Source organism: Helianthus annuus, chromosome 9 (assembly GCF_002127325.2).
Source record: "Helianthus annuus cultivar XRQ/B chromosome 9, HanXRQr2.0-SUNRISE, whole genome shotgun sequence".
NCBI lineage: Eukaryota > Viridiplantae > Streptophyta > Magnoliopsida > Asterales > Asteraceae > Helianthus > Helianthus annuus.
Window position 1 is genome coordinate 70,898,860 of NC_035441.2, and position 72,089 is coordinate 70,970,948.

The 72,089-nt window shown below is 34.5% G+C and overlaps 1 protein-coding gene and 1 long non-coding RNA gene across 18 annotated transcripts; both read left to right on the plus strand.

The window, feature by feature from the left end:
* Positions 1 to 14,270: 14,270 nt before the first annotated feature.
* On the plus strand, positions 14,271 to 17,814 carry LOC110877625. 5 transcript variants are annotated; one of them, XR_004866623.1, is made up of 9 exons: positions 14,275 to 14,819; positions 14,902 to 14,991; positions 15,071 to 15,300; positions 15,414 to 15,510; positions 15,780 to 16,022; positions 16,262 to 16,394; positions 16,490 to 16,630; positions 16,986 to 17,213; positions 17,526 to 17,814. It is a non-coding gene; the product is annotated as an uncharacterized LOC110877625 (long non-coding RNA). The 5 variants fall into 5 exon arrangements; XR_004866622.1 differs by having other exon boundaries at positions 14,271 to 14,819; positions 15,414 to 16,022; positions 16,259 to 16,394; XR_004866620.1 differs by having other exon boundaries at positions 14,272 to 14,819; positions 15,414 to 16,022.
* Positions 17,815 to 21,601: 3,787 nt separating this feature from the next.
* LOC110877626 (probable protein S-acyltransferase 22) lies at positions 21,602 to 27,332 on the plus strand. Of its 13 annotated transcripts, XR_004866629.1 has the most exons (10): positions 21,602 to 22,003; positions 22,574 to 22,677; positions 22,832 to 24,497; positions 25,181 to 25,513; positions 25,741 to 25,767; positions 25,854 to 25,939; positions 26,024 to 26,152; positions 26,244 to 26,324; positions 26,663 to 26,860; positions 26,932 to 27,332. XR_004866629.1 is itself a non-coding variant. In XM_035977378.1 (8 exons), exons 3-8 carry the CDS (start codon positions 25,391 to 25,393, stop codon positions 26,675 to 26,677), a joined length of 429 nt encoding a protein of 142 aa, XP_035833271.1. In that variant the 5' UTR covers positions 21,605 to 22,003; positions 22,574 to 22,677; positions 25,181 to 25,390; the 3' UTR covers positions 26,678 to 27,332. The 13 variants fall into 13 exon arrangements, 6 of the variants coding, with proteins under 6 accessions (XP_035833271.1, XP_021981478.1, XP_021981476.1 ...); XR_004866628.1 differs by having other exon boundaries at positions 22,574 to 24,497; XM_035977378.1 differs by lacking the exon at positions 22,832 to 24,497 and having other exon boundaries at positions 21,605 to 22,003; positions 25,854 to 25,907; positions 26,663 to 27,332.
* The last annotated feature ends 44,757 nt before the right edge of the window (positions 27,333 to 72,089 follow it).

Below are 72,089 nucleotides of genomic sequence, written 5' to 3' on the forward strand. Positions count from 1 at the left end.
CTGTATTAGCCCGAGATAGTTTACTACACTAGTAGAGAGTGTAGGGATAAGAGGGTTGTAGAACTGCGTCACTAGGTATAAGTTACAGTGACCGGATATGCCTAAAACGTACTCTAAGTACAAAATTCAGCACTTTAATTAAAAATTCAGCATCTAGCTAACTAATAAAGTGCCAAAACATGAGAAAAATATTACTAGACACTTTCCAAAGTGTCGGGAATAAGTTGTGTCACTAAAAATAGTAATAACGACACTTTAAAGCTTTGTTAAGCACTTCAACGGATCACTATCCAACCGAACAACCGGACCATACCCGGAACATAAAAATAATGCCAATAACATTGTTTTTCTTTTTCTGAGCCAATTAGTGTCCCCGAATACCCTAACACCCGCTATAATGCATAACACGCTAGTAACCGAGTTAACCTCCAACTTAACTTAACTTTACCCTAACTATTAGTTGAAATCTAACTAAGGACCCCCCCTCTAACCGAATTCGGTCCCCAAGGGACACCCTTGTCCTATTTTTGATTAAAATAATCACTCTTGTCTAATATCAATTAGACATATGATCCATTGGTTTGTAGTGAAAGAATTTGCCTATAAGTTACAACCTAAACACAACATAACCTTCACCACACAAACTCACCAATACTCTCTCCCTCTCTCTTGGAACTTTCGGCCGAGAACACCCACAAGCATCCATCCATTTTCGAGTTTTGATCTTGCATTTCCAAGCACATACAAGGGTGAAGGATCTCATACAAGGAAGCTCGGTGCGTTCGGATCGTGAAGGACCTCACCACATTGCTTTTATCCACTCATTCTTCGACTAGTTTCTTCGACTAGTTTCGTAAACACACAAGTGTGTAAACACTTGTGTAACACAAAGTTTCGACAAAAGGAACTATTTTTGTAAGTGTTGACAAGAAGTTGTAAAGACGAAGCTTCTTTAAAAACAAGATTTTCAAGAAACCGAATTGATCTATACCAAGATCCACTAAGAATAACGGAAAGTTACTACATATTTTGGATAAACCGCAAGTTCATGTATTTTTTCGATTTATATATATATTGACTAGTTTGATGGTTGGATATTGTTATTGTTGAAAGAGAAAATTGTTGATTGGGATTTTAAAAGAAAATGATACGCTTGAAAGCGTGGCCACCTCCAGTTACAGGAGAAACTCTGGTGAAATTTTTCCAAAAACCTAACACTTGGAAAATATTTTCACCACAAGTGTTATAAATACATTTTTAACTTGTTTTCAAAATATAAATTTCGCCACGATCTTTATTACAAAATTACTAAGTGTCGGAGGTGGGATTTTCACAAAATAAAACTTGCTAAAATATATGTTTAGTATATATATTTTCCGTAACATCACTCGTATAAATGTTTATGATTATTTTGTGAACTACGCAAATATTATTTTTAGGGTAAAAATAATATTACCAAATGTTAACGATTCCAAACTAATACGAACGCCTTTACGATAAATATTTAAGTTACCACGGTATAATTATTACCACCCAACCTACATCCGTAACTTACGTATTTTCAGAAAATACTCATAAATGTGTATTTTTGTCAAGATATTATTTTTGGAAAATTATATGTAGTAAAATATAATATTATTGGGAGAAATATTTATATTTTGGAGAAAGGATTAAAATATATTTTAAGTGAGACTTAATAATATATTCCGAAGATACACAAACACACATGTATTAAAACCCCCATCCTTGGGAAGGAAAATATCTACCAAATAATTGCCAAGTGTAATTACGAAATAGTTGTCTAACTATTTCCCAAAAACTTAAACCCTAAGGCACGACCGTCCGTCTAATAGATTTAGTACGTGTAGGTCGTCGCACAGCGGTTTGATCAGGAGATTTACTCGGTAGAGACGCACCACTGTGAGTTCATGTCCCCCTTTTCTCTTAACTGTTTTCAGTTTTCCAAACTGCGGGGGTGAAATACATGTTACTATGATTACGAATACTTCTTACATGGTATGGTTAGCGTAAGGAGGGTTACTACTTAGATCATGTGAGTGGGTAGGCGGAAACTTGAGGCCATTAATCCTCAGGGTAGGACCGAGGGACAGGAGCGGTAGATCTATCTGGGTGTAGCGAGCCCAGCCCCAGGCCCAGCATAACGGACCTCGGGGTTACTTTGTGCCCAACGCATAAATCCGCTAGGTTTGAGTCTTCCTACTTGCACTTCACACATATCAATGGCCTTGCAAACCATTGGTGATCTCTTTTTCCTTCTTTGCTACATACCAGGATTTTTATACATACAAAGGTTTTACTTACTCACTTACACATGAACTCGCTCAACATTATTGTTGATTTTTTTTTCCAACTTACATGTATTTCAGGAAACTAAAGATCTGGCGCGGTATGTTACGTTTTCCCGCTGCATAAGAGTTCGAGGTCATCCAAGTTTAGGGGATGTGACTTTTACCTGGACGAGTCACAGTCCTTAAACTGTGTTTGTTTCATGTCGATGTTTGTGTTTTCTGAACAATGTTTTATGTTATCTGGTTGTAGTTTCCATTGCTTGAGTCAACGTCCTAAGACAATGTTGTTGTATTTGGTTTTTAAAACTTAATTTAATGGATGATCTTGCATGGTTTTTATTTCATATAGCTTGTTATGGTTAAGCTATGGTATTAAGAAGTCACACCAAATTAACCACGCTTCCGCAAAGCCAGGGTGTGACAATTAAGCCATACCAAACATACCCTTAGTGAATTAAAATGATAATATACTCCTCGTAAGAATGCAAACTTTAACTGTGGAAGGGACGAGGAGTAGAGGCAGATCAAACTTGACTTGGAGGAGCGGATTAGGCTAGATTTACTAGAGTTACACCTCTCTAAGGACATGGTCCAGGATAGAAGTTCGTGGAGACGTAGTATTAACCTTAAGGACTTTTAGGGGAGTGTAGCTTTGTTGTTAGAGTCTTAGGTTTTTTCTAATTTCGTGGTTGCATGATACTATATTGTTTGAAAGGCTCCTCAATCTTCTACTTAATTGTAGATAATTATTATTTAATTACTGATAATTGTTATATTCACTACAAATGAATTTAATATGAATTAGTTATGAAAAAAAATATTTTTCTTACTTAAAAACTTATATTTAAGTCTTCATATATCACCAAATTCAAAATTATATTCCTTCAAATATTATAGAAAAAAGAATGATAATAATAATTATTTTTATGAGTGATTTCTAAAGATTATTTAATATTTAATGTGATGCTTTTAATGATAAAAATATTTCAAATAAAAAAATATGTGGTAGTAAAAAAATCCAAAATTTTCTCTTTTAGTTTTGCATGTATTAATATTTATATATGTATAACTGTAATTTAAATTAAGTTAAATTAACTTAACTGTGTCAAATGATATTTAAAGAAAAGATAGTTGAATTAATTACATGAAAAATACGCAATTGAAAAAAATGTTTTGAAAATGAACTTAAAATAGTTAATAAATGTCACATCAAAGTTTATTTTTTTAAAAGACATGTCTTGATAACCATATGTGTTTACAGATGATATTATATTTTATTGAATCCCTATAATACATGTTTTTATTCAACCAGTATAATAGACAAGTTTTTTAAAGTCATAATTTCTTAATAGTACTAACTATATAAAGTTACATTATACAACCCGTGTAATACACGGATTTTAACCTGTTTCTGTAAATCTATACTATATAATAAAAGAAACCACTTTAAGGACACTTGTCATTATATTAGGCCATCTCTTATAGATAATTATTATTTTAGTTTAATCTAAAATGTATTTTTGCAAATATTATATTTTAAATGTATGTTTTGTTATATCTAGGTTCGATTTTCAAAATTATATCAAATACTTTTAAAAATTGCTTGAATTGATAAATTCATGTATGTTAATGATTTTTTTTTAAATCTTCAATCTCAACAAAGCATATCACTTTAAATAATATAATATATTTCTTACAACTATATTCCTAATACTCGATTGAATTTACCTTTATTTGTTACTCCATGTTTATGTTAAACATATTACTTGTGTTTTTAGATTGATAATTTGTATTTTTTTTTTCTTACGTTAAAAGCATCACAATCGAGCAATGAATCCAAGATCAATTGGTATGGAAGGAAGTAAACTCTTCCAATATGGAGGTTATAGGTTGGAGTCAGATCTCAAAGAATACGAATATTCATATTATTTTTGTAATTGTAACCGTTTTGTTTTTTTAAAGGAGGATAAACAAAAGAATTAAAGAGATTTAGTGGCTTTTTAAAGGAGGATAAACAAAAGAATTAATGAGATTTAGTAGCTTTGATTGATACCAACCTCCTTCTAAAACCGATACAAACTCTTACGACCACCGGTATATTGCCACCTGACTATATGGTTGCGCATGCTAACGGGTTTATAACCCTTAGGACTCTGACGGGAGAATTGGATCAATTTTGCTTTGAATATAACGATTTTAGGTTCTCAGAGTAACACGCATTTTTGTGTTTTTATTTCATTCCGTTTTGACAAAAAAACACATTTTTTGTGTTTTCTTTCCATTGTATTTTAGAGCAAAGACATTTTTGAGGGTTTCATTTTTCTATTGAGTTTTGTAAAAAAAAAAAAACATTTTTTGTGTTTTTTTTCCATTGCGTTTTAGAAGAAACACACTCACGCACACACACGTTTTTTATGTTTTTTATCAATTGTGTTTAAAAAAAGTCTTTTTATGTTTTTTATGTCTATTGCGTATTATAAAAAACACATTTTTTTGTGTTTTTTTCCATTGCATTTTACGTATCTAGGTTTTCAAATTTTTTTTTATTAAAAGTATAAAAATAGTATACTCATTTTAAAGATAACATTGTTTTTTGATGCATTTTTTTATAAAAAAAAAAATTAATGCCGTGTGAAAGTGTTATTAACGTATACTCATAAATTTAAAAAAAAAAAACAAACAATGTATGAATTTTTATACATAAACTTAACCAAAAACACTTTTTTGTGTTTTTTAATCTAAATAAGAAGCATAATAAGTAATGAGTGGTTTTTAAGAAGTTTTAATATAGTTGGATCGTAAGAATCACAAAAAGACAGTATTTTAAATAAAAAATAGGTGATAAATGTTTAAAAATTAAACTTAACAAACTTTATAACTGTCATGTTAATTTTATTTTTTTAAATACATACCTTAACAATTGTATACGTTAACAACTTACATTATACTTCATTCAATTATTACTCATTCGTACATATGTTTTTTATATGACATTACTTTTTATTATTAGTTATAAGATCACATTTATCAGCCCGTGTAATACACGGGATTTTCTACTAAATATTATTTAATTTAATATCTTATATATTATAAATAACCCTCCTACTAAATATTATTAGTTTAATATCTTATGGATAATTATTATTTAGTTTAATCTCCATCTCATTTATAATATTATTTATTTGAATTATTATATTTGAACGATTTTTTAGTTTGGTATCAAATAGATTTTACGAAACTTAAAGTAAAATTAACTAATATTATTTATCATTTATACATTTACGGAATTCTAAATAAAGGGTTAAATTTATTGAGACTTTGTTAACAAATTTTGTAACAACAGAATAATCTATTTTTATCACGAAAACCAAACTTTGTATTAATATATTAAATATTTTTATTTTCACTATACAAAATTACATTTACTCGACCCATGTAACACATGAGGTTTCTTAAAATATAACTTTTTATTATTTGATATATCAAATTAGATTTATTCAATTCGTACAATACACGGAGTTTTTTAAGGATATATATTTTTTATTATTTAGTACAGAAAATTATATTTGTTCAAACCGTGTAATGCACATATTTTTAAAGATGTAATTTTTTTATTATTTGGTATAAAAAGTTACATTTATTCAACCCATGTAATAAATGAGGTTTTTTAAAAATATATTATTTTATTATTTGGTAAACAATATTACATTTATTCAACTCGTATAATATACGTGGTTTTAAAGATATAACTTTTTTATTTGGTATATAAAATTACATTTATTCAACCCGTACAATATGGTTCTTATAGATATAACTTTTTATTAGGTATATAAAATTATATTTATTCAACCCGTACAATAAATGAGGTTTTTAAAGATATACTGTTTTATTATTTAGTATATAAAATTTATTTATTCAACCCCGTGTAATACACGGGGTTATAACCTAGTATAACATAAAAGGTGAGTATCCTTTTATCATTTGATTTTGTCTATATATTACTTAATAAGAATCATAAAACCGTTATTATCATTTCAAGGGTTGGATTCGCGAATAGGCAGGGGCGGACGTAAGAGAAAGGCAAGGTGTGCGGGCGCACCCCCGGGGAAAAAAATTTTAGTGCTAAGTTCCGTCGAAAATCCCGTCCGCACCCCTTGGAATTTTTCGTCCGCACCCCTTGGAATTTTCCGTCCGCACCTCTTGCAATTTTTCGTATGCAACCCTTAGATAAAAAGTGTTATCAATTTATATTTTTAAATTTTTTTAGTAAACTCTTATTTTTTTTTAAATACTACCTAAATTATATAACTTTTAATACCTAAATAACTATACTCAAATGCTCAATACCTTTAACTAGCCCACTACTAAGTCTTAGCCCAATAAACAAACCCAACAAATCAACAATATTTCAAACCAAAATAAAATAAACAAGCCCAAAACCCTTACATATTTTCTCCCGCTCTCTTTATACCACCGTAATCAGCCACTATACCACCGCCGATCGAACACGGGTAAATTCTTTGTTATTTTTGATGAATTTTGGTTGATTTTTTGGTTGATATTAGCCGCATACTAACCATGACAGTAGACATGTGCTTCGTTTTGTTTTTCATTATGTTATATGGTGGGTTATATTTTGTTAATGATGATATTTTGCCTTTTTTTTATAGCAGCATACATCACATAGTAGAACTGGTGGGTTATATTTGTTAGTGAAGAATGTTTGGCTTTTTCTTTTTATGGTGTATATGTTGTTTAGATGATTTTTAAGGTTATTTACATTATGATTTCTAGGGCTTGAATAGTTGATATATTATGTAATATGTTATGGAGTCATGTTTTGGATAGATTTCAAAAAATGAAAACCCGTAGGGTGACGTTTTAGTTATGTTTGTAACATGGTTTGACATATTTTTGATGATTATATAAATTTAGTTCGATGTTCTTTGGTTTTACATGACCCGACCCGACCTGATACGAACCGATTTTTTACTTATATACCTTGGGGCCTAAAATTTTTAAAAATTGTCCGCACCCTCATGGAAAAATTCCTGGGTCCGCCACTGCGAATAGGATGTGGAAAAACATCAAGGAGTGGTCACTAGAAGTATAGGGTGGTGCGTCATGGTGACCGAAAGGGTAGCCTATGTAGTGAAACCCTTTTTCAGGTCATTTCTGTATGCTAACTAAACATGCTTTATCATGTAAATGTGCATTAGACTTAATTTCACTAATTAGGTTATTAGAAGTCTAGCAAAGCTCATTTACATGCATAGGTTTGCATTTGGTGATTTGTAGAAATTACCGTTACGCGTACGTTTAAACTCATCTGACATATCTTTAGATTTCTAAATATTCGTCACGTAATTTTCCGGAAAAAAAAAAAACGCTTTATGTATGTATTTTTGTATATGTTTATATATATAAGTTAGACACATACATTGATATGTTTAAAAATTATATTTTCATATTAAGAACAATTACTTAATTTAAATCTAAACTTGATTAACAGCCAAACCGAACGTCGTTATCCACCAAACGCGAGATTAGCCCCACAAGCCGCACCGCGTCGTCCATGACCACCCAAGAGGGCCTCCCCTCTTTTGTGTTTCCTTCCCCAACAAGAAACCATCATGATCTTTATTTTTATTTAACTTTGATTTAAATTAATCCAAACACCACCACCTTATCTTCATTTGTGCAAGACTCAAAAACGCACTCCTCTCTTTCTCTATAAACTTACGTCCACCACCATCACCTTAGCCTCTCCATTCTCAAGCTCTAAATCACCATTTGAAAGCTTGAATCTTCCATTCTAAGATGTTTTAAGGTGTTTACAAGCATCTTCAAGGGTTGGAAAGCAAGGACAACTCAAGAATCTCTTCTTTTTCTCCTAAATCCCTCAGCTTGCTTGCTTGTGGTATGAACACCCTTTTAACCTTTCTTTTTACACTAGATTCATGTGTAAAATGCAAGTTATTTCACCTTGTGTTGGAATGTTTTCATAAAGCTTTTAAAACAAGTAAACTAAAACTCAAAACAAACTTGTTTTAGTGATCCATGGTGTGTGTGAGCCGTATGTATGGTTTTCAAAAACTACGTATACATGATATGTGTATGTAGCAGTATGTACGAGACATGTTATATTTGTATTTTTGGTTGTGTTACACTTAAATATGCATGTATAGATGATTCTAGTCCATGAAGGTGCAAGTATGTTGTTTACATGAATTTTAAGTATAGTACTGTTGACATAAAAATGCTTGTTATGTTGTTGGAAGTTTTGATGGTGAAAAGTTGTTAACTCTAAAGGTTATTTTGGTTAGTAAAAGTTTAAGTATTGGTATTCTATATATGAATATGGTTTTTATAAAAATACAAGTTTTAAGACTTTATGTTGTTTACATGAATTTTAAGTATAGTACTGTTGACATAAAAATGCTTGTTATGTTGTTGGAAGTTTTGATGGTGAAAAGTTGTTAACTCTAAAGGTTATTTTGGTTAGTAAAAGTTTAAGTATTGGTATTCTATATATGAATATGGTTTTTATAAAAATACAAGTTTTAAGACTTTCGATATTGTTTTGGTGAAAAACTAGAGATTCTATATATAACGATGGTATTTTAAATAAAAACCAACACTAATATATATTTTAGTGGGAAGTATAGATTTTAAACCCTAAGGATATATTTTGGTAAAATATATTCTATTATTAAGGCTTTAAAATGATTATTGGGATAATTATTTGCAAGATACGAATTTCATGTGCTCTAAATATATATATATATATATATATATATAGGACAAAGATCCGTTAGGAACCACCCCTTATTGCGAGAACCGCGAGAACCAGTGTGAACACAAACAGTAATTCCTAAAAAAATCTAAAAAACACCCAAAAAATTTTTTTTTTATTTTTTTACTATTTTTTTTGAAAAAATCGCTATATTTTGTTAATAAAAAAAATAAAAAAAAAATTCAAAAAAAAAAAATTTCGAGTAACAGTTATCCATGCACATGTGCATATGTGTCGTTTCTTTGTCAAATTCCGTAATTCATTACAAATAATAGTCAATTGCACTTTCATTTACACTACTACGTGTAATACACTATCTTTTACATTACCAATGTTAGAAATGCACATGTGCATCTATATGTATCAACAGGAAATAAGGTATTTTGGTACACTATTTTCTCTTTCATCTATCATTCCATCCATAATACACAAGCATGCACATGTGCATTTCTGTCATTTCTTTGACAAATTCCGTAATTCATTACATATATTAGACAATTGCACTTTCATTTACACTACCATATGTAATACACTACTTTTTACATTACCAATATTAGAAATGCACATGTGCATTATATGTATCAACATGAAATAAGGTGTTTTGGTACACCACTTTGAATACACTTTCCCTTTCATCTATCATACCATCCATAATACACTACCATTACCTCCTACCATCCATAATACAATACCATTACCTCCTACCATCCATAATACAATACCATTAACAATATTTTCACTTTATTACATGTATGTAAACACCATTTATACCATCCAATCAACATATTACATGAAAAATTGACAACTATAACCAAACCATCAACCACTAGATATAACTAACCAAAAAACATGTATATGGGTCTACTTCTCCATTCAAAATCACAAACTTTTTGTATCAAAACACGTTATATCATGGTTATACCTAATTATGCACATGTACATTTTGAATATTGGTAATGTAAAAAGTAGTGTATTACTAATGGTATTGTAAATTAAAGTGCAATTGTCTATTCCTGATAATGTATTACCGAATTTGTTGAAGTAATGATACATATGCACATGTGCATGGATAACTGTTACTCGAAAAAAAAAAGTTTTTTTTTTTTTTTTTTTTTTTATGGAACGAAATATAGCGATTTTTTGTTAAAAAATATTAAAAAAAATAAAAAAAAATTTTTGAGTGCTTTTTTGATTTTTTTTAGATTTTATTTTGTGTTCACATTGGTTCTCGCGGTTCTCGCAATAAGGGTGGTTCTCGCATGAACCTTACCCTATATATATATATATATATATATATATAGGCTAATTATAATAAGAAAACCCACCCCAGTTAAGAAAACTAAGAAAACTCTTTATATGGACAAGGTTAAGCCACATGTCCATTGTTACATATGCACAGAAGGGTATTTTGGGAACACTTTTTTTTGTGTACAGACACTTTTTTAAATGGCTGACACTTCTTTGTTGAAGATCACTTTTGCATTAATAGGTGAACTCATCTACTCCTATCTCATCCACTCCTTTTTTCATTTGCAAGAAACGTACTCTCTTTATTCTTTTCATTTCTCTCTCTCTCTCTCTCTCTTTATCTCTCTCTCCCTCTTATTTCTAAACCAAAACCCATGCTTTTTCACCTCAATTTCTTCTTTAGATCTAATAACATTTTTTTTCAAATACCATGATTGTATCAACAAAATCTCAACAAAATGGTGTCGAGGTGGTCAGTGGTTTCGGTTCAAATGGCGGAGTTCAAGCTGGTTCGAGTGGTGGAGGTGACGGTGGTTGTGGTTGACACTTGGTTCACATGGTGGCTTGGTTCCATGGCTATATATGAACATCAAAAGATCATCATCCAGATGCTCCGAACCAAAAAGATGGTCCGAATCAAAAGATGATCCAGATCTAAAAGATGATGCTTCAGATAACGGTTGAAAATGCTCCAGATGCTCCGAAAAGATGCTACCAGATCCAAAAGATGCTCCAGGTCCGGTTGAATATGTTCAATGTTGAAGATGATGTTTCAGATGACGGTTCGATGTTGAAGATGATCTAAAAGGTGTTCGATTGTTGAACATGATGTTCCAATTCTAAAAGATCCTCCAGATCCATAAGGTACAATCCTTTTCATTTCTTGATAACTTTGGATGATTTATTTGTTGTTTTCTTGATTGTACTGTGTATGTGGTTTTGATTAATTGAATCTGGCATATGGGCATTTGTAATTTGTGTTTTGGGTTGTTTGTTTCTTGTTTTGAAATGGGTTTGGATCTTTTTCTCTCTAGATAAAAAAATTATTACTCTATTTAAAAGTGAGATTCTGGTAAAAAAAAATTATGCATCACAAATTTTTGATTGTTTGAAGTTTTAGCTTTTCTTGACTTTTAACTTTTTCGATCATGTTTGTCTTCTTTTGTATTAATAGTTTTGATTTTGATTCTTGTTAATTGATCCTTGTACCTATGTTATGTGATGTGTGTAGTGTCGATTATCTAAAGTTGAGGCATTAAAGTTAAAAGTTCATTTGGACATTTGGAGTCGTGTTTTGAAGACATTATTTTGAATTAATCTGGAAGTATTGTTCATTTTACAAGCTATCAATTATTATTTAACATGTACATTTATTATAGGCTTTTGTTATTTCTAAAAAATATAAATTTACTTCAAAGGCTAAATTTCCTTTTTTTATATATGTTTAGGTTATGCAACTGATCTGGATACATTGTGGTTCAATAATAATTGTGCGATGAAGATGTAATGGATCTAGATTTGTAGAAGTGATAGTTACAAATGGAACATTTTTTTTGGAATTACATGTATTTTTTTATCAGTAATACATTACATTTTTTTGTAGTTACATTCTTTTTTTTATTAGTAAAGTGTAACAGTTTTTATTTGTAAAAGTGTAACAATTTTTTTACAGTTACATTTAAAATTATTATCTTTGAAAAAAAAGATTAAAACGATGTAGAGAGAGAGTGTATGGGAAAATGAGTAAGAGAGAGAAATTAGGAAAAGTTGACTAGTACAGTGTACTTTTATATGTTCATATCAATCTTTATGAGTTTATATTTTTCAATCTCATTTTTAATAGAAAATGTGTATCTTTACTTTCTTGTTAAAGTATACAAAAACTTTTTAAATATCATACATCCGTTTACCCAGTATATAATAAATAAAAAGTGTTACAAAGCAAATTATACAGAAAACGCGTTACACTTTTATGTATGTAGATATCCTTTAAATGGTAAAAAAACATTTTTCTTGTTTACTGGTTGTTTACATTTTTTGAAATTATACAGAAATGTATGTTTACACGTGGTGTAACTTCATCTATATGTTGGATTATTGTTAAGGACGTTTATTTTTGATGTAACAATTCTCATAACAATTCTTTGCGTCTTAGTTAGGAACGTCCAAGATCTAGGCATTTTTTTATGTAACACTATGTAACCGGGTGTTAGAAATTTAACAATCGAAGAAAAAATGCATGTTACATTTTTTCGTGTTACATAAATTATGCATGTTACTGAAAATAAAGTGTATTGTTACACTTTTTTAGATTGTTGTAAAAATAAAGTGTGTTGTTACATTTTTTTCAGATTATTATAAAAATAAAGTGACTATGACAGAAACAAAGTGTGTTGTTACATTTTTTTTGTGTTAGAAATGTAACAATCAATCAAAGCAAAAAATGCTTGTTACATTTTTTTATGTTACAGAAATAATGCCATTTACATGTAACAAAAAAGTGTTACATATATGACGTAAAATTGATCATGTAAAAATTGTAGTGTACGTACCAACATGTAACATCTTTTAATAGGAAGACGACTTTTGTAAACATGTGATGTAATATAACACTTTGTGTCGGACAAGAAAGAAAAGAAAACGCGTTACACTTTTATGTATGTGGATATTGGCGATATCCTTTAAATGGTAACTTTATTTTTTGTATATTTTTTGAAATTATACAGAAAATGTAACGTTATTTGTAGAATGTAACCTTAATAAGATGATACATATAATGTAACCTTATTCAACGTGTATATCCAGTTTTTCACTTAATGCTTTTGCATTTATTTTGTTGTATACTACACCAGTGGCCCAAAACAACTTTATGCAGAAGTTGACACTTTTTTTCGTTAATATATATGAATTAAAAAAACCATCATTTCATGAATGGACCTTAGGGTGATAGGGTAATATACAGATTTTAGTGTCTTTTAATAAGAAAAAGATGCAAGAGAAAGAGGACACATTGGAAAAAGAATTTGTCAGAACCTTTTTCTTTTCTTTTTTTTTAATATGTATTTTTGAATTATATATTAAAAAGGATGCAGGAGAAAGGGGACACTTTGGAAAAGGGGACATGAAAAATGGTACACATCAAAGGAAGTCAGATGCACAGATGATTCTATCCCCATTTTACCCTTAGATGTACCATTTTATTGATTAATATAATAAAAAGTAGGAGAGATAATACCCAAACACATCACAACCATCCATCTCTTCTAATCAATGGTAGATGTTGAGTTTCTTGGGTTTTCTCAACTCAAGTGGGTTTTCGATTTATCCTTGCCCTATATATATATATATATATATATATATATATATATATATATATATATATATATATATATATATATATATAGTGGAGAGTTCAAATAAGAAGAATATTTTTCTAAGAAGAAAAAAGAAGAAATTTCAACCAATAAGAATGCTTTATTTTATTTCATTTAATATAAGTATTTAATGTTACTATAAGGGTACATCGGTAAATCTATATTGGTCATCAATTTGTAGTCTTCCTCTTTAATAGCTAACTACATTAAATTTTTTGTAACTTATATTTTTAAAATATATATTTTTTTTCAAAAAAAAAAAAATTTAAAGTGTAGGATAAATTACGAGTTGTGTAGGATAAGTTACGAGTTGTGTAGGATAAATTTCAACGTGTAGGATGAATTTCGAAATATGCAGGATAACTTTTGATGTGTGTAGGCAACAAAGTTAGTGTGGAGGATAATAGTCTTTATGACTAATTAATTAGTCAAAAATGATAATAAATGAGATAAGTGAAAAAACTATTTAATGTTTTACAAAATTACCCTTTGTTCTTTTTCTTCTCAATTAAAATTTCTTCTCAAATGAACCTTCCATATATATATATCTATATCTATACTATATTAATAAGCATATCCAAAGGACTTCTTAAGGTCATTGTAATTTCCTTAAAACACCCCTGAAACATGATGTACAAGTCTTTTAAGCACCAGAAAATATCACTTTCCAGTTATACCCTTCTACTAAAAAACACGGGATATATTAGGGTTTCACCATTTCAAAACATTTCAAAATCGCCCGCTTTTCCCTGCTCCTCTCTCTCTCTTGCGATTCCAGATCTGGATCTGGATCTAGGGTTTTCCTCCAAGGCGATTCAAGCTGCTATTCAAGGATCTTACATCTGGCCCATTCCCTTCCCTCTCACAAATCACACATCTCACAAAACTTCATCAACCTTCTCTCTCCCTCGGCGACTCATGAACAGATCTGTGAGGATTTCACAAGATCTAGGGTGTTACTTTCATTCGATTTCAAATCCATGACCGGTGTTACTTTCATTCGATTTCAAATCCATGACCCCTTCCTGTGACGGTGTGGTGTGCAGATGGTTGAAGATGGATTCCTAGCCGTCGCATTTGGTGAAGACGGTGGTGGTTATTTTTTTATATATTTTAAGGATTTGTTGATTTGAACAGGTTTTCACCACAGATCTTCTTTGGGTTTTTTGTACAGGTTTTTCTAAGATGGTTGAATATGGATTCCCAAGCCCTAACGATGTCACAATCAGAGCTCATTGATCATGCCGATTTGGACTTTTTATTGGTATTAATCTTTATGGGTATTCTTTAAGGTGTTTTTGTTTTGATTTATTAAGTGATTTCAACTATTTGTGATCTTAAAGGCACTTTTGGGTATCTAGATCCAGAGTACTCCATGACCGGGCACTTAACTAGGAAATCAGATGTTTAAACAGCTCCAGAAAAAAGCACCCTACAATGGCTGATTTTGTGGTTACTCTTCAGCAATCATTGGCATTGCAGGAGCAATTTGACAGTTCTGCGCATGCTGCAGGTTCAACGGGGTTCACCTTTAAAATGTAGTATCTACTTTTCGGGCCTAGACATAACTCTGGTATAGCCAAATTCCTTCATAAGTGTTGTGTGATATATTTGGTTGGGTTTAATTATTTGCATGTGCTCTTTGATAACTGGTATCTTACAAATATACTTATTTTGCATTAGTAGAATAGTGGTATATGATAGTCCATTTAAGAAGCATATGAAGTTAACGAAGATGAGCATGGAGTGCAAGACACATTTATCTTACAAAATAACCTTTTCTGTAAGTACATGGATGACAAACAATCATTTATGTGAGTGGCAGTTCAAAGATCAAAAAGATTTTTTTTTCAATTACTAAAAGAATTGCAATCATTGAGATTGAGAAGTCTCCTACTAAATGTTGCAGTTTGCACTGATTGTAACAATGATATGCATAAACATTCATCAAACATTTAAGTCAACTCAAGATTTAAGAGTACTATAGTCTCACCTTTTTTGGTTGTTACAACATGTTGAATATGATATATTTTCTTGTTTTTCCTATGGTAGGGGACCCTGACACACCCATAAAGGGCGTATCGAGCATTCTTTTAGAATGTTTTCATACAGAGATATGGAACATGCCACTAGAAATTTCAGCAGTCACATGTTGTTGGGTCGTGGACATCATGGAGAGGTATATAGAGGTTGGCTTGATAAGAAGACCTTTTCCCCTTCAATGTCTGATAATGGACTGATCATTGCTGTTAAAAGACTTGATACATACAAGTTAAACCTCATATGGTAAAGGAGGTAAATCATTACTCCTTCAAAACTGACAGATGCTTTTGTTTTTTACCTATAGAAATAGAATGCATATTTTGATTGTTTCAATTTTCTCTTCTATACAATTTACTCACTTTGAGAAAAAATATGGTACTCAACTACTTATACATTAAAAAAATGTCCGCTTTTCTTTTTTCGTTTTTTGCAAAAGTAGAACAATTCTTGATTCCATTGTCATGAGTTACTTCGTTTTGTGGATACAGCAGAAGATGAAACTTTTGGAAGAATTTAATGATCCCAACGTTGTTAAGATCTTAGGTTATTGCATGAAAGAAGATTCGATACTCATTGTATATGAGTTCATGCATCAAGGAACCCTAAATGATTATCTATTCAGTGGTAAGTACCATTTAAGTATAAACAGCAAGTAGCTGAAACGTAGTTGTACAGAGTATGTGAATAAAGCTAGAAGTGAGACGAAAGTTGTCTTGCAGTTGAAAGAAGAACAGAGCGGCACCTGTTTAATTCGAGGGTCAAAATTGCAATATGGATTGCTCGAGGTCTTGTTTTTTTTGCGCATACAGCCTCAACTTGTGGATTGCTCATTACAGATGCACAATATATTGTTGGATGAGGTATTTGTGTTTTGAAATATTAAGTCCAACGAAGTTCCTTCAACATACCCACTAACCCAACCTATTCCGGGTAGGCATGTTAAAGGAACTTCGCTAGACTAGGATTGCCTAACAATAAAACTAGAAGAAAATATAAAATGGTCAAAATCAGCAAACTATACACTTAAAATCCTTTTAAAATACCACTGAAAGCAGATCAACAACAAAATTAACTATCATGAGTGTTTTCTTCTATCGACATGCCAGTGACAATTCTTTTCTTTTATTAACCACTGGTGTATGTAATGTATAGAGCTCGTGTTTTTACGTAATTGAAAGATGTCTCATGTATTTTTTGGTCAACCTATAATTGAAGGTATAATTTACTGATCGCACACAAACAAGAGATTGGACAACTCTTAACTTTGGAGCAAGGAAAACCTCTCAGAGAAGCTATTGTGGAGGTGTGTACATCATAAAGCCCTCTGAGCTCACACCATTGACCACGTTAGCAGCAGCTGAGCTGGCCCTTCAATCTGGAATTCCGCCTATAAACCCACGTCAACCACAACTTTTTTTTTATCACCGAGTCATGTAGCTCAAAGTAAGCTCTATATTCTAAATCTGTTTTAATGTTTTCTTAATAATTTAGACCCATTTACATACAATGAGTCAAAGTAGGTTCTGCAAGGAAAACGGGTTGAAACTCTTTTAAAATCCATAAAGTCAAGTGTAACACAATAATTATTTTCAAATTTGTCTAAAGTTGAAAAAAGCCATGTGTGGGGCGGTCTGACTCGGCACAACCCTTTTAGACCAAGACTAAACATTACCAGTGTTGACCCGTTACCCAACTTGTATGAAACATCCTTTTGCATCTATTAAACAATCTTTATATTCTTTGAAATTTTTACAGTGATAGGCGACGGGACTATCCGAATGTATGCGGGCCAAAACAGAAAGCGTTATGGATAGCCCACACTACCAGCTTACAACATAGCACACATTCCGAAGGAAGTTTCATATTTCCCCAGTCATGGGGTGCATATTCCCTTTCTAATGTCAATTATGTAAATCATTTGTAAAAGACGCTTCAACATCTGTTACATGCGTTATTGTACAGAACATGCTATTGCAAAGATGTTTTAAAATGGCAAGAACATGCTTAATCTCTTCAAACTTAAGCAACCCCTGACTTATGTGCACGTGCATTCACATCAACACACACATGTATATGTAGTTGACTTAAGTCATTTATGAACATTAACGTATGCGAAAAAAATATTCTTTTAATTTAAATAAATTCTTACCGGTATATATTACCTATATATTAAAAATACAACTTAATGAATAGTAAAATCACATACGGACCGACTTTTGGCATTACCTATATATTAAAAATACAACTTAATGAATAGTAAAATCACATACGGACCGACTTTTGGCATTGTTGGTACCGCTTCGGTACCTGTATATTTACTGGTTTTTACCCTCAAATACAAGTATGGTATCGTACCGGGTATATTCAGTACCAGTACCCACTTTTAGGTATTTTCGGTACCGGTTTTTTGTAGCAGTTGATACCGGTACCCCTTTGAGCTTATGCCACGTACCAACGCATTAAAATAGAATGGCATTGTTGGTACCGCTTCGGTACCTGTATATTTACTGGTTTTTACCCTCAAATACAAGTATGGTATCGTACCGGGTATATTCAGTACCAGTACCCACTTTTAGGTATTTTCGGTACCGGTTTTTTGTAGCAGTTGATACCGGTACCCCTTTGAGCTTATGCCACGTACCAACGCATTAAAATAGAATTTAATGAATAGCAACATCACTTACGTATATATTTTAGTTAAAATTGGTCAAACCTAACTCAACCTATATATTAATAACACTATCAGTTTTGCCATAGCTTTTTTTTTTTTTTTTTTTAAACATCATCAACTATGTGTACATTTAAAAGAAAAAGGTAACTTTATATAATAGTAGTTATGTTTTCCAAAGTGTCTTATGTGTTATAAAAAATTATAATTAAATAAAGAAAATGAAATTGCCTTTGCATAATCACATAATTTACTTTTTTTAAGTAAGCACATATACACACACCATCAACATTTCTTTTTGAGTTAACAAAATACAAGGTTAAAACAAACTGTCATAACATTCACAAAGACACAAACTATAATTAGTCTGCAACCATCACAACACTTTTTTATCTACTCCACCATCAAGACTACACAACTGCAACCTCAAAAACACCGTGGCTGCTGCTGCCGCCACATAAAAAGATACAATAAGTGACTGCGTCAAAAGTATTGGGTCGTGAGAGTTTGAAACTGGGGGTGGATAAGACAGCCTCTTAGGGTGTAAGGGGCACTCCCCTAAGAGGGGAGTCCCCTCTCTTACGCATAACCAATCCTCGTGTGCCACGTCAACTCCCCTCTTAAACTCCCCTCACACCCTAAATTGATGGCGGCACTCCCCTCTTAGGTGACTTGGTTTTTTATTAAAAAAAAAAAAGTTTTCATTGGTTGATTGAATGGGGCCCACCTTCTCTCTCCTCCCCTCTCTTCGGTGCCTCCTCACCGATCATCCTCCCCGATTTTGGCTCCCCGCTGGACCGGCGGCACCTCCCCGTTCGGTGAAATTGGTCCCCGCACGGGGTCACCGAGGGTGCCCCGCTCCCCCTTAACAGATTTGGAGAAAGTTGTTGGTCGGAAACCTTACGAACACAAACACAATGATAAACTACAAACAATCGAAATACTTGTATTGAATATGAAAGTATATGTGAATCTAATGATTAAAAATGAAATAAACAAACCCTATTTATACTATACTAAACAAATAGGTGTGCCTGAACCATCGCGTCTCCTTCTTGAATCGATGTGTCTGATGAAGTCTATGATGTTTGCCGCCATTCTGAATCAATGCGTCCCTTGGGATGTGTCGATTCCCTTATGTTATAGGTTATAGTTTTTTCTGTTTGTCACTTCCGGTCGTCGTACTTGTTTACTAATTTATTTACACTATAAACTGATCTATCTACTAATAACAGAACAACTCCTATATTTATATTTTCTAACTTTGTTTCTCTTTCTAAATTGTGAGATATCCTCTCTCTCTGTGAGGCTCCACCGCCCCATCTTCGCCTCTTCGCTTATGGTTTTACAACCACATATAGTTTTCTTATTGAACGATTGTGCGTACCTCGTAGCGGGCCTTGGTCTGAGGTGGTTAACCGGTGCGGTGGAGTTTGTCGGAGCACTGGTACAATGGTTTGGGGGTCATTTAGGCTTCCATCCGATGGTGATATTGGTTGTTGGATCATTTAGTAGTATTAATGTGCAATGCCGATTGTACTCTTTGTTTTAAACATTGTACGCTAGTTTATATAATTCTTGCCATACATTTTAATATTTTTGTTTTTAAACTTTACTCATACTAGCATATTATCTACTTGACTCGACAACAAGATTATGCAAACGAACATGATAACATAAACAAGATCCATATAACTATTTACCCATGGGTAAATGACATATTACTTTCATTTTAGTGGTACTTAAGTGTGTATAGTTATTAATTGGGAGTAGTACTTGGCTATTTTTACTTGAAAAAGGTGATTATAATTCTTGTAAATGAGTATACTTTGTTAAATTATGTAAAAATCTTATAAGTATTAAACTTGTAGTGTAATCCAATTTTTTCTTTCTAAAATTAAAAGTATTAAACTTGTAATGTAATCCGATTATTTCTTCCTAAAAGCTAGAAGTTAATTACAAATATCCGGATAGAGATAAGTATATCACCTAGAGACATAAGTGAAATTTGTGGGTTTTAAACAAACCACTTCAAACAGTCTACTGTATGCATCACGTTTTGTTTTTGAAATTTCATCTAAATCTGATCCAGGCCAGGTAACAAAAGATCTAAAGGTGAAAAAATGAGAAAACCACAAGGACTATCCGGGCCGAAATTTCTACTGTATGCATAGTTAGGTCCATGTTAAATGACTATATTACCCTTAATGATATAACAAATCAAATTAAATAATCATTAAATATATATGTGTGTGTGGGGCCACTTATTAAAAAAATATAATAAACCAACCCCCCCCCCACCCAACCTTAACTATTCTTCTTTGTAACATTCAGTGCCAACATATCACGAATAAGAAAACTAACCTAAGTACTATACAATATATCACGAGACAACTGATAAACTAACGGTAAACGAGTATTCTATTGTAAATCGCCACTCCCGCTGCATTGCGCGGGTAAATGGCTAGTATATATATATATATATATATATATATATATATATATATATATATATATATATATATATATATAGTGTAGAGTTCAAATGAGAAGAAATTTTTTGTAAAGAAGAAAAAAAAACAAATTTCAACCAATAAGAATGTTTTATTTTACTTCATTTAATATATGTATTTAATGTTACTATAAGGATACATTGGTAAATCTATATATGTCATTAATTTGCAGTCTTCCTCTTTAATAGCTAATACAATAAATTTTTTGTAACTTATCTTCAAAATATATATTTTTTTAAAAAAATAAAATAATTTAAAGTGTATGATAAATTAGAAGTTGTGTAGGATAATTACGAGTTGTGTAAGATAAATTTCAACGTGTATGATGAATTTCCAAATATGTGGGACAACTTTTTGATGTGTGTAGGCAAAAAAAGTTAGTGTGGAGGATAATAGTCTTTATGACTAATTAATTAGTCAAAAATGATAATAAATGAGATAAGTGAAAAACTATTTAATGTTTTACAAAATTACACTTTGTTCTTTTTCTTCTCAATTAATTTTTCTTCTCAAATGAACCTTTTCCTATATATATATATATAAGGAGTCGCTAAAATAAAAACCATCACCAGTTCTAAGAACCGTAAAAACCACTGACAAACAATCAGAAAAAGAGATAATTTGGTTATTTCCTTCAAATGTGAAATCTATCATCTCTCCTTTGTCTTTGTTGCCATTTAAGTCTCCTGCAAGACTTCTCTCCCCTCTTTGTCTCTCTCATCAAATTAAATTCATATCCACCAAACCCATTTATCTCCATCAAAGCCATTCCTTTTCTGTTGATAGTGTTCTTTTTACTTTCTAATGATCATATGAATAACATATATTGGGTGATTCATTAGATATCATATGTACTTTTTTTAGAGACGTAGATAATTCATTTGTTTATCAAATCTACTAGTATGATTGGTGGGTTTGAACAAAGAGAGAGAGAGAGATTCGATGAGAAAGAGATCGGAGAAGGAGATCGGAGAGAGAGAGAAAGACGGCGGTAAAGGTGGGTGTACTTCGGAGCTCCGATCTGGTCAGCGACGACAATAAGTTTCAGTCCGGTAAGCACCCTCATATCCCTGGATCATATCGCCATTTGTGCGTTTTGAGCTTTTTATGATCTGGGTTTGAAAACCAGTTTGTGTTTCATATTTCTTTTTGGTGAGTTTGTAGATCCTAATCTGGGTTTCAACTTTCAGATCTGCAAATTACTGTAGTAACCTTTTCTTCTTATCTTCACTTTTTGTATGATTTTTAGTGTGTTCTAGATCTGTATATATGTTTTTATTATGTGTATGAGCAAAATGAGTGTTGATTTTTCTAGAGAAGTTTAATTTTCTCAAATAAGATGATTTTTTTTCTTAATATAAGAAGTAAGAAAGTTCTCCTATGACTGAGAGCATAAAGTAGGTATTATTGGTTTTTTTTTTCTAATTATTTGTTCTTGAAAAGCTTGAATTTTTTCTGTTAATAAGATGAGATCATAATAGGAATGGGTATTAGTTTTTCTTGAATTATTTCACTTAAAAATTCTTTTTTTTTCTTATATAAAATAAAATCATACCTCACTTAAATAATATATAATTTGTTGATTCTTTTTGCTAATCACGATTCTAATATGTGTATTCCAGGCTTATTATTGGCTGCAAATTAAACGGGCCGGTGCCGGAACCACCGGCGGCGGTGACGGTGGTTCCGACCATGGCTGTGATGGAGGTGATTAGTGTGAAATTTGGTACGGCTTGGTCTCGGTTTTGTTGGATTGATTACCTGTTATTTGCCATTTGTTCGAGTCTTTGGTTTTGCTGGATTTATTTACCTTTAGCTGTGTCTTTTACCATTGCTTGAGTCTTCTGTTTGTTGGCTTCGATGTCGACTGTTTTTTATAGGTGACCAATTTGCAAGCGTTGCCGGTGCTTTTTTGGTAGATTTCGCACAGTGAACTATGAGGGTTTTGGTCCGTTTGGATTTTTGGGCGGTGATGATGCAAAAAAAAAAAAAAAAAAAACGTATATTTTGATGACGATGGCGCGGCATGGTTGATGGATGGTAGATTTTTAAACCTGCAACCCCACTTTGCAGCCTCTGATTATCGGAAAAATCTGAGCCAAACTCCGTTTTTTTCAAGAATTCAAACATTGTTTTGATTTTTCTTGTTGATTTTTTATTTTTTTTCCCAGTCGATGATGATAACAATCTATCTGAGACACCTACCGAGTTGCGATTTCTGGGTGCGTTCGTTTTGTGTAGAAAAGTTTTTGAGAAAAAAGCTAAAACCGTAAACTTTTTAACGTAAAACGTAAATTTTTTAACGTAAAACGTAAAGTTTTTAACGTAAAACGTAAAGTTTTTAACGTAAAAGTTAAAACCGTAAATTTTTCAACGTAAAACGTAAATTTTTTAACGTAAAACGCAAAAAGTTTAACGTAAAAAGTAAAAACGTAAAACGTAAAAACTTTAACGTAAAACGTAAAAAGTTTTACGTAAAACGTAAAAAGTTTTATGTAAAACGTTAAACGTAAAAAGTTTTACGTAAAACGTAAAAATTTTAACGTAAAACGTAAAAAGTTTATCGTAAAACTTAAAATGTAAAAAGTTTAAAAAGTTTTAACGTAAAATGTAAAAAGTGTAAAAAATGACGCGTTAAAAAAACGTGAAAAAACGGCGTGTTAAAACGTCGTGTAAAAAACGACGTGTAAAAAACGTGTAAAAAAACGTGTAAAAAACGGCGCGTTTAAAAACGTGTAAAAAACGACGCTTGAAAAAATGGCGCGTAAAAAACGACGCGTTAAAAAAAACGACGCGTTAAAAAAAACGACGCGTTAAAAAAAAACGACGCTTGAAAAACCCAGCGTGCAAAAACCGGCGCTCAAAAAAATTTGTCTTGTTAAAAAAATTTTAATGTAAAAATTCTTTTAATAAAAAATTATTTTTAAAAAACAAAAAGTAATAAAATAAAACAAAAAAGTAATAAAAAATAATAAAGCCAAAATAGAGTATTTTTACTAAATTACCCTTTTGGATTAAAATATTAAAGAAATAATAAGATAAAATGTATTTAATATTCATTTTAGTTACTTTTAATCTCATCCATCCATCTTCTTGATCTAATGGTTAGGAACTGGTTCTCGCGGTTTTTACAACTGGAGGTGGTTTTCATTTTAGCGGTCCCATATATATATATATATATATATAGTGTGGGGTTCATTGGGGAACACCAAAAAAGTGGGGAACAGGGGAACACCCTTGGATTAAGTTAATCAAGGGCTGAGATTATAGATCAAATTTTTTAAGTCTAAAAAACGCGGAGGGGCATTATTGTCATTTTGAAAAGTTTCAATTAGGTCATTCACATATCCTCCATCGTCCCTTTCCCATCTGCCTTCCCCACCGCCGCCGCCACCACCTCTCGCCGTCGTCCGTCCTTCACGTTTTCTGTTCAAATACACATGCTGTATTTAAAACCTGATCTGCACCACAGAAATCGCGATCTGTATAGCCATAAAAATTACACAACGAAGGATTATGCTCTTTGTGAATGTCGCCTGTGAATCGGTGAGGTTCATTCTACAATTGATCTTGCTCGTTTTAGTTTTAATATTGATTTGAAATTACCTTATCTGGATTTTGTAGTTTATAACGAATTCATCATAATTCTGATTGAATATCCATTGAGTTTTCTAGTTAATAAGCATTCATAGTTGTTTTACGTGAATTGCCAATTTGTTTTATGTAAAAACTTTTTTTAACATGTTAAATTTTGTCAAAATGAGTTTTAGTGATGCGGATTCTATATCTTACTTTGTCTTATGTAAAAACTTTTTTTTAACATGTTAAATTTTGTCAAATGAATTTTAGGTCTTGATTTTGTGTTGTGTTTAGGTCTAATTGTTTGAGATGATTTGAGTTTGAGGTAATTTCGCATCATGTGCATACGCCTGCCAAGTGTTTGATAAATTGCCTTAATGAACAGGTTTAGCAATTAAACTTTAATTAATTGTTCTTGGCTACTTGTTGGTTAAAGTGCTTCATAATTTTGTTTATATTTACTGATTCTCACATGATCGTAATACTATATATAGACCTATAGGTATGTGATCACAGACTGCATCATGTCACATGTTTTAATGCTTGTTCTACATTTGTCATGTCACATGTTTTATACGTGTTCAATAGTTAGTGTAATAGATCGTAATACTATATATAAAACTCGAGTCACTTGTTTATCTTCTTACCAGATTACATGTGCATTTGGCTTGTATATTTGGTGTGCTGGTGCTGATCCAGCAGATGCAGGGGTTTTCAAGTCCAGAAAGTATTGTAAAACCCCCAACAGCCAAACAAATGCTAGAAAAGAAGGGTCAAACCATGGTGGAGAATCGCTAACTAAAGACGCAAATGATGAGAGGTCTAAAGCCGTAAAAGCCACGTTGTCACCGTCTTGTTTAATGGTTGTTTTGTGTCTGATTCCTCGTGCTCTCACGTATCATTGTTCGAGTTTAGAAGAGGAGTCTTCTCAACACCAAACAAGTGAAGATGGCATGTTTTACTGCAGTTTGTGCGAGGTTGAGGTGCGTTTGACTTTTGAGGTCAACTATCGTTTTCTGACTTCAAACTTGATGTGATGTCTTGGAAATTTGAAATTAATTGAATTAGTACAAATAAATTTGTTATATAATGCTTGATGTTACAAGCAGGCTAGTCCTATTTTGATATTCAGAGGTCAAAACTTTGACCTGTAAAGTCAAGTCAGAAAATAAATCATAACAATTGAACATTAGGTTTGGCTTTCTTGTAGGTTTTCAAGTACAGCAAGCACTGCAGAGTATGTGACAAATGTGTCGATCGATTTGATCATCATTGCAGGGTATATCGTTGAAATAATGTGAATACTTATTTGACTTCTTGTAGTGGCTCAATAACTGTGTTGGGAAGAAAATCTATAAGAAGTTCTTCACACTTATGGTCTCTGCTCTTCTCGTAGTATGGTCTAACCTGTAAGATATATTGTTGTACTGACATTTAGTTAAAATTTCAACATCTAACACAGGTTTTCTGATGTTTGACTTTGAGAAATGAAGCTTATACTACAATGGTCAACCGGGATTGTTGTATTGATAAGTTGCGCCATCGACCACGAGAGATACAAATCTGAAGTAGCTTCAAAGTTAGGAAGCAATTTCAAATTAGCTCCTTATGTTGCAGTTGTGGTTAGCATCTGATTTGAATTTAACGTTCGACACAACTCTTTTTGAATTCAAAATTGATAACCTTTGACTAAGACTAGTCAAAATCTGACAGGCAGTATGCACGATTTTGGCGATGATTGCAACGCTACCGCTTATCCAGCTCTTCTTCTTTCACCTTCTTCTCATAAAGAAGGTGATCTTAATTAATATATACCTTTTATGTGATCTTGTTTCTTTCTATTACACGTGTCAAGATAGGCGGGCCGAAACGGGTTCAGGTGGAAACAGGTTGGGGTTATAACAAAAACAACATTATTACAAATTTGTATGCTTTAAAAAGTAATATTTGAGCGCTATTTGACTTGTTCCCTTTTTCGTTCTCTTATTGGACCTGTTTTGAAGATTCATGATAAAACACAACCCAAATCAACCCATTTATAAGCAAATGGGTTGAAATGACACACTAATGTTGGAACCATTTGAGCGTCAAGCTTATATCTTGTTTTGTGGTTTTAACATTTATGGTAACAGGGAATTAGCACATAGATTATATCAGAGCATTAAGGGAGCAGGAGCAACAAGGATTTGGGGGCCCACAAAGTCCTCAAACGTCGCCAGCTAGCTCGCTCACGGGTTTCAGCAGTGTCAGTTCTTTCAATACTTTCCGCCAAGGCGCGTGGTGTACTCCTCCACGTCTGTTCGTTGAAGATCATGTCATTTTCAATAAGGGTCAAAGCATAAACTTCCCTTTTCACTGTATCGAGTTCTGTTTGTTAATTATGTATGTATTTTGTTTACAGTATGATGTGGTCCCACCTGAGACCAGTTCAGTTAGCTCACTAGGGAAAAAGACACTTGATGACCCCATCAAGAAAAAGAATTCCACATCCGTGAAGATCAGCCCATGGACCTTAGCCCGTTTAAACGCAGAAGACGTCTCAAGAGCCGCAGCAGAGGACAACAAAAGATTGCAAAAATGAGTAAAAACATGCTTTGAAAGAGACACAATTCAGACATGTGGATGCTTTAGTTATACATGTTGTCGATGATCTTAGTTTCTAATAGTTTTACATGTAAAATAAACCAGGAGAATCGTAAATTCATATAAGAGACATGGATTCTTAAGTAATACATGTTTTACATGCCATATATCATGTTTTTACAAGTTTTGAATATTCAAAGAAACTATATCATTTCACAATGTTTATTTTGGTGATTTGCTTTTGTCACGTTTTTGGTTATGTATATTGCATTGATCAACTATTCAACTTTAATTTGCCAAATTATATATTACATTGCGGATTAAAATTCAAAATATTTAGTTAAAGTTTTGTGTGGAGTTTATGCGGGCTTAAAATATTAAAATAAATAAATTTAACATGTTAAATGAGCGTGTACGTTGATCAACTAAACTCGATTGAAAATTATTTGACTAAACATGTTAAAATAATTTTTGTACGATAAACTTTAACATGTTAAATGAGAGTTTGCGTTGATCAACTAGGTGTGATTCAACTTTATTTAACCAAATTATATATTGAATTTCGGCCTAGAGTCCGAAATACTGAAATAAAGTTTTGTGTGTAGTCTATGCGGGCTCAAAATAATAAAATAAATTGATTTAACATGTAAAAAAACGTTTGCATTGATCAGCTAAACTTGATTTGACTTTATTTGAACAAACATATTAAAATAAGTTTTGTATAATAAACTTTAACATGATGAAAGGTTGACTTGTTCTACTAGGTTCGATTTAAATTTATATGACCAAATTATATATTAAATTTTGGATAAGAGTTTAAAATACTAAAATAAAGTTTTGTATGGAGTTTATGCGGGCACAAAATATTAAAATAATTTAATTTAACATGTTAAAGAAAAGTTTGCATTGATCAACTTAACTTGATACGACTTTATTTGACCAAACATGTTAAAATAAGTTTTGTACAATAAACTTTAACACGTTAAATGAGAGTTTGCCTTGATCTACAAGGTTCGATTTAACTTTATTTGACCAAATTATAAATTAAATTTTGGATTAAAGTTTAAAATACTAAAATAAAGTTTTGTGTAGAGTTTATGCTGGCTAAAAATATTAAAATAAATAAATCTAACATGTTAAATGAGCGTTTACATTGATCAACTAAACTCGATTCGAATTTATGTGACCAAACATTTTAAGATAAGTTTTGTACGATAAACTTTAACATGTTAAATGAGAGTTTAAATTGATCAACTAGGTGCGATTCAACTTTATTTAACCAAATTATATATTGAATTTCCGCGTAGAGTCCAAAATATTAAAGTAAAGTTTTGTGTGTACTTTATGCGAGCTCAAAATATTAAAATAAATTAATTTAACATGTTAAAAAAAAGTTTGCATTAATCAGCTAAACTTGATTCGACTTTATTTGACCAAACATGTTAAAATAAGTTTGTACAATAAACTTTATCATGTTAAATGAGAGTTTGCCTTGATCTACTCGGTTCGATTTAACTTTATTTGACCAAATATATTCAATTTTGGATTAGAGTATAAAATACTAAAATAAAGTTTTGTGTGGAGTTTATGCGGGCTGAAAATATTAAAATAAATAAATTTAACATGTTAAATGAGCGTTTACATTGATCAACTAAACTCGATTGGAATTTATTTGACCAAACATGTTAAAATAATTTTTGTACAATAAACTTTAACATGTTAAATGAGAGTTTGCGTTGAACAATTAGGTGCGATTCAACTTTATTTAACCAAATTATATATTGAATTTCGGCCTAGAGTTCAAAATACTTAAATAAAGTTTTGTGTGTAGTCTATGCGGGCTCAAAATACTAAAACAAATTAATTTAACATGTTAAAAAAATGTTTGCATTAATCAGCTAAACTTGATTTGACTTTATTTGTACAATAAACTTTAACATGATGAAAGGTTGACTTGTTCTACTAGGTTCGATTTAAATTTATTTGACCAAATTATATATTAAATTTTGGATAACAGTTTAAAATACTAAAATAAAGTTTTGTATGGAGTTTATGCGGGCTCAAAATATTAAAATAAATTAATTTAACATGTTAAAGAAAAGTTTGCATTGATTAACTAAACTTGACATGACTTTGTTTGACCAAACATGTTAAAATAAGTTTTGTACAATAAACTTTAACACGTTAAATGAGAGCTTACCTTGATCTACAAGGTTCGATATAACTTTATTTGACCTAATTATAAATTAAATTTTTTGATTAGAGTTTAAAATACTAAAAAAAAAGTTTTGTGTAGAGTTTTTGCTGGCTAAAAATATTAAAATAAATAAATTTAACATGTTAAATGAGCATTTACATTGATCAACTAAACTCGATTCGAATTTATTTGACCAAATATTTTAAGATACGTTTTGTACGATAAACTTTAACATGTGAAATGAGAGTTTAAATTGATCAACTAGGTACGATTCAACTTTTTTTAACCAAATTATATATTGAATTTCGGCGTAGAGTCCAAAATATTAAAATAAAGTTTTAAGTGTAGTTTATGCGGGCTCAAAATATTAAAATAAATTAATTTAACATGTTAAAGAAAAGTTTGCATTGATCAACTAAACTTGATTCGACTTTACTTGACTAAACATGTTAAACTAAGTTTTGTATAATAAACTTTATCATGTTAAATGAGAGTTTGCCCTTATCTACTTGGTTCGATTTAATTTTATTTGACCAAATATATTAAATTTTGGATTAGAGTATATAATACTAAAATAAAGTTTTGTGTGGAGTTTATGCGGGCTTAAAATATTAAAATAAATAAATTTAACATGTTAAATGAGCATTTACATTGATCAACTAAACTCGATTGGAATTTATTTGACCATGTTAAAATAATTTTTGTACAATAAACTTTAACATGTTAAATGAGAGTTTGCGTTGATCAATTAGGTGCGATTCAACTTTATTTAACCAAATTATATATTGAATTTCGGCCTAGAGTTCAAAATACTTAATTAAAGTTTTGTGTGTAGTCTATGCGGGCTCAAATACTAAAATAAATTAATTTAACATGTTAAAAAAATGTTTGCATTGATCAACTAAAATTGATTTGACTTTATTTGACCAAATATATTAAAATAAATTTTATACAATAAACTTTAACATGATGAAAGTTTGACTTGTTCTACTAGGTTCGATTTAAATTTATTTTATTTTATTTGATCAAATTATATATTAAATTTTGGATAAGAGTTTAAAAAACTAAAATAAAGTTATGTATGGAGTTTATGCGGGCTCAAAATATTGAAATAAATTATTTTAACATGTTAAAGAAATGTTTGCATTGATCAACTAAACTTGATACGACTTTATTTGACCAAACATGTTAAAATAAGTTTTGTACAGTAAACTTTAACACGTTAAATGAGAGTTTGCCTTGATTTACAAGGTTCGATTTAACTTTATTTGACCAAATTATAAATTAAATATTAGATTAGAGTATAAGATACTAAAATAAAGTTTTTTGTGGAGTTTATGCGGGCTTAAAATATTAAAATAAATAAATGTAACATGTTAAATGAGCGTTTACGTTGATCAACTAAACTCGATTCGAATTTATTTGATCAAACATTTTAAGATAAGTTTTGTACGATAAACTTTAACATGTTAAATGAGAGTTTAAATTGATCAACTAGGTGCGACTCAACTTTTTTTAACCAAATTATATATTGAATTTCGGCGTAGAGTACAAAATAGTAAAATAAAGTTTTGTGTGTAGTTTATGCGGGCTCAAAATATTAAAATAAATTAATTTAACATGTTAAAAAAAAGTTAGCATTGATCAACTAAACTTGATTCGACTTTATTTGACTAAACATGTTAAAATAAGTTTTGTATAATAAACTTTATCATGTTAATTGAGAGTTTGCCTTGATCTACTAGGTTCGATTTAACTTTATTTGACCAAATTAAATACTAAATTTTAGATTAGAGTATAAAATACTAAAATAAAGTTTTGTGTGGAGTTTATGCGGGCTTAAAATATTAAAATAAATAAATTTAACATGTTAAATGAGCGTTTACATTGATCAACTAAACTCGATTGGAATTTATTTGACCAAACATGTTAAAATAATTTTTGTACAATAAATTTTAACATGTTAGATGAGAGTTTGCGTTGATCAATTAGGTGCGATTCAACTTTATTTAACCAAATTATATATTGAATTTCCTCGTAGAGTCCAAAATATTAAAATAAAGTTTTATTTGTAGTTTATGCGGGCTCAAAATATTAAAATAAATTAATTTAACATGTTAAAAAAAAGTTTGCATTGATCAACTAAACTTGATTAGACTTTATTTGACTAAACATGTTAAAATAAGTTTTGTACAATAAACTTTATCATGTTAAATGAGAGTTTGCCTTGATCTAATAGGTTTGATTTAACTTTATTTGACCAAATTAAATACTAAATTTTAGATTAGAGTATAAAATACTAAAATAAAGTTTTGTGTGGAGTTTATGCGGGCTTAAAATATTAAAATAAATAAATTTAACATGTTAAATGAGCGTTTACATTGATCAATTAAACTCGATTGGAATTTATTTGACCAAACATGTTAATATAATTTTTGTACAATTAGGTGCGATTCAACTTTATTTAACCAAATTATATATTGAATTTCGGCCTAGAGTTCAAAATACTTAAATAAAGTTTTGTGTATAGTCTATGCGGGCTCAAAATACTAAAATAAATTAATTTAACATGTTAAAAAATGCTTGCATTAATCAACTAAAATTGATTTGACTTTATTTGACCAAAAATATTAAAATAATTTTTTACAATAAACTTTAACATGATGAAAGGTTGACTTGTTCTACTAGGTTCGATTTAAATTTATTTGACCAAATTATATATTAAATTTTGGATAAGAGTTTAAAAAACTAAAATAAAGTTATGTATGGAGTTTATGCGGGCTCAAAATATTGAAATAAGTTAATTTAACATGTTAAAGAAAACTTTGCATTGATCAACTAAACTTGATACGACTTTATTTGACCAAGCATGTTAAAATAAGTTTTGTACAATAAACTTTAACACGTTAAATGAGAGTTTGCCTTGATCTACAAGGTTTGATTTAACTTTATTTGACCAAATTATAAATTAAATTTTAGATTAGAATATAAAATACTAAAATAAAGTTTTGTGTGGAGTTTACGCGGGCTTAAAATATTAAAATAAATAAATTTAACATGTTAAATGAGTGTTTACGTTGATCATCTAAACTCGAATGAAAATTATTTGACCAAACACATCTTTATATGGCAAAATTTTGATTATTTTTTTTAAATAGTGAACGAGGTTTGGGTTCAACGGAGAACACAAAAAATATAGGGAACCAAGAAACCATTCATTTTACATGTTAACTATATTATTGAAAATTTAATTTAACATTTTAAATTGTTTTTTTTTATTTTCAGATCTTTTGCATATAAATCTATGTGCATGTATTTTTAATAAAAAAAAATCAAAAAACTAAAAAATAAAAACATACTTAAAAACACTTTAAAAAGATAACAATTTTTTTACATAAATGATTTTTTTTTATTAGAATGGCTTCAACATATATCTATATGCAAAAACTTCAAAAAAATAAAAAAAAATAATTTTTAAAATAGTGAACGAGGGTTGGGTTCAGTGGGGAACACAAAAAAAAATGTTAAAAACCGAGAATCATTTATTTAACAGGTGAAATATATCATAAAAATATTTTTAACATGTTAAAAAATTAAAATTTTCGGATCTTTTTGCATATAAATGCGTGTAGAAGTTTTTCAAAAAAAATTCAAAAATATATTTTTTGTCAGTTTATACAAACACTAAAAATGGAGAGTAATGATCATAATCTGTTTATACAAACACTAAAAAAATGGATTTTTGGGTCTTTATAATAAAAAAATAAAAAAATGCAGGAACAAGAATAATATAAATACACGTACAGACCTTTTTAATGAAAAAGATTCAAAAACTAAACAAATAAAAGAAAGTCTTAAAAACAGTTACAAAAAAGATTAAAAAATTACAAAAATATATTTTTTTGTCAGTTTATACAAACACTAAAAATGGAGAGTGATGATCATAATCTGTTTATACAAACACTAAAAAATGGATTTTTTGGGTCTTTATAATAACAAAATAAAAAAATGCAGGAACAAGAATAAAAAGATCAAGATTTAACCTCAATATGTGTACATTTTCACAATAAAACTCAACCCTACATCTGCTTCCAACCTCAAACATGTTTCCGACCATGAGTCCAAACTTTCTCCTGAATCTGCAATGTAATCTGAGAAATTAAAGCAGAGTATTACATTAAACTCTAGATTCAAGAAAAAAAAACGTTAGAACTTACAATCGGCATAATTCGCTGATTCGCTTCTTGCCTAAGCTTCCATCCATCCCATCTTCAGTTCATCGCTACAATTTTTGTCTTAAGAGTTTCCTAAGCACGCCAAAAACAAACGTGTTTAGGAGTACCCAAGCTAAGTATCTTCACATGGTGGGTTTTTTCTATTTGTTTTTGAGTCCATTTGTTAATAGTCATTTTCAGGTAAGGTAATTGGTTAATATCTGGAAACCAAACCGATCCTAGTTTTAAAACAGAATAATTGAATCGCCTTCAACCGACGCCAAGCGATTTAAAAAATCCTTCAACTGAAGTTGAAGTTGCTGGTTATGGCTTAAAACTATCACACACGCACACCTAGTATGTATAGATTTTTTAATCAAATTCCGGTTTCTAACTCAGTTTGTTGAAAACATATGACTGGACTGTATGCGTAATGCATATCTTTGTAAGACACTATAAGGCAGGTTTAAAGATTACTTCAGTAGTATACTATCTGATATTTCCCATTTCGAGCCAGGCATTGGTCAAGTTAACTATGAAGATATTCTAAGTTAAGGCATTAACTTGGACCATATGAAGATCCATATTTTTGTTTTGATATATAAAGATGGAAAAGGACATAGGCCCAACCAGATAATTCGATAAGGGCATTGCTTAACTATCAAAGATAGTCTCAGTTAAGGCATTAACTTCATGAAGATCCATATTTTTGTTTTGATATATAAAGATGAAAAAGGACATAGTCCCAGTCAGAGAATTCGATACGTACAAAGGAAACTAAGATTGATCGGGGACAACTAGTTACTTAATCATGGATGTAATTTTTATGTGATCCTTTTTATATACTTTCTTAGATTAATAACTTCATTTCGCAGCTGGATTGTAGTTAGATATAGAGTTTTCTACTCGAACAAAAGCTACAAAAATCGCCTAGGATTTAAGCATTCCTCACTACTCCAATTAGCAAGTGGCTGCTAAATTATGCACTTTGGAATAAAAAATTTACAATATCTTTTAAGTAACTGAAGAACTGGTATACTGGGCCTAGATACTTAGAAAGATAATATCAAAATTTCAATTCCTACATGTTTACATGATCTACAAATCACTATGCTCTTTACTTAGACGGTTCTCTTCTCATTTGGACCAATTATTAGAATGATTGTTCATTAGAGTTTATCAACATAAATAAATGAAAACACCAATAAAACCTACTTGTCAATTTATCTTCTATATTAGCTTTATCCTCAGTCAAGCTCCCTTCTGCATCAGAATCAGATACTTTGATCTCTTCTGAAGATCAGGTTCTGTGTGTGTGTGTGTGTTCATACACTAAAACAAACACAAATTCAACCTCAATTTCAAAAACAAAAAGTATACAGTACGTATAACCTACAAACCCTAAATCTAACCACAACACCTCCTCTAGTCACTATTTCCCCAAATTTTGAACGATTGGCTAACAGTTTTGTAACCCTAGGTGATATCAATGTGTGAAACTACGATTACATCACACATATACATCAATTACGGATCATATCATGAAATTGAAAGATAAAATAACGAAATTAACATGTAAACAACGGATCTATAATGAGATAAAGGTAATAGAATATGCTAACTGTCGTGGCGTTCAACGAGTTTGGCGAGATAGATGAAGTTTCCGCGATCTGAAGAAGCCGCCATGGATGCTGATCTTCCAGCTCAATTGCTACATAGTGTGAGAATCGATGAGCGATGGGGGTGGTGGTGGTGGTGAGAATTGACGACGGTTGTAGTTGAAGACGACGCCGGAGAAGGAGCAGTCAAGAGGAAATGGAGCGGAGAGATTTTGGAGAATACATTGTAGATTATACTTGGACAAAAATACCCCTGTTCCCCAGTTCCCCACTTTTTTGTTGTTCCCCAATGAACCCTCCCCTATATATATATATATATATATATATATATATATATATATATATATATATATATATATATATATATATATATAGGATAATGCTAGATAAAAAACCCTAAAATTCTTAGAAAACTCTGGAAACCCAAATGGGAAGCCATTTTTACCCAACCTCCCGACATTTTTTTTTTTTGAAAAAAATTACACATGTAATATACATGTTTTAGAGTGTTTTTGGCCAAAAAAACAAAAAAGCGCCGAAGGGATTTTTTTAAAAAAAATAAACAAATTTCAGCTCCTAACACGTGTTAAGCAAAAAAATCCATAATTTCGCTGAAAATTGCTGAAACTTGTTTTTTTTTTTTTAAAATATCCCTTCGGCGCTTTTTTGATTTTTTTGGCCCAAAAGTCTTAAAAACATGTATATTACATGTGTTATTTTTTTCAAAAAAAAAAATGTCGGGAGCTTGGGTTTTCTCGGGTTTTTTATATATATAGGGTTTTCTATCTAGCCCTACCATATATATATATATATATATATATATATATATATATATATATATATATATATATATATATATATACTAGCTTTCTACCCGCGCGATGCGGCGGCGGAGACGATTTAGAATAGGATACTCATTTACCGTTAGTTTATTAGCCGTCTCATGATATATTGTAGGGGTGATCATGGTTCGGTTTCAAATCGTAAAACCGCCAAAACGGTCTTCGGTTTGGTTTCGCGGTCACTTTCTTTCTTTAACTTTTGGCTTGTCGATTTCAAAATCTTCAAAACGTAGTGACTGGTTTGATTTTCGGTTTTATACCAAAACCGGCCATATAAAATCAGATCAGACCGTTAATGCGGTGGCGACAATTTACAATGTTGAAAAGCATGTCGTTGCGAGCCTTTCGTATGTACCAAAAGGCTGTGTACATAACCCCAACACGGAAAATGAGTATGGCTTTAATCCCATCCAACCCCACCAACAGATCCACTACTTCATGTAAAGAGTTAGCCAGGTACAAATCGTAGCTGCTCCACCAAGACAACCTACCCCAAATCTCTTTAGCGAACCCACAATTGATGAAGACATGGTCTTTGAGGTCTGCTTCAGTTCTGCAAAGCAACATCTATCAAGACCAACGGTAACTCCCCTACTCAACAATTTAGAGCAAAAGAAAGATTAGATTAAAAACTTACAAATAACAAATCTAAAGTGAAAAGCTAAATGTGGCTAGACATGTACAAAAAAAAAAAAAAACCGGTTTTAGGATCGAAACTGGAAAAGAAAAACTGAAACCAATTTTTTGAAAACCGGTTCGGGCTCAACCAGACCCGACGGTTATAGTGCGGTTCCTAAGCCTTATCCTAATGGTTCGGTTCCTAATTAAACAATGACTCATTAAATTTTAAGGTATAAAAGAATGATTCATTAATTGCAAGTACTTGTTTATGATAATATTTATCTATTTATTTATTTATGATATTAAGATAATATATTCATATACTCATGCACCAAGTAAGTATCAGTAAAGCCATATAAAAAATAAATGAGAAAATAGCATTTAAAGATGGTCAAAAATCAATCTACAATCTAATTACAGCAGCATCAGCTAACTGCGGAATCCCAGATTGCTTGCTTGAGAGTTCAATTACTAAAAAAAATTAACCTTAAATTTATTTGACCCTCAATCAACCAATTCACCATTTTCTTGATCTTGATTCTTGCCATTAGGGACATCTCTTATTCTCGAAGGCGGTGGCGCCTTCTTGCGGTCACGGTCATTGCTCGAAAGGCCAACTACAGATGTACGCAGCCGAAGTTGTGAGTTGTAACTGTCAGAAACGTATAAGTAGCCAGCTACAGATGTACGCAGCCGAAACTGCTCGAAAAAGAGGACTTGGACTATGAACCGAAGTGGTAGTCTCTCGTTGGATATTAGCCGCTTCATCAAACAAAATTGCAACCAGATCTGGGCCCTTTGCAAACTATAAACTTTACACAAGTATAAACCCAACTGATCTGGGCCTTCAATGAAGTGAACATTGACGGTTATACCCAGGCATCTTCTGCCGATTCTGTAGACCCGGAACCAGACATCAAGAGCCAGTCTGGGAGACCAGTTTCGAACACACCAGCACCTGCAAACAGACTTTGAGAGCCAGCAGCTGTAGCCAAACTCGGAAACACCAAAATAATAAACCCTGCACCACACGGTATGGATCAGACTCGGACTTGGGGCCTGGTAGTAAGAAGCCCGGTAACAGCAGCTCCAAACCATGATCAGCAGTTTAACTGTCCACAAATCATAATTTTTACCAAACCAGCAAATGACTAAACTGAGCCAGTTCCCAGCCACATGTATCTGCAATAGGAAACCAGTATACCAGACTTTTCTTCTATACTCGTACACAATCTAGTTGATCAGCTAGTGAAGGGCAGAATGGTCATTTTGACCGCCCTGCTTCCACAAGTGATGTAACCAGCTCTTAGTAACTCATATAATTACAAACCTTGAACTTGCTCTTTTCTGCTGATTGCACCCAGCAAACTATTCCAGCCTGTGCTTAATTTCTCGGTTATTCAAACAGAAAAGAAATGGGCAGATTGCTTTTCGACCTGTTAACAAATGTGAGATGCCATATGAACACACACAAATGAAATAAAATATAATAATGGAAGCAGAAACAAACCTTTCTAGAAACAGGCTTCCCCAAAGCAAGGGGATGGGTCGGGACTGTACCATCACATAATTGGCCCATTCATAAGTTAACGGGTCAAAAATAACGCCTCCAGTTGTATCTTTCAACTTGTTTGACATGTTTAGTCCATGTGATCCGTTCTCCATTTAGCTAAATTCATTTTTTAAATTTGATCCATTACAGATAACTTACAACCTAAAATCAACCCGTTAAAAAGTATACCGGGTCAACATTGCCATCTCTAGGGTTAATCAACATTCAGTCGTGATGCACGAACGTGACAGTCTTCGGGAACATTGAGAAAGAATATTAAAACTTTACCATCACAAATTCTACAAAAGCAATGTGTGTTGAATGAACGTGGTCCCCCAAGAGCCTGATGCGAGAAACCTTCGCAACAAGTTCAACATATTTAATAACTTTTTAAATATAAGATGAGACAAAAATAATTAAATTAAATATATAAATAATTTAACACCGTCCCTGACCTCGCCACATCTTGCTTCGAAAAAGTTCTTGACATCAGCTTGAGAAACCTGTAATCCAACAATTCCTAAGATTTATTTATTTATTTATTTTTTACAAAATATAGATATATTTCATCACAATTAGAATTTGCTAACACTCAAACACGTGACCATGTAAACAACAAAAACTCATCTAGTTATCTACACACTATCTCATAATTTTAAATAAAAAAGGAGCAGGGTTACCTTCTGATAAATCTCTTTATTTAGTGTAAACATCTTCCCCTGCTCCCAAACCCTGCAAATATCAAACATAATCACATAAATATCTCATGATTTCAAACCATACTCTAGATCACTGGCTAAATATATGTTCAAAACGAATAATTCTAGTAAAGAAAGATCTCAAGAAATATAAACGCAACTAAAATAAAGTTTTGTTTTTTCTTTCTTGCTGAAAGAAAAAAATGGAGCAACTTCACAAATTGCTGATTAAAAATCCTAATCATAATGTTTCTTCATAATCTCAGTTGAAGCTGAACTAAGTTTACAATTTTGACCTATATGGGTTTTTCAACAATTTGTCAAGATCCGTGTTAAGATGAAAAACATATACAAACTACATATAGATCGTTAATCATACCCGAACCAAGAATTTTTTTCAGGTCATGGAAACGTATTACCACTATCACCCAGCATAGCCAACAGATACGTAGCGTCAACCTTCATACTGTTGCACGAACCATCTAAAATTTCAATCAAAGGCATCACAATATTGTCCTTAAAGTTCTCAAAATCACTTAAGTTTTACCTAATGAAACTGGATCTACTGATAGCAATGGAATGAAGAAGACGATCCGTACCTGTTGCCTACTGTACGTATCAATAGCATCCAGCGATTGTAGAACTCGATTTTGTGGTTTGCGGTTCAATCATTTCAAACTAAAAAAAAGAACAAATCAAATCTGGTCAGAATCGAATTTAGCAAAAAAAAAAAAGCGAATTCAACACCTCATTACAGTACAGATCCAGATTCGAAAGTGCCCTAACTTCATCATTGAAACCAAAAATTAGGTCTGCCATCATCGTCATCGTCGGTTCAGTTCGGGTTCAAACCATCGTCATCGTCATCGTCGTCCCCGTTTATTGTTTCTTCTCGGCTTCAAACATCATCAGGAGTTTTAATTAGTGAAGCAAAATAGGAAATTCCACTTTGAAAATGTGGATTAAAAAAACTTATGAACGATTCAGATGAACATACCAGGATCAAGATGAAATAGATGTAGATGAAATCGCCAAAGTTGAAAATGCCAATGTCCATTTGTGACACCTGTGTCACCGCGACCATCACACAAATACCAAGCCGATGAAATATTGTATTTCATACTTGGAATCTTGTACAAATATGTGTATCTTTTGCACATATCAATTCTTGTTCAATTTCAAACTTTATATCGTTTTCTGGAGAATTATACGCAAACTGGTGCGTAAAAGTACTCAGTTTAAATGCGACAAATACTCCGGAACATCAACATATACTTAACATACCTTAAGTCACCTTTACATAACTTAGAAATAAGTTTTGAAGGCTTTGGTATGGCAAAAACAAGTTAATTCGCTTACAGGGACTAAACTTGACAAACTGCGAAAGTATGTCGATTCGTACTAAAACAGACATTTCGGAACATGCCCATAAGTTAAACATGACATAAATATCCTCTCCATAGCTTAGAAATAGGCTTTGAGGTGTTCGGTGTGCTAAAATAAACTTTTGGATCATTCAGGGGCTAAGAGTGTCAAAAAGTGCATAAGTTTGCACTTTCGCGCATAACTTACGTTCTGAATAGATCCGGACATCCAAAAATTTATGTAAGCATCCTAATATTATGCCTTAGTGTTTGGCATGAGAAAAATCTGTTCGTCGCGTCATTTGGATCGTTTTTCGCACTTATGCGCATTCCGTCGTAATTAAGCGAACATCGCGTTCGTACGGCCAAACGAACCAACATCCGGCATATTTTTGATCATGTTTCATGTCCACAATGTTTAGGCATCATTTTAGGGCCTTAAAGTTGGCTTTACGGGCCTTAGAAGTGTCGGAAATGGCTTAAATATGCAACAGGGACCAAAAATGCCATTTCTGAAAGTTTGTGCAGATCAGACATGCCCAGGCGGCCCGCCTGAGTTTTGCCTGCATGCTAACGCGGGCCGCGTGGCCCCTGCAGATGCAGAAACTTGCTTTTTGGCCGAAGTTGGCCTTTCAAACACTCCAAAGGGCAATGCCCTTTCACAATCTCAGGAGTTAAGGGTCAATATGAGCCACCACAACATCTTGACAAGTGTACGCATAAGATCGTGGCACGATATTCAAGAAACGATCCTAACGGTTTTGCTTTTCCTATAAATACCCCCCCCATTTGTGTTAAAACCCACAAAACTGATCAAAGAGCTCTAAGTTGATGCCATTGCTTCATACCTGAGCTCCTGGATCAAGTTTAGCTTTCGGGGACTCTTCGTAAGTGTTCTTTCGTTCTTTTAATCGCTTTCTAGTGCTAAAGTCAAACTTTGTTTGACTTTTTGCGTTGACCAGCTTATGGTCAACACGAAGTTCGTTGGAACTTCATAACGTGAGCATGATCACGATGGTTATAGTCCGCAGTGACTATACCTACTGATTACCACGTTATCTAGGCTCAGTGACGAGTCATAGTTTCGGCCAAAATGCGCATTCTTGCGTATTTTGTAACCAAACTACTCGTGGGTATCAAAACCGTTTGTTTTGATACCAAACCTGTTTTCTAAACTTAGTTAAGCATGTTTTAACATGCTTAGTTCGTCACTTTCAGTATAGTGCTTGTATAGGGTCGTAAGGTAAGTGATCTAAACAATCGCTTATACTTTCGAACCCGACCAATTTGGTCGATCATTAGGATCCGACCAAAACACATTAGGTGACCATAGCTGTAACCTCCCGAGGTTATACCTTATGGTCACGATGTTAGGCATTCCAAACGCGTTCTACGCGAACGACGCGTTAAGGTAGCATAAGCTACCTAAACGGGTCGTAGTGGGTCGTAAGCACTTAGGCTAGGTTTCATTTTAGTATGTAGGCTTTGTTGAACCATATTACACGAGTCTCCATACTCGTTTGGTTTACGAACCCGCATACTATCCGATCCTCCGATTTAGGTCCGGTATATTAATATAGCTACCTATTAGGTGCCGTTTGATATCCGTGATCTCTAGCATTATTTGGTTGTTATACAAGAACTACAAAGCAATCTCAGGTGAGTACATTGAACCCCTCTTTTACTGTTTTCCAAACTGTTTTGGGGTGAAACACATGTGCCTACTTGTTACCTTCATGCTTTCCTGTTTTCACATCATATACTTGCTATGTTCATTAGTACATTTATAGTACATGATTTCAATACACTATATGCTATGTATGCCCGTTGTGTGCATACTTAGTACATCACTTTACAATACATCTCATGCTACGTATGCCCGTTGTGTGCATACTTGGTACATCACTTTACAATACATCTCTTGCTACGTACGCCCATTGTGTGCATACGTAGTACATCACTTTACAATACATCACATGCTACGTACGCCCATTGTGTGCATACTTAGTACATCACTTTACAATACATCTCTTGCTACGTACGCCCATTGTGTGCATACTTAGTACATCACTTTACAATACATCTCATGCTACGTACGCCCATTGTGTGCATACTTAGTACATCACCTTATGTAGGATCGTTTGACGACCTGACGAGTCGATCAGAAGAGTGCTTAGACAGAATCAGAGGCGGAATTCATTGATTCTGTCTTCGTGTAGCTTGATTTCACTATTTAACGTCTCGCTTATTGATTTGCTGACAAATTACAAGCTCTGGAGACAAAATGGCAGGGCTTCGCCGTACCTTACAAGACCATCACCATCACTACTACTAGATTCGCTCATGTGTCCCCTATATATAGTCATGGTGGGTTCGCTTATATGGACATGTCCGTATAAGTGGACCTGACATAAAAGCGGACCTCCTATGTCCGTATAAGCGGACCTGACATAAAAGCGGACCTCCTATGTCCGTATAAGCGGACCTCCTATCATATGGTCATATAAGCGAACCTAGCACACTAAACACCTACAATCTCCTGTTTTCTTGTACAAAGAGCCCAAAAATAACATTCTAAGACAAAGACTTGATCCAAGACGAAATCAACAGATGAAATGCACCAACAGACTCCCCCTCAGATGTTGATGGAGTCGTTCATCAAGTCTTTGGCAACTTCATGTCTGTACTTCTTTAGTCTTGAACAATCTCTAGGGCTCTTCAATCTTGATTGGTCTTCTTCAGGAACTCTTCCTGGAATTATGTACCCGGATCTTTCTCTGGCTCTAACTTTCATCAGACTCCCCCTATCATCATGCTGGGATCGCCGTCCGGAAATCGTTATCACCATTGAAATCAACTCCTGGCTTTATCAGTTTAAACTTCTTCTCAGGTTCTGATGTATCTCCTGGCTTTCCGTAGCAACAGGATCAGAAACCTGCACATCTCAAACATTCTATTACAAACCAACAAAGTTGTGATTCAACTTAATGAATCAACTAAACATTTGAGAATTTTTCACATTTAAAATTTATTAAAATTTGAAACATTTCAAACCCTGATTCAACATTTCAAACCAATTAACCAACCCATCTGTTCATCATGTTTAGCCTTTGAGATTTTGAATATCAGCTCTCCAACATCAGTTGTCGAAAATCTTTTTGGATTTTCAAATATGAAACACAAATGCAATAACAACAATTAAAATGCAGAAATGAAATATATACAAACATATTTTTGTGAGTTCGTGCAAGAGGATCATATCAGCTGTTTGACTAAACACTAGCACCGTTAAGCTGTTATTTCATTTTAAGCTTTTAAACAGTTCGCGTTGATTGTCGATATATTGATCCACTTAAATTCTCACCAAATGTTCAACTCGTTCGGGATACAGATTTAGTGTTTTAGAACTTGAACATCTACATGTGTCCCACCTCAGTATATACTCCCGTATCCAGACCCCAGTATTCAGTCTTACAGGTGAGTATACCACAGCTGATATCTGTTAAAGGGGTAGGTGCGAGGGCCGTGAGAGCTCAGGTCAATACTTCCGTATACGCAGAGAGATGACGGCTTCGACTTTAAGGTGGGTCCCCTTTAGAGGATCTTTTATTACAACAGCAAAGATTATCAATTTTATTGTTTAATCAGATTGCTGAGGGCGAGCTTGTATTTCAAAGCTTTTTGCAGAAAGTATTATCCGGTGACTAGGTCAGTACTTCCATACAGCAGAAGTCCCGGGATAATACCCCAGATATCAATGAGCATAAAGACCTAGTATCTCAGAAAACGGGACCCTTCAAACAAGATTTCAGGGGTTACCTGTATATCCTGGAGGTGTTCCCCACATAGACGTAAGTGAAATTTATGTTTATATCCCAAACTGATCTACTAATTCTGTGAAAACCTACCGACACATCTTTAGCGAGACTGCTTAATTGCATTTATACATTACAAATCTTTAGCGTACTGTGCCAGTCTAGCTGATGTACTATCATTTCCCCTATTCGCACCAAAACTCATTTTTAATTTTTCAATGTTTTTGACATTTTCAAATTTTCTAATTTTTTAAAATTTTTACTCCCCCTAAAATCAAAATATGTTTCAATTTTAATTTTCTGGGAAAATTTGAAACAGACTGTACAAATTTGACAACTTGATGAGAATCGCATTAATTCTCCATCCACATGGCGTAAACAATCAGAACTCCCCCTCACAACAAACTATTTTCCCATTGTGATCTCAAAACACTTAAGTTTATTTTAATCAAAATGGTTTTTCCGGAAAACTTAGTTTGTTTACCAATCATTTGTAGATTATGGGGATCAAATCATGTAGTTAACTCAAGTTCAATTTAATGACCTTGATTAACCACTTGTAGGATTGATCTGATTCAAAATCTGAACCACTTGAATCAATCACAAACAAATCTTTTACCTTTTGAATGAATGACGTTACCGAATATGAATTTTAGAAAGATGCCGATTCATGTTCCACTTTTACCAACCTGGGAACTCCGGCAAGTCAGGTTTTTCTATTTAAACAGATTCACCCAAGCCTGACGGTCCTTGGGTGATTTCGAATTCTTATTCAACAATGGTGGAAAATTTGCATCATCCATTGTTAAATCTGAATTCTCCTTTTTTACCTCAACCAATGGCTCCTCTGGTTTTGACGAACCAGAATCATTGCCCGCAGGTGGCTTGTCTGACTTTGACCTGTCAGATTCATCGCCGACCATTTTCTTCCTCTTTTCCTCTTTTGTCCTTAGATTTGTATCTGATGAACTCATCTTGCTTGACTTTGCAGCCGAGGAAATTGATTCATCAGAACTCTTATTCTTTCCAACGGATGAACCCGAGGACAAAATCTTTTCCAAATATTCTCTCGCTTTCTTCCTCTTCTTCCTTAGTCTGTCTTTTTGCCCTTGAGAAAGCTTCACTTTCGTCTCTTGAACCTTCTGTTCTTGAACTTTTGGTTTTTGAACTTTCAGTTCTTTGGGCTTGACCTTGACTGGAATTCTTGCCACTTTATGAGATACAACCCTCGATCTTTCATTTGATCTCCTTGAGCAATCTCTGGCAATATGACCTTTGATCTGACAATTGTAGCATCTTCTGGTCTCATAATTCCAACCCTGGCAGTTAACAGCAATGTGTCCTTGATAGCCGCATCGGTAACACACTCTGTTATCATACCATGGACCACCTTTTTCACACCAAATACTCAGATCATAACATTGTTTGGCTTGGTGGTATTCCTTTCTCAAGTTTGCTGGTTTTGACTTTTCAGCACTGTGGTCCAACCTGCACCACTTATTATCAACACTTTTTGAATCTTCATTTTTTACTTTTTGTAATTTTTCATTACGATTGGATGATCGATCTGATGAACTTTTATTATCTTTTTGAATATTTTTCAAATTTTTATCCTTTTGTTTTTGTTCCACTTTCTTCTTCAAAGGTTTTTGCTTAGAGCATTCTCCTTTTTCAGTCGATTGTAAAACAGTTTTCTGAATTTTTTCTTTCAATTTCAAAAACAAATTTTGTTTTTCTATTTTTTCATTTACATCATCAGATTTCTCATCGCAATCTTCAACTTTGACATTATCAAAGTTTGTGACATTGTCACTTATTGGAACATAATTGATCGGTTTTGGACAGCGGATATTCAAAAACTCGGATGATGTCACAAAACCTTTCAATTTCTTTTCAAGTTCCTCAATTTTGTTCCTTGAATTCTCAGCTTCACTTTCAAGCCGAGATATTCTCCCAAAATGAGTCTTGATTATTTCTTCATTCTCATTCTTCAAATTTTCAAGAACAGATTTTTCATTTTCCAAAACTTTTATCTGTTCTTGGAAGTTTAATTCATTTGCTTTCAGATTCTTGTTTTCCAGTTTAATCCAGAAATCCTCATCTTCTGAAGATTTCTTTTTTGCTTTCAAGCTCTTTTTCCAACTCTTTGATTTTCTTTTTAGCACATTCACTTTCTTTCTCCAATTTTATAATTTTCTGAAGATGGGAATTTATCATTTTCTGTTTTTCAATGTTGTTTTGACTAAAAGCATTTCTCCCATCTTCAAGAATTTTCATTTGATTATGAAATTCTTTCTCAATTTTTGATTTTTCAATTTCAAAACTTTTAATCTGTTTTTCAAAAACTTTTGTCTTTTCTTTCTCACTTTTGTTTTCAAATTTCAAACTGTTCAAACCAACCAACAGTTTGTCATTTTCGGCTTTCAACTTCTCACAATTTCCCTGCAACATAAGAATCTGTTTAACATCAACTTGCTTCTCGTCTTCCAACTTCTTGACTTTCGATGTCAAACTTTCTGCATCTTTCACGAGTTTGTCATTATTAGTCTTAAAGTCGTCACATTTATAGCACACTTATGCAAAACTTGAAGATTCATTCTCCACAGATTCTTCATTCTTTGACATTTCCTTTATCTCTGCCTTGTATGTTCCTGCACAAACAATTTTAACAAAATCAAGAGGTTTTAAATTCTCATCAATATAACATCCTCTCTTATAATCATACTTCATGTTTTGTTTTGCACCAAAACATATACAAATTCTTTTATTAATCTCAGTAATTACATCCAAATTGATTTTATCCAGATTTCCCAGATTCAGTTCATCTAGATGCTCTTTGATTTTATTCATCAAAATCTTCTTCTTATCAAGATTTTTATAATGACGTTTTTGAAGTTTACTGATGAAATCAGATGGATGTAATTTCGAGAATTTAGGCTTTTGTTTTAACTCCTTTAAAACATCATTCCATTCGGCAGGTAAAGCGGCTTCCAACTTTGATATCTTTTCAGTATCTGTCAAATTTATTCCAAATGATTTTAACTTGTCCATCAAGTAATCAAATCTTTTTTCCATCTCTTTCAAGCTTTCATTCTGTTGACAAGCAAAGTTTTCAAGTCTAAGAATCCAAATCCTCTTATCATCTTGATCATACAGACTTGTACGATGCCTCCCAAATCTATTTAAACTTTCAACGAACTTATTCTCTTCTTCATCAAACATTTCGATCTCACTTTCTTTGTTAAGTGACTTGATTCAAAAATTTGTTTTTCGCTCAAAGCTCACACAATTTCAATTTTCACAAAGCCCGCCAACAAGTAACCGCTTATTGTGATTGGGCCACCAAATTAAATGTGTAAGTGGGGCGGTGTACCTTGGGCTACTAAATCACATCTCGTGCAAACAAAATCAATCAGCTGCCAACAATTATCAAAGATTGTGATTGGGCCCTTATAGTATAGTGGGTCGGTAACAATTAAACAATGATTGGGTCACAAAGCCTAGTGGGTCGGTGACATCTTTGTACAATCAAAAACAATTAACCACACTCAATCGTGATTGGACCACTTATGTTTAATGGGGGCGGTGAACATGGGCTGGCAATTAACCTGCCGACAATGACAACAACCTGCCGACAACCTGTAATGATCAGACAATCACGTGAAGAAGATGACAAAAGAGCGAACCCACTATTCTGACATTTGAAGCGGACCCTATTTGACAAATGAGTGAATCTGTTGAACACTTATAAGAGAACCACAATAGTTACCCTATGAGCGAACCAGATCAATACCCAATAAGCGGACCTGATAACCACCCTAAGAGCGAACCACTTAGAAGTAACCATAAGCGAACCTGATGAGCGAACCTCCAATAAACCTGTGCTTATGAGCGAATCTCAAGAGCGAACCAGCCAAATGATGAACTTTCGAGCGGACCTAATGAGCGAACCTCATAACAGTCAAAAAAGCGAATCTACTTTACGAGCACTTTTTGGTCACTTTTAAGCTGAATTTGAGCCTAATCTTCTCAAGGGTTTGTTATTACTTAGTTTTACACCTTATGGCAAATTTTCAATCCATTTTGTCCAGTAAAACTCCCTGAACTGATGAAAGAAGGTGTAGAAATCAGAATTTTGAGCAAAAATCGAGCTAAACGGTAAGAACTCTTCCTCCTGAGCTCTGATACCACTTGTAGGATCGTTTGACGACCTGACGAGTCGATCAGAAGAGTGCTTAGACAGAATCAGAGGCGGAATTCATTGATTCTGTCTTCGTGTAGCTTGATTTCACTATTTAACGTCTCGTTTATTGATTTGCTGACAAATTACAAGCTCTGGAGACAAAATGGCAGGGCTTCGTCGTACCTTACAAGACCATCACCGTCACTACTACTAGATTCGCTCATGTGTCCCCTATATATAGTCATGGTGGGTTCGCTTATATGGACATGTCCGTATAAGCGGACCTGACATAAAAGCGGACCTCCTATGTCCGTATAAGCGGACCTGACATAAAAGCGGACCTCCTATGTCCATATAAGCGGACCTCCTATCATATGGTCATATAAGCGAACCTAGCACACTAAACACCTACAATCTCCTATTTTCTTGTACAATGAGCCCAAAAATAACATTCTAAGACAAAGACTTGATCCAAGACAAAATCAACAGATGAAATGCACCAACACCTTACAATACATTTCATGCTACGTACGCCCATTGTGTGCATACTTAGTACATTGTTTCACATTGCATTTCTGTTGCATATGCTCATCCAGCATATGAACCCATTATACTACATTTCGAACCGTTGTAACCATTTGACTATGTGAACCGTCTTAACCCTTTGATTTTATGAACCGTTTGTAACCATTGAACCGTGTGAACCAGTTGTATCTGTTGACATGATATACATTTGACAATAGACATTTGACTATACATAAACATTTCTACCATTGTTAAACATTTCATCTTGATGGTTTGGTTTGAGCAAGTGATCTAAGTAACGAGGCGTGTGTAATATGATATAAGCATGGTGGACACGCTGCTGGTACTTCCTATATATAAGTGTTTGTATGGTATTACATATCGTAGCATTATTTGAATCATTTCAATTTAAGACATATAACATTTTATACAAATAACACACTTTTCGTGAGACATTGATTTACAAACGACTTATCTTATACAAACTCATTTTACATGGTTATCCATTTAACCATACAGTGTTCTCTTATTTACACATATCATCTGATCTTATCGTTTTTCAAATGATTTACAAGACAAAACAAATTACAAGGTTCATGACTAAACATTTTCTCAAACATAAGTCATGAATTCCGTTTTCACAAAACCAATGTATCTCACAGGCATTTTTAGGCTGACGTACCTATTTTCACATGTGTTTTCAGGAGATGATGCATAGGACTTATCAAGACCTACTTAGGCGGACCTGTGCCTTAGTGACTTAAAACGAGACAAGAACTAGTTAATTTATGTTATGTACTCTTTGGTTCTTGTTTAAACAATGTATACTTTCATATTTGATTAATAAAACAAAACTTCATTTGCCATGGATTTGAAACAATAAATTCTGTTACAACACTCCCCGATGTTTCCGCCACGATTTGTATGTTCTTCGTGGTCGGGGTGTGACAGAAAAGTTGGTATCAGAGCCAATGGTTATCGGGAATTAGGTTATTAGTAATGCTTTGACCTAGTCTATAACCTTCCTAGGACCCTAACGCGAGTTTACTTGCGTTTAGTCATAAAACAATACCGTCACCTATCCTTGGGCGACGACCACAACAAGAACATAAATTTCAAAACCGCTTTGAAAACTAATCATCTGTTCTAGGATGATTGATTACTAGGTTTTGAACCCTCTGTTATAAGGTTTTGAACCCCTTTGAATTTTCAAAACTCTCGTCAAAGTTTTGGGTCCTAAATAGTGTGAACACGTGCAAACTGGAAGAGTGAATGCCTGCACCCTGGGTTTTCTGTCTAAGGTTAGAGTGTTCGTACAAATCCACATAATCGGACCAGTCACTCTTACCTGGGAACTCTTGGGGTGAGTGTCCACTTATAGGCGAGCATGTCTTCGCGATACACTATGAGGATCTATTGCTTTAATTCAGCCTTGGTGTTATTTGTTTACTTCGTGGTTCAAACAAATGACCATCAACCATGATTATGGTCGGTAATTGTAACATCCTATTCTTACCCAATGCCATTTCATTTGTTTTCTTTCTTGTCTCTCATTTAGAATGCCTCCTCGATGCGAAAACCAGATAGCGACTGCAGAACTGGCAGAGATCATTGCGCAGCAAATGGCTGCTCAATTCCCAAACCTCTTTGCTCAATTGAACCAAGCCAACAACAACAATAATGCCCCCTGCAACTTCAAGACGTTCAACTCGGCTAAACCATCAAAGTTTTCTGGGTCTCAAGGAGCGACTACACTTCTACAATGGTTCGAGAGTTTAGAGAGCACCTTCAGACATGTTCAATGTCCAAACGAGCGAAAGGTAGAATTCGCATCAAGCATCTTTGAGAAACGAGCTTTGACATGGTGGAATGGTGTGATGAGAGATAGGGGTGCCGATGTGGCACTGGCCCAAACATGGTAAGAGCTTCGAGCTCTGATGATGAAGGAATTCTGTCCTCGTCATGAGATCAGGGCCTTGGAAACGGAGTTCGACGATCTTAAGCAAGTTAGCGGTGGGCATCGAGCCTACACGGATCGTTATGAGGAGTTAAGTTTGTTATGCCCGGATATGGTTACACCTTTAGATAAGGCAATCGAAAAGTACATTGATGGCCTCCCTGACTCAATACAAGACATTGTGACTGGTAGCAACCCTACTACAGTTAGACAGGCCATTGAGCTATCTGCAACCTTGACCGAATCAAAGATCAGGAAAGGTAAACTTTTCCGAAAAGGTGACAAGAAACCGGTCGGGGAATCGAACCCAATCGAGGAATCAAAGACCATGGATGAACAGACTGAATCCTCTAAAAAGTCAAAGAAGCGAAAGGCTTCTCAGAACTTCGCCGTGGTCGCTCACAATGGTCAAGCCATCCCCAACCAACCAGCTCAACCCCCTGCTAGAAAACCATACAATGGAACTGCACCCTTGTGCAACCAATGTAGCCTCCATCATCACGCCAATGTACAGTGTCGCAAATGCCAAACTTGTGGACTAATAGGCCACACAGCAAGAGTCTGCCCAGCTACGGTTGCGCCAAACCAAGCTGGCAACAATCCTGCTCAAGGTCGTTTTCTACCAGGCTCTTGTTTCAACTGTGGCGAGATGGGTCATTTCCGAAGAAATTGCCCAAAGCTTGCTAATGCAAACCCAGCACAGGGATGAGCATCTGACTGACTAGAAGACAACATAGTTTAGAAATAATCACGTCTTATGTATTATTTTTTGTTGTCAAGGCCCAAAGAAACAGTTGTTATCGTTGTTTATAAATAAATCTTTTATTTACATTGCAATGTATTTCTGTGGTTGCATGTATAAACGACATATCCCCTACAATACCGACAAGCGAGGAATCGTATTCCTTGAAAAGCAAACTACCCCCCCCCCCCAAAATTTTTCCATCTTATGATCCCTTGTATTTTCCCACGAAATTCCTAAGTACCCGTTTATTCTAAGGAAACGAAGTACAAGGCGCAAGTTACAACACGAGACGAATACCCAAAGTACCACTGTAAATCCTTGATAGGGTACCTAGGGGTATTTCCGTAAATCCTAAAATTGATGTGTTCCTTAATTCGAATATTACGTTTCTTTGAAAACAAAATCGAATTTTTGAGAGATCTTCCTATCTTTTCAGATAGATCCTAGAGGACATTGCAGCCCATCGACAGGTTTCCATATCCGTATTCAATCAATAACAAGTTAATAACAAATTATAATCAAGTTAAACAATTATGTGACTTTGTGCTTATGTGTTCCCTTATGTGTTGTTGTGTGATCCAAATTATGTTATCCAAATCCTTGTAGAATCTTCCATATCATTCGTATAAAGGATTCATAGTAGGATACCCAAAGGTACCATATAAAATCCTTAATGGACTTCTATGTTATAGTTAAGTCCCTTGGATTATAAAGTACTACTTCATAATTAGACCCTTGAGTGGTCTAGTTAAACAGATTAATCCAAAAATCTGGCTAGGGATATCATGTGATGATATAGCTGAAAGGACTCCTTGGTGGCCTAACTAAGAAGATCCCCTGTCGATCTAATTAAAAGGACCCGATGGAAGTCTAGTCACCCTCATCACAAGTTTGATATCCTTCCCCAAAACATTACAAAACAAACTGTGCAGACTGTGCAAGGGATTACGTAATTATGGATGCATACATAATTATGGAATTTAGTGCACAGAAATCACAGCAAGTTCTGTCGTGTGTCTAGAGTTAACTCTATTCATTTCCAACTCTGATGAAGCAACCGTTGAAAATGACTCCGTTAGTTCATTTTCGTTTCTAAAGATTTATCCGTTGAGGAAATGAATATCTGTTGTGTAATCCTTCATTTCCATTTCTGATGAAGCAACCGTTGAAAATGACTCCGTTAGTTCATTTTCGTTTCTGAAGATTTATCCGTTGAGGAAATGAACATCCGTTGCATAATCCTTCATTTCCATTTCTGATGAAGCAACCATTGAAGATGACTCCGTCTGTTCATTTTCGTTTCTGAAGATTTATCTGTTGGAAAATGAATATCCGTTGTGTAATCCTTCATTTCCATTTCTGATGAAGCAACCATTGAAGATGACTCCGTCTGTTCATTTTTCATTTCTGAAGATTTGTCCGTTGAGGAAATGAACATCCGTTTGCTTATTCCATCATTTCCATTTCTGAAGAATACTCGTTGAGGAAAATGACTTCGTCTGTTCATTTTTGTTTCTGAAGAATGACCGTTAAGGAAATGACAGGATATTGCCTTGCATATCGCTGGGGGTTATTTGGCAAAGTCACAAATAGACTCCTACGAGTAAATTTCGGGACGAAATTTCCTAAAGTAGGGGAGACTGTGACACCTGTGTCACCGCGACCATCACACAAATACCAAGCCGATGAAATATTGTATTTCATACTTGGAATCTTGTACAAATATGTGTATCTTTTGCACATGTCAATTCTTGATCAATTTCAAACTTTATATCGCTTTCTGGAGAATTATACGCAAACTGGTGCGTAAACGTACTCAGTTTAAATGCGAAAAATACTCCGGAACATCAACATATACTTAACATACCTTAAATAACCTTTACATAACTTAGAAATAAGTTTTGAAGGCTTTGGTATGGCAAAAACAAGTTAATTCGCTTACAGGGACCAAACTTGACAAACTGCGAAAGTATGTCAATTCGTACTAAAACAGACATTCCGGATCATGCCCATAAGTTAAACATGCCATAAATATCCTCTCCATAGCTTAGAAATAGGCTTTGAGGTGTTCGGTGTGCTAAAATAAACTTTTGGATCATTCAGGGCTAAAAGTGTCAAAAAGTGCATAAGTTTGCACTTTCGCGCATAACTTACGTTCTGAATAAATCCGGACATCCAAAAATTTATGTAAGCATCCTAATATTATGCCTTAGTGTTTGGCATGAGAAAAATCCATTCGTCGCGTCATTTGGATCGTTTTTCGCACTTATGCGCATTCCGTCGTAATTAAGCGAACATCGCGTTCGTACGGCCAAACGAACCAACATCCGGCATATTTTTGAGCATGTTTCATGTCCACAATGTTTAGGCATAATTCTAGGGCCTTAAAGTTGGCTTTACGGGCCTTATAAGTGTCGGAAATGGCTTAAATATGCAACAGGGACCAAAACTGCCATTTCTGAAAGTTTGTGCAGATCAGACATGCCCAGGCGGCCCGCCTGAGTTTTGCCTGCATTCTGACGCGGGCCGCGTGGCCCCTGCAGATGCAGAAACTTGCTTTTTGGCTGAAGTTGGCCTTTCAAACACTCCAAAGGGCAATGCCCTTTCACAATCTCAGGAGTTAAGGGTCATTATGAGCCACCACAACATCTTGACAAGTGTACGCATAAGATCGTGGCAAGATATTCAAGAAACGATCCTAACGGTTTTGCTTTTTCTATAAATACCCCCCCATTTGTGTTAAAACCCACAAAACTGATCAAAGAGCTCTAAGTTGATGCCGTTGCTTCATACCTGAGCTCCTGGATCAAGTTTAGCTTTCGGGGACCCTTCGTAAGTGTTCTTTCGTTCTTTTAATCGCTTTCTAGTGCTAAAGTCAAACTTTGTTTGACTTTCTGCGTTGACCAGCTTATGGTCAACACGAAGTTCGTTGGAACTTCATAATGTGAGCGTGATCACGATGGTTATAGTCCGTAGTGACTATACCTACTGATTACCACGTTATCTAGGCTCAGTGACGAGTCGTAGTTTCGGCCAAAATGCGCATTCTTGCGTATTTTGTAACCAAACTACTCGTGGGTATCAAAACCGTTTGTTTTGATACCAAACCTGTTTTCTAAACTTAGTTAAGCATGTTTTAACATGCTTAGCTCGTCACTTTCAGTATAGGGCTCGTATAGGGTCATAAGTTAAGCGATATAAACAATCGCTTATACTTTCGAACCCGACCCATTTGGTCGATCATTAGGATCCGACCAAAACACATTAGGTGACGATAGCTGTAACCTCCCGAGGTTATACCTTATGGTCACGATGTTAGGCATTCCAAACGCGTTCTACGCGAACGACGCGTTAAGGTAGCATAAGCTACCTAAACGGGTGGTAGTGGGTCGTAAGCACTTAGGCTAGGTTTCATTTTAGTATGTAGGCTTTGTTGAACCATATTACACGAGTCTCCATACTCGTTTGGTTTACGAACCCGCATACTATCCGATCCTCCGATTTAGGTCCGGTATATTAATATAGCTACCTATTAGGTGCCGTTTGATATCCGTGATCTCTAGCATTATTTGGTTGTTATACAAGAACTACAAAGCAATCTCAGGTGAGTACATTGAACCCCTCTTTTACTGTTTTCCAAACTGTTTTGGGGTGAAACACATGTGCCTACTTGTTACCTTCATGCTTTCCTGTTTTCACATCATATACTTGCTATGTTCATTAGTACATTTATAGTACATGATTTCAATACATTATATGCTATGTATGCCCGTTGTGTGCATACTTAGTACATCACTTTACAATACATCTCATGCTACGTATGCCCGTTGTGTGCATACTTGGTACATCACTTTACAATACATCTCTTGCTACGTACGCCCATTGTGTGCATACGTAGTACATCACTTTATAATACATCACATGCTACGTACGCCCATTGTGTGCATACTTAGTACATCACTTTACAATACATCTCTTGCTACGTACGCCCATTGTGTGCATACTTAGTACATCACCTTACAATACATCTCATGCTACGTACGCCCATTGTGTGCATACTTAGTACATCACCTTACAATACATCTCATGCTACGTACGCCCATTGTGTGCATACTTAGTACATCACCTTACAATATAGTTCATGCTACGTACGCCCATTGTGTGCATACTTAGTACATTGTTTCACATTGCATTTCTGTTGCATATGCTCATCCAGCATATGAACACATTATACTACATTTCGAACCGTTGTAACCATTTGACTATGTGAACCGTCTTAACCCTTTGATTTTATGAACCCTTTGTAACCATTAAACCGTGTGAACCAGTTGTATCTGTTGACATGATATACATTTGACGATAGACATTTGACTATACATAAACATTTCTACCATTGTTAAACATTTCATCTTGATGGTTTGGTTTGAGCAAGTGATCTAAGTAACGAGGCGTGTGTAATATGATACAAGCATGGTGGATATGCCGCTGGTACTTCCTATATATAAGTGTTTGTATGGTATTACATATCGTAGCATTATTTGAATCATTTCAGTTTGAGACATATAACATTTTATACAAATAACACACTTTTCGCGAGACATTGATTTACAAACGACTTATCTTATACAAACTCATTTTACATGGTTATCCATTTAACCATACAGTGTTCTCTTATTTACACATATCATCTGATCTTATCGTTTTTCAAATGATTTACAAGACAAAGCAAATTACAAGGTTCATGACTAAACATTTTCTCAAACATAAGTCATGAATTCCGTTTTCACAAAACCAATGTATCTCACAGGCATTTTTATGCTGACGTACCTATTTTCACATGTGTTTTCAGGAGATGATGCATAGGACTTATCAAGACCTACTTAGGCGGACCTGTGCCTTAGTGACTTAAAACGAGACAAGAACTAGTTAATTTATGTTATGTACTCTTTGGTTCTTGTTTAAACAATGTATACTTTCATATTTGATTAATAAAACAAAACTTCATTTGCCATGGATTTGAAACAATAAATTCTGTTACAACACTCCCCGATGTTTCCGCCACGATTTGTATGTTCTTCGTGGTCGGGGTGTGACAGAAAAGTTGGTATCAGAGCCAATGGTTATAGGGAATTAGGTTATTAGTAATGCTTTGACCTAGTCTATAACCTTCCTAGGACCCTAACGCGAGTTTACTTGCGTTTAGTCATAAAACAATACCGTCTCCTATCCTTGGGCGACGACCACAACAAGAACATAAATTTCAAAACCGCTTTGAAAACTAATCATCTGTTCTAGGATGATTAATTACTAGGTTTTGAACCCTCTGTTATAAGGTTTTGAACTCCTTTGAATTTTCAAAACTCTCGTCAAAGTTTTGGGTCCTAAATAGTGTGAACACGTGCAAACTGGAAGAGTGAATGTCTGTACCCTGGGTTTTCTGTCTAAGGTTAGAGTGTTCGTACAAATCCACATAATCGGACCAGTCACTCTTACATGGGAAATCTTGGGGTGAGTGTCCACTTATAGGCGAGCATGTCTTCGCGATACACTATGAGGATCTATTTGCTTTAATTCAGCCTTGGTGTTATTTGTTTGCTTCGTGGTTCAAACAAATGACCATCAACCATGATTATGGTCGGTAATTGTAACATCCTATTCTTACCCAATGCCATTTCATTTGTTTTCTTTCTTGTCTCTCATTTAGAATGCCTCCTCGACGCGAAAACCAGATAGCGACTGCAGAACTGGCATAGATCATTGCGCAGCAAATGGCTGCTCAATTCCCAAACCTCTTTGCTCAATGGAACCAAGCCAACAACAACAATAATGCCCCCTGCAACTTCAAGACGTTCAACTCGGCTAAGCCATCAAAGTTTTCTGGGTCTCAAGGAGCGACTGCACTTCTGCAATGGTTCGAGAGTTTAGAGAGCACCTTCAGACATGTTCAATGTCCAAACGAGCGAAAGGTAGAATTCGCATCAAGCATCTTTGAGAAACGAGCTTTGACATGGTGGAATGGTGTGATGAGAGATAGGGGTGCCGATGTGGCACTGGCCCAAACATGGCAAGAGCTTCGAGCTCTGATGATGAAGGAATTCTGTCCTCGTCATGAGATCAGGGCCTTGGAAACGGAGTTCGACGATCTTAAGCAAGTTAGCGGTGGGCATCGAGCCTACACGGATCGTTATGAGGAGTTAAGTTTGTTATGCCCGGATATGGTTATACCTTTGGATAAGGCAATCGAAAAGTACATTGATGGCCTCCCTGACTCAATACAAGACATTGTGACTGGTAGCAACCCTACTACAGTTAGACAGGCCATTGAGCTATCTGCAACCTTGACCGAATCAAAGATCAGGAAAGGTAAACTTTTCCGAAAAGGTGACAAGAAACCGGTCGGGGAATCGAACCCAATCGAGGAATCAAAGACCATGGATGAACAGACTGAATCCTCTAAAAAGTCAAAGAAGCGAAAGGCTTCTCAGAACTTCGCCGTGGTCGCTCACAATGGTCAACCCCCTGCTAGAAAACCATATAATGGAACTGCACCCTTGTGCAACCAATGTAGCCTCCATCATCACGCCAATGTACAGTGTCGCAAATGCCAAACTTGTGGACTAATAGGCCACACAACAAGAGTCTGCCCAGCTGCGGTTGCGCCAAACCAAGCTGGCAACAATCCTGCTCAAGGTCGTTTTCTACCAGGCTCTTGTTTCAACTGTGGCGAGATGGGTCATTTCCGAAGAAATTGCCCAAAGCTTGCTAATGCAAACCCAGCACAGGGATGAGCATCTGACTGACTAGAAGACAACATCGTTTAGAAATAATCACGTCTTATGTATTATTTTTTGTTGTCAAGGCCCAAAGAAACAGTTGTTATCGTTGTTTATAAATAAATCTTTTATTTACATTGCAATGTATTTCTGTGGTTGCATGTATAAACGACATATCCCCTACAATACCGACAAGCGAGGAATCGTATTCCTTGAAAAGCAAACTACCCCCCCCCCCCAAAATTTTTCCATCTTATGATCCCTTGTATTTTCCCACGAAATTCCTAAGTACCCGTTTATTCTAAGGAAACGAAGTACAAGGCGCAAGTTACAACACGAGACGAATACCCAAAGTACCACTGTAAATCCTTGATAGGGTACCTAGGGGTATTTCCGTAAATCCTAAAATTGATGTGTTCCTTAATTCGAATATTACGTTTCTTTGAAAACAAAATCGAATTTTTGAGAGATCTTCCTATCTTTTCAGATAGATCCTAGAGGACATTGCAGCCTATCGACTGGTTTCCATATCCGTATTCAATCAATAACAAGTTAATAACAAATTATAATCAAGTTAAACAATTATGTGACTTTGTGCTTATGTGTTCCCTTATGTGTTGTTGTGTGATCCAAATTATGTTATCCAAATCCTTTGTAGGATCGTACGCTGACCTAATCGAGTCATTCAGAGGTAATCTCCTGTGTTTCAGATGCGGAATTATAAGAAACAAAGGTAGAAATAGCTTGTCCTTCACTATAACTGCTTGTTTTATTGATTTGACAGCTTTTACAGTTCAAACGTCACACTGGCAGAGCTTCGGTGCGGAAATCAACAACAACCCTTCTGATCCGCTCATACAACCACCTATATAGTGTGTTTGGTTCGCTTATGAGACCAGTGTACACATAAGCGGACCTCATGTGTGTCACAAAAGCGGACCTACTACCCTTTGACTCTAAAAGCGAACCTATCATACAATGTTCCTATAAGCGGACCTGGAACACTAAACACCTACTAACTCGTGTTTTCTCATATTTTGTGCCCTAATCTATACAATACAATGATAGACTTGATCCTAGACAATCCTAGACGAAATCAACAGATGTAGTGCACCAACAGACTCCCCCTCAGATGTTGATGGAGTCGACTATCGAACACTGACGCTGTGTCTTCACATCTTCAGTCTAGATCAGTCTCTGGGCCTTTCCTTCTCTCAATCTTCAGACTCCCCCTCTCGATTTACTGGCATTCCTTTGTTCTTCAGTAACATCTTTAGGATCTTTGTCTAACTCTACACAGGCTTTCAAGATCGATCAACTTGGCTCAAACATAGATTTTCAGGAATCCAAACCTGGCATTCTATCTTTAGTTTCAAGATCAAATCCTGGCTTTCCTGCACATTCTTAACCCATAAATAAATTTCTTTCACAAACAATTTTTTTTAACAAATAAACATGCACCAATTCAGACTCCCTCTCATGTGCACCAACACTTGATTTCCCCTCAAATCTCTTTCTCTATGATGAACCACTTGAAACTTAGATTATGCAAACATTTAAATTCACACAAACACTTCCTCTCAAATGTTGCTCATCATGTTTAGCACTCGGAATTTTGAAAATCAGCTATTCAACATCAGTTGTCGAAAATCTTTTTGACTTTTTCAACAATTTATGCTAAAACACACTGAAAATCTTTTTGGATTTTGAAATAAAGAAAACTGTAATGCAGTAAAGAAAATATTTACAGACAATATTTTTGTGAGTTCGTGTAAGAGGATCATATCAGTTTATGAGACATGTCACTAACACCGTTAAGCTTTAAACATTCTTAGTTCTAAACAAATTTACCTAGATTGTCAGTATATTGGTCCACTTAAATTTTCACACAAGGTTCAATTGATCAGAGATACGATATTAATGTTTTATAAACTAAAACTTAACTGTGTATCACTTCACTTGAATATACTCCTGTATCCAGATCCCAAATATTCAGTCTTACAGGTGAGTATACCACAGCTGATATCTGTAAAGGGTAGATGCGAAACTGTGAGAGCTCAGGTCAGAACTTCCATTCAGCAGAGAGATGACGGCTCGACTTTTGGTGGGTCCCCTTTAGAGGATCTTTTTTACAACAGCAATGACTATCAATTTTATTGTTTCATCGATTTGCTGAGGGCTGAGCTTTTTCAAGCATTTGCAGAAAGTATTATCCGGGGACTAGGTCAGTACTTCCATACAGCAGAAGTCCCGGGATAATACCCCAGATATCATTGAGTATAAAGACCTAGTATCTCAGAACACGGGACCTTTCAAACAAGATTTCCGGGGTTACCCATATATCCAAGAATAGTTACCCACGAATTAAGCAAGTTTGAATTTAGGTTTATATCTCGTTTCAATTTACTAAATGTGCGAAAACCTACTGACATATCCACAGTAAGATTGTTTATCACATTTTGACATTACATTTCTTTAGCGTGCTGTGATAGTCCATTGATGTACTATCATTTCCTCTTTTTCACAACGAAACTCATTTTTGATTTTATCATGTTTTTGGCTTTTTCAAATTTTCAAATGTTTTTGGATTTTCTGAAAAATTTCTTACTCCCCCTAAAATGCAAACACATTTCAAAGGAAAATTTGAAAACAACTAGACTCTGACCCGATTAAAACATAAAATGCAAAACAAACTGTACAGAAACTGACAACTGACATCGAATCACATCAATTCGCCATTCACTCAGCATAAACAATCAGAACTCCCCCTATCACAAACCATTTTCTCATTTAGATTTCAAAACACTTAAGTTTGTTTTAATCGAAATGACTTTTCCGGAAAATGGGTTTGTATTGATAAAAACCACTTGTAGGTTTATCATTTTTAAGTACGGGGATGTGGTTCATCATCTTGTCTATCTTTTACCCATATGTAGTAAATAAAGTACAACTTAATGTCCCTGATTTACCATTTGCAATCAAGCAACCTCTAAACCAATTGTAAAAATAACCACTTGTAAAAACACACAATACCACTTGTAGGAATGTTATGTCTACATCACCATTTTACCAATCAGGATGCCGATTCCTGCTTCGCACTTACCAACCTTGAAGCTCCGGCGTAGTCCTTCAACCTGTAAAATCCAAAACACTATTCAAATTCTTTCAAACAAACTATTCAAACACTAGAAAGATGCCGATTCCTGATCCACGATATATACTTGGGATCTCCGGCATAGTCCTAAGACTATCATGGAAAGCATACATCCATCCAAGTCTTCTCAGACTTGATGGATTTTAACTCTTGAGCAGTAGGGTTGTATGTTGCCTTTTTCGTTGCATAAAAATCTTTAACCCCCTTTGCTCTCCCACTTAGCATTTTCCCAAAAATCTTTTTAACATTCCCGTTGAATGTTTTCTCGACATCAAAATCTTTTTTCTAATTGTAAAACTGATTTGAAATTTCAGTTTTTCCAACTTTCTTTTTAACTTCCTCAAACTTCAGTGATGGAAACTCTTCATCATTCACTAAAATTTTCTCCTCAACCTGTGGCTCTTCTGGCTTTGTGGAACCAGATTCATCGCCGACATTCACATTAACCTTTTTAACAACCCACACTTGGTTGTCTTTTTCTTTCTTTTTGTAAAAATTCTTTTCCGAACACTCATCAACCTCATATTTAGAATTTTCAAAACATTTAAGTCTATCGGTTGGTGGTTCAACATCAACAACTTTTTCTTTTAGTTTCTGAGAAACTCCCTGTTTTGTTTTTGCATTTGCAGAACAGTTCCATGCAATGTGACCAGTTTCATTGCATCTGTAACAAGTACGAGTCTCTCTTTGATAAAACACTTCAGTTCCATTCTTCTTTCGCTCCGCAAGAAACTCTTGGTTTGACTGTCTCCAGAATGGTTTCTTCTGTTCTTCATCTGAGCTTCCACCTGACACAAATTCTGTTTTTGTTTTAGAATTTTTATCATTTTTATAATTTTCTGGTGGAACAAAGCCTAATCCTTTCTTTTTGTAGCTACGATTTTGGTTAGGTTTCTTTTGAAAACCAGAACCAGAATTGTAACCCTTTTTCTTGTTTAGACGTTGTTGAACTCTTGAAGTGTACCTTTTAGGTTTTTCAGTAAGATTTAAATCTTTTATTTCAGAAATATTGATTTCTATCATTTTGAAAACCTTTTTGATCATATTAAAACGAACACTTCTTATTGGAAACTCTTTGTTGTAATATAATTTGTCAGAACCATTCAAAGTATAAACAACTTCGAATGTTTCATCATTCAAATTTGACTTTGATAACAAAAATTCTAAACTATAAGACCGTTTAACCGACGAATTTGGACTGTTGACTGACTCCAGACTCAGATTTCGACTCGGACTCCTCATCATTATCCAACACCTGATCGACCACCTTTTTAATTAACTCAGACTCATGATCGGTATCGGACGAGGTAAACGTGACATCAATGTTGTCTGGTAAAACGTCAGTTGTGTCGGTTTTTAACTTTATATTGACTGCTTTCTGTAGGATCGTTTGCTGACCCGAACGAGTCGTTCAGAGGTTGTCTCTTGCAATTCAGATGCGGAATAATAAGAAAAGCAAGTAGATATAGCTTGTTCTTCCTCCTAATTGCTTGTTGTATTGATTAGAAACGTTTTACAGCTCAAACGTCACACCGGCAGAGCTTCGGTGTGGAATACAAAGACTTCACTACTATGGATCGCTCTGATCACACCTATATATAGTGTTCTGTGTCCGCTCATGTGGACATGTGACACATGAGCGGTCCAGGCTAGTTCACATAAGCGATCCACAAGTGCCAAATAAGCAACCCACATATCTAATGACCCTATGAGCGATCCTAGCTCCTAACACCTATACAGACTCCCGTTTTCTCGTATTTCGTGCCCTATGCTATACAATACAATGTAAGACATGATCCTAGACACCTGGACGGAATCAACAGATGTAGTGCACCAACAGACTCCCCCTCAGATGTTGATGGAGTCGCCAACACACCTTGACTTCAATGCTGTGTCTTCACATCTTCAAGCTGGATCAATCTCTGGGCTTTCTCTTCTTTCAATCTACAGACTCCCCCTCTGATTTACTGGCATTCTTTTGTTCTTCAGTAACATCTTCAGGATCTTTGTCTGGCTTTCAAACACTCTAATTCTCTTGATCAGATCTCTTGATTCCTTAAGTTCATCAGCATCAATCGATAACCAAAATCTTCAGAATCAAAATCGATCAACCTGGCTCTCCTCTAATCTTTAGAAACCAAAACCTGATTACCTGCACAATCTTAACCTAGAAATAAATTTTCTAATTTCACCAACATATGACTCTCTTCAAAACACTCTATGATGAACCACTTGAAGAAAGTTAGATTAATACAAACAGTTAGATTTTCACAAACACTCCCCCTCAAATTTTGCTCATCATGTTCAGCATTTGGAATTTTGAAAATCAGTTTTCCAACGTCAGTTGTCGAAAATCTTTTTGACTTTTTCAAAAAAAATATGCTAAAACACACACTAAAATCTTTTTGAATTTTTGAGAGAAATTATCTGACATCACTAGAAAATACAAACATATAGAAATGTAATATTTACAAATAATATTTTTTGTGAGTTCGCGCAAGAAGATCATATCAGTTTATGAGACAAATCACCAACACCGTTAAGCTTGATTTCATTTTAAGTTTTAAACAATTTACCTAGATTGTCAGTATGTCTGTCCTCTTAAATTCTCAACACAAATTTCAATCGATTCGAGATACGATATATTAATGTTTTAGAGACTTAAACTTAATTGTGTATCACTCCACTTGAATATACTCCCGTATCCAGATCCCAAATATTCAGTCTTACAGGTGAGTATACCACAAATGATATCTGTAAAGGGGTTAAATGCAAAACCGTGAGAGCTCAGGTCAGAACTTCCGTTCAGCAGAGAGATGATGGCTCGACTTTTGGTGGGTCCCCTTTAGAGGATCTTTTTGCATTTCAACAGCAGTGACTATCAATTTTATTGTTTCATCAGCATGCTGAGGGCGAAGCTTATGTTTCAAAGCTTTAGTAGAAAGTATTATCCGGGGACTAGGTCAGCACTTCCATACAGCAGAAGTCCCGGGATAATACCCCAGATATCACTGAGTATAAAGACCTAGTAACTCAGAATATGGGACCTTTCAAACAAGATTTCAGGGGTTACCCATATATTCAAGAATAGTTACCCACGAATTAAGCAAGTTTGAATTAGGTTTATATCTCGATTTCAATTTATTAAATGTGCGAAAATCTACTGACACATCCGTAGTAAGATTGTTTAACACTTTTTAACTTTACATTACTTTAGCGTGCCGTGATAGTCCACTGATGTACTATCATTTCCACTTTTTCGCAACAAAACTCATTTTTGAATTTTATCATGTTTTTGGCTTTTTCAAATTTTCAAATGTTTTTGGATTTTCTGAAATTTCCCTACTCCCCCTAAAATGCAAACACATTTTAAAGAAAATTTGAAAACTTCTAGACTCTAAACCCACTAGAAGCATAAAAAGTGAACTGTACAGAAACTTGACAACTGACACTGAATCACATCAAATCGCCATTCACTAGGCATAAACAATCTGAACTCCCCCTATCACAAACCATTTTCTCAATTAGATTTCAAAACACTTAAGTTTGTTTTAATCGAAATGACTTTTTCGGAAAATGAATTTGTGTTGATAACAACCACTTGTAGGTTTATCAATTTTAAGAACGGGGATGTGGTTCATCATCTTGTCTATCTTTTGCCATGAATAGTAAATCAAGTACAATTTAATGTCCCTGATTTACCATTTGCATTTAATAACCTTCTGTACCACTTGTAAAAGTAACCTCTTTAAAGTATACAAACATCTCAAACTTTAACCACAACTACCACTTGTGGGATCAAGATTACCACTTGTAGATACCCAAAAACTATCAATTGTAGGAATGTTACGTCTACATCACCATTTTACCAATAAAAAATGCCGATTCCTGCTTCACAATTAACCACCTGGAAGCTCCGGCGTAGTCCTTTCACCTGCAAAACATTCAAACATTAATAACAAACATTCAAACTTCTCAAATACTAGAAAGATGTCGATTCCTGATCCACCATATAAACTTGGGATCTCCGGCATAGTCCTAAGACTACTGTGGGAAACAGACTTCCACCCAAGTCTTCTCAGACTTGATGGCTTTCAATTCTTGCTCAATGGGGTTATATGTCGCCTTTTTGGTAGCATAAAAATCTTTTACCCCTTTAGCTCTCCCACTCATCATTTTCCCAAATATCTTTTTAACATTCCCGTTGAATGTTTCCTCGACATCAAATTCTTTGTCTTCATTATAAAATTGTTTTGAAATTTCAATTTTACCAATTTTCTTTTTAACCTCCACAAATTTCTGTGATGGAAAAACATCATCATTCACTGAAATTTTCTCCACAACTTGTGGCTCTTCTGGCTTTGTGGAACCAGATTCATTGCCGACCCTTTCTACTACCTTTTTTGCAACCCACACTTGGTTGTCATTTCCTTTTCTTTTGTAAAATTTTGTCTTCGAACATTCCCCAACCTCATGTTTCGAATTTTCAAAAATTTTAGATTTTTCAACAACTTTTTCTTTCATCTTCTGAGAAACTCCCTGTTTTGTTTTGATATCTTTCGGACAATTCGATGCAATGTGACCAGCTTCATTGCATTTCAAACAGGTTTGAGTATTTCTCGGATGAAATACTCCAGTTCCATTCTTTCTCCTCTCAGCAAGAAACTCTTTGTTAGACTGTCTCCAAAATGGTTTCTGCTGTTCATCTTCAGAGCTTCCAACTGACACAAATTCAGATTTTGTTTTAGAATTTTTCATATTTTATCATTTTCTGGTGGAATATAACCAAGACCTTTCTTTTTATAGCTACGATTTTGGTTAGGTTTCTTTTGAAAACCAGGACCAAAATTGTAACCTTTTTTCTTGTTTAGACGTTGTTGAACTCTAGAAGTATATTTTTTAGGTTTATCAAAACTTTTCAAAACCTTTAATTCAGGAATATTTACCTCTACTAATTTGAAAGTTTTGTTGATTAATTCTGTTTTAATACTCATTATCGGAAAATCTTTGTTGTAATATAATTTGTCAGAACCATTCAAAGTATATACAACTTCGAATGTTTCATCATTCAAATCTGCCTTTGATAACAAAAATTCTTTACTATAAGACCGTTTAGTCGACGAATTTTGACTGTTGACTGACGACTTTGGCTTTTTAGACTCAGATTTCGACTCTGTCGCCTCATCAGTATCCAACACCTGATCGACCACCTTTTTGATTAATTCAGACTCATGAACAGTATCGGATGAGGTAAACGTCACATCAATGTTTTCTGGTAAAACTTCAGTTGTGTCGGTTTTAAGCTGTATATTGACTGCTTTTGCAAGTTGCTCCTCATTTGGTTTCCTAGGTGAATACCCATCCCAAATTGGAGGCGGACACTTGTTATAGCTAACAGTCGGTTTCTTACCACAATCTTTCTTTTCTTTCGGCTTCTCATCTTGAAAAGCTTCCATACCTGCAACAGTTGGGTAAACACGATCAATGAGATAATCAGAGGTAGAATAACTCAATAATAACCTCATAATCCTCTCATTTTCAATTTTTTCAGTTTCCAACTCTTGCTTCCATTTAGCACTTTTTTCAATGTAGAAATTTATAGCTTTTTGCTTCGACATTAAAGTTGCATTCATCATAGTCAACGCCTGTTCTCTTTCTATGTTTGTCTTTTGGAGACCAGTTACTGTTTTGTTCAAGACATCGTACGATTCTTTCACGTAGTTTAGATTGAACAATAACTGCTCTTTCTTCTTTTCGTACTCAGCTATGATGTCGTCTTTGGCTACACAATTCTTGCATGCTTCCAAACACTTCTCACATGGCTTGACAACTTCAATAATCTTCTCAACTTCGATTGTTTTAATAACTTCAACCACTTTTTCTACTTCGATCACCTTTTCTACTTCTTTCATCTTTTCTTCTTCAATCACCTTTTCTTCTTCAATCACCTTTTCTTCTTCTTTCACAACCTCAGGAATTTTCTTAGCAACATTTTCAGCATTCTGAACATCACCTTCAGATTCAGATTGTTGTTCTTTAGCAGCTTGTTTCTCTTTCAGTTTCTCCATTCTTTCTGCAAAATAAAAATGAAAACTTTCAGGAGACAGATGAGATTTTGCAATATTTATATGTTTCTCTTCCTCATCATCATTGCTACTATGATCTGGTGATTGATCAAATTGAACTGATTTTTTTAGAATCAGCATCAGATACACTAGAATCAGATGGTGTTTTGTCAAATACAACATCCTGTTCTTGAACAATTTCATCTTGTACAATTTCATCTGAACTATCTGAAACATCCCCAGAGTGTTCTGAAAGTCTATCAGTACTATCTGAACTTTCATCAGATGACACAGACTTTTCATCTCCACTTGACACATTCTCTCCAATAGATCTCATCCAAGTAGCAAACAAATTTGGCTCTCGGACAATCTTGGCAATGAAAGCTTTAAAACCTCCCTTCTCATCCACAAACATATCCCAACTGAAACCTTCTGGTAGTTTCTCATCATCTTGATCGATAATGCGTGCTGCTGTGGCTTTAGATGATATGTAATCACTCCAGCTGAAATCTACCAAACATGCTCTCTTGGGATCTTCAATCTTTCTTCCATGAGCTGTCTGAGGTTCTTGGGATTGGCCGACTTGCTGATAGATAGCTTTGCGGTAGTAATCATCTTTCCCGAATGGATTCTGTGCTCCGCTAGCTTCTCTTCCTTTGCACTCCCGCTTGAAATGGCCTTTCTCCCTGCATCGAAAACAAGTAACTTTAGATTTATCAAAACCTAAAGTAGAAACATGTGCATCAAGAAAGTCATTTTTCCCGGTAATGGTTTTGAATTTTTCAGCTCGACGAAGAACACTAGCAAGACACCATTTGATATCCATGAGTTCCATTTCTTCGGCATCTATTTGATCGTAATCCTCTTTGGTGAGCATAGGATTTCCGATCCGACCAGCAACAAGACCTTCATAAGATAACAAAACAGAACCCAGAAGTGCCATATGGTCTTTTGCAGTGTCTTCAGAGAAGCTTTGACCTTCTGGAAGATTGAGAGCTATGTTGCACTGAATTATGTATCCATTTCCGGTTTTTGTACTCTGAGACTGAAAGCTTGTGTTAGTCTCTTTCGGATTCACACTTGGAAACGATGAAAACCCGCTGCTGCTCTTGTTTGAACCCTGATCAACTTTGTCTGATGAATCTCCAGCACTGAAAGCGGTTTGAATCTTTGGACTTCTTTCAGCTTCAGAAACTGGAATACTACCTTTATAGTACATTTTAACATCCTGTTGACCACTCGGATTATTCATCCTCACGATCTTTTGCTGCTCAAGATCCTGACTCTCAATTTTCTCAATAAACTGACCAATTGTTAGTTTGTCATAAACACCCGTGTTTTTCAATATCATCAAATACGTTCCCAATTCTTTCTGAGGTAATGCATCAGCCAACTTATCAACCCATTCCTCACGACCTTTTTCAACTCCCAACATCGATAACGATCGCACTAAGTGGCAGTATCTCTCGATTAGCTTTTTAGTATCCTCTCCCGGCAAACTGCTAAACAAATCAAATTCCTTTTTAAGCAATGCCTTCTTGCTTTTGAGCATACTTTCACTACCCTCGAATTTTACTTTAAGAGCATCCCAAATTGATTTAGCAGTTTTGTCATGCTGTAGCAAAATGAATATATCTTCTTTAATCGCCTGATGTAATAAACTGATCATCATTTTCTCTGCTCTATACATTGCACGTTCTTGTTCTGAAAATTCAGATATATGTTTAATGACTTGCAACTCTGTTCGAGGCAATGTGTACTTTTCCAATATGCATTCCCACGATCTGAGATGATTTGCCTGAACCCAGTTTTCAAACCGATCCTTCCACCCATAATACTCCTCAATGCTCATCAATTTCGGGGGCTTTTGAGTTGTTCCCGTCTCATTTTCTAAGTTCATTGCTTGAGCAATTGCGGCTGGAGTAGTTGATGTAGCAAAGGCGTTGTAAAACTCAGAATTCATGATGACTTAACACGATTTTCAAGGCAACTGTCAAAAGAGCGATTCACCACTGAACAGATAAGCGAACCAAGGATAATCCAAATAAGCGATCTAGAAAAATATCTTTGGAGCGGTCCAACAAAAATGTCAATTCGAGCGATCCAAGAATGTTCGTTCGAGCGATCCAGGGATTGTTCTAAGAGCGATCCAAACTATTAATTTTGAGCGGTTCAAGAATCAAATTTACGAGCGGTTCAACCTTAAATGTGAACAAATGAGCGGTCCAAAACTGTGAATTACGAGCGGTTCATGATGACGTCATTAGAGCGGTCCACATTTCGAACATATTTTGATCTGTTTATAAGTTGAATTTCGTCCTCAAACTTTCCAGGGTTTGTCTAGGTATGATAATGAACAATCTGTGAGATTTTGAATGAATTTCAACCGAGAAATCTCCCCGAATCAGAAAAAGAAGGTGTAAAAGTGAGAAGAAACAGTGAAATCCGGCTATAATCTATAGAAAACCTCCTCCCAAGCTCTGATACCACTTGTAGGATTGTTTGCTGACCCGAACGAGTCGTTCAGAGGTTGTCTCTTGCAATTCAGATGCGGAATAATAAGAAAAGCAAGTAGATATAGCTTGTTCTTCCTCCTAATTGCTTGTTGTATTGATTAGAAACGTTTTACAGCTCAAACGTCACACCGGCAGAGCTTCGGTGTGGAATACAAAGACTTCACTACTTAGGATCGCTCTGATCACACCTATATATAGTGTTCTGGGTCCGCTCATGTGGACATGTGACACATGAGCGGTCCAGGCTAGTTCACATAAGCGGTCCACAAGTGCCAAATAAGCGACCCACATATCTAATGACCCTATGAGCGATCCTAGCTCCTAACACCTATACAGACTCCCGTTTTCTCGTATTTCGTGCCCTATGCTATACAATACAATGTAAGACATGATCCTAGACACCTGGACGGAATCAACAGATGTAGTGCACCAACACTTTCTCAAGTTGCTCCTCATTTGGTTTCCTAGGAGAATACCCATCCCAAATTGGAGGCGGACACTTGTTATAGCTAACAGTCGGTTTCTTACCACAGTCTTTCTTCTTCTTTGGCTTCTCGTCTTGAAAAGCTTCCAATCCTGCAACAGTTGGGTAAACACGATCAATGAGATAATCAGAAGTAGAATAGCTTAACAATAGCCGCCTAATTCTCTCATTTTCGATCTTTTCAGTTTCCAACTCTTGCTTCCATTTGGCACTCTCTTCAATGTAGAAATTGATCGCTTTTTGTTTTGACATCAAAGTTGCATTCATCATTGTTAGTGCATGTTCTCTTTCTGAGTTTGTCGTTTGGAGACCAGTTACTGTTTTGTTCAAAACATCGTATGATTCTTTCACATAATTGAGGTTGAATAGTAACTGCTCCTTCTTCTTCTCGTACTCAGCTATAATGTCGTCTTTTGCTGCACATTCCTTGCAAGCTTCCAAACACTTCTCACAAGGCTTGACGACTTCAACAATCTTCTCAACCTCGATTGTTTTCACAACTTCTATCACCTTTTCAGCTACAGTCACCTTTTCTTCTTCTTTCTCCACTTCGGTAACCTTCTCAGCAACATTTTCAACATTTTGAACATCACCTTCACACTTCTCTTGTTGTTCTATATCAGCTCCTTTTTCCTTTAATTTATTCATGCGATCTGCAAAATAAACATGAAAACTTTTAGGAGAAAGATGAGATTCAGCAACATTTACATATTTTTCTTCTTCATCATCACTGCTTTTGTCAACCGGTGATTGATCAAACTCTACAGAATTTTCAGAATCAGCATCTGATACACCAGAATCAGATGGTGTTCGATCAAATACAACTTCCTTTTCTGAAATAACTTCATTTTGCATACTCTCATCAGAACTCGATAAACTCTCATCTGAACCCTCTGAAATTTCTCCAGATCTTTCTGAAAGTTCATATGTACTTTCTGAATTTCCATCAGACGCAACGGACTTTTCATCCTCACTAGACACAATCTCCCCGATAGATTTCATCCAAGTAGCAAATAGATCTGGCGCTCGGACGATTTTGGCAATGAAAGCTTTAAACTCTCCCTTCTCATCCACAAACATATCCCAACTAAAACCTTCTGGTAGTTTCTCATCATCTTGATCGATTATGCGTGCTGCTATGCCTTCTGATGATATGTAATCACTCCAGCTGAAATCTACCAAACATGCTCTTTTGGGATCTTCAATCTTCCTCCCATGAGCCGTCTGTGGTTCTTGAGATTGACCAACTTGTTGATAGATAGCTTTGCAGTAATAATCATCTTTCCCAAATGGATTCTGTGCTCCGCTAGCTTCTCTTCCTTTGCACTCCCGTTTGAAATGGCCTTTCTCCCTGCATCGAAAACAAGTAACTTTAGATTTATCAAAACCTAAAGTAGATACATGAGCATCAAGAAAGTCATTTCTCCCGGTAATTGTTTTGAACTTCTCAGCACGTCGAAGAACACTTGCAAGATACCATTTAATATCCATGATTCCATTTCTTCGGCGTCTATCTGATCGTAATCCTCCTTTGTAAGCATAGGATTTCCGATCCGACCAGCAACAAGCCCTTCATAGGATAACAACACAGAACCCAGAAGTGCCATGTGGTCTTTCGCAGTGTCTTCAGAGAAGCTTTGACCTTCTGGAAG

Excerpts from the sequence above, each read along its gene's own strand:
- LOC110877626 (XM_022125784.2), top strand. The coding sequence starts at position 24,468 with ATGCTCTTTGTGAATGTCGCCTGTGAATCG. Across the intron at positions 25,514-25,740 it reads GCAGTTTGTGCGAGGTTGAG|GTTTTCAAGTACAGCAAGCA; the intron begins GTGCGTTTGACT and ends GCTTTCTTGTAG. Across the intron at positions 25,810-25,853 it reads GATTTGATCATCATTGCAGG|TGGCTCAATAACTGTGTTGG; the intron begins GTATATCGTTGA and ends GACTTCTTGTAG.